Raw genomic sequence first — 72,089 nt, 5'->3', positions numbered from 1 at the left:
CACTAATTAAAACTGAGACCCTGCTGCACTAATGCACTTATAAAAATCCTGCTATAGACATAACGCCAGCCTGTGATTGCACTTTATTCATACTGTCTTTTATTCTGTGCCACAAATGGCTCTTAAGCTGGTATCTTTAAAAATAAACCCACTTCACGTAACCCATTTCCCTCAGCCATTTTGCCAGTACTGATCTTTCCTGATCACGTTATCCTTTTCTTGCATAGCTTAAGTAACTAAGGTGTGGCGACAGTATGAGTCTGAACTGCACAAATCAGCTTCCTAATGTGTGAAAGATAAGAAAAAATTTGGAGCCCTTGCAAATATTTGGCTGTAGTCTCACTCCAATGCAGAGAAGTTGCCTATCAGCTTCACAAGGGGGCACTGTTGCCATTCACTTCATATGCCCAGTTCTTTTCATGCATTATTTTTCATTTTCTCCTCCTTCTAGATGATATCATACACAAAATGAAATTATGTTATTCCTTATAAGCAGGAGGGAAGTATTAACAACAGCTTCCCCATTTCGCTCCTTGGTTAAAATTAGCTGAGTGCTGATACAGGGGGCAGTCCCTCCATTGTGCTTGCAACACACTGGGTCCCTGTTAATTTCCTAGCTCAGTGGCGAGGCAGTCATTATCTGAGGATGGGCATCTACAATGGATAATTATCCTGGGAAAAGGATTTCAAACTGTGGAGAAAATACTGCTTTCAGCAAGGGGGCCCGAATGCACAAAAACACTGGCTAGCAGTTAGTCACTGCCATTACGTCTTTCTATTTGCCTTTATTCCAAACGCCCAGTTGCGATTTGGACCAACCCCTGACAAAATAATTCTAAAATCACTCTCTTTTACGTTTTTTTTTCTTCTCCCCCCTCCCCCTCCACATAATTCTATATTTATTGCTGTTTTAAATCTCATTTCTAAATGAGTTTTCTGGCCAGAGAGACCAGATAATAGAGTGTGTAATTTGAGTGGACCACTGGGCAGAACAGAAGACACAAACACATACACAGGCAAAACAAGTGAACACAGGTGCATGCGCAGAGACATACTCACACACATACACTGTGACAGCTGTGGCAGGTTTCACTCACCGTTGAGCTGATATCAGTAATTACTTTCTTTTGTTTCAAAGGCAGCTTTTATGGTGGGTGGGTTGTTTAAAGATGCCCCCCCCCTCCCCTCCTCTTCATGAGAAAGTATAGTTAAGACCAACATCAAAAATTCTCTGAGAGAGTCCATTTATCAGCACAGACACTCTCACTTTCATGCGGTGACTTGTAATTTTGATGAATAGGGAGGCTATGCTGCCGTGATAAGCCCTTTCCTTCTACTGCCAATCATTTCAACAAGTTGAAAGATAAATTACTCGACATAATGTTATGTCAATGTTATCGCCGCCTCTTGCGTGCAGATCAATACCGTGGTCAATGTCTTTGTCTTTGAGAGAACTCCATGGTTACGAGAGTTAAAGTGAAGGCTAAGTGTCAAAGGTTTAAAAAGATCCTGGATCAAAAGCAGTGCTGAAAGAAGTTCAGTCGCCTCAATTGCCCTATAAACTGTAAGAAAAACTTCTTTTTTATTCTGTTCTGAACCTCGTATCTTGTAAAAACCTGCAGATATTGAATTAATGGCTAGCTGTTCCGTGTGGTAAACTCAAATAAACTCGATCATGTTAGACCAAAAGAACATTATTAATGACTTGGAGCAACTTCACACATATACAGACAGACTTTGGTACATGCACTCTGCTCTATTCCCTTTTCCCAAGCTGCAGCGGTGATTGACCCTAGCGGGCAAGTGGGGAAGAAGCCAGATCTTGAAAAATACATTATATCCTAATAGGGTTAGCCCCTATGAACAGATAAAGGTTAAATAAAATAACAGGAATTCTCTCTGGATTGGGAATAAGCGGATGACAACACTGTTCTCTGATTTGTTTCTGGAGTACTGGTTTAGCTCAATATAATTGGCCATACGGTCTGCAGAACACAGGTGATTTACAGATAAGTGGGTCTGCATGGGGCCCTGGTTCAAGCTAATGCTCAGCCACTAACGTCAGCAGTTGGTCTCTTTTTCGTTTCAACTCATTAGACTTGAGTGCTGCAGGGGGACGGAGCTGGGAACCGTAGAGCTGCAACTCTTAGAACAGCCTTGGAAGTGTGGATCTATAATTTCTGAAATAAAAATACAATGAAACTTTAGAGTGGACTCAGCTGTACTCACTTACTGTCTTATAGTAACTTGCAGATGCGGGTGTTGGAGGAGTGAAAAATGAAAGGAGACGGTGAGTGAGAATAAATATCATAATAAATTTTAGGCTCTGTCACGCTAAACCTGCCACTGTCATTTGAATAGTGTAGTTAGGGATGTTTGGATTCTTTCCGCTCTTACCTCCTCGCACTTTCAATCCCTTTCCCAAAGATGCATCATTATTCCTGTGTCAGTGGATTACATGTCCCAGTTGGCTGGAGATTAAAGCAAAGATATGCACAAGAAAGACAATTTCAGCCAACGTCTTTGCAGCCTGGTTAAGCATCATATAGATTTAAAAAATATATATATAAAAAAAATAATAATAATATTTCCATATGAGAATTTTTGTCCCCAATGTAGCAAGGCTAGAATCTACCCTTATATCCAAATATACCTACATTTCTATGGCTATTTACTCACTTAAATTTGGATAAGAAGGCCAACAAAGACTACGGATGGTTTTTAAATGCCACGACCTTGGATGAAGTGGTCTACAGTGTATTAGCAAGGAGAATACGTTGATGCTAAACAGAAGGAGTCTTCATGCTGTCATCTGCTCATAAATCTCCCCCTTAAAATGAAAGCAAAAGACAAACTCTACTGTGCTGCTATTGACAGGAAGCATTTGGAGGCACCATTTATATGAGAACATATCATCAGCTTTGCATTGGTCCATTATTGTATTATTGTCTTCCCCATTAACTGCAAGCATCAACAAGCAGATGTCTTCCCTTTCAGCGTACTTGACCTCCTCAATTAATCACCCCTCCTCTTACTTTTTCCATGAAATGTTTTTCCCTCTTCGTCTCTGTCCAGCTCTGTAACTCTCTATCTTTTCTTTCCATCTCACGGAGTCTCCAGTGATGCCTTTGTAAAAGATGGAGCAGTCATCATGCCGGTGATGGAGAGCCAGCCATTTATGGCAAAGGCATGTATAAATTCACTTCATTTTGAATCTAGCCTCCCAGTCGTGCAGTTTAAACTTTAATATTTTAAAGAAATGTACTTTTATGCTTTTATGTGAAGAGTTAGATTAGAAAATCTATGCCACTTTTATATTTGTCGCTTAATTTTGAGGCTATAGCCAGAAGCTTTGCACCAAGACTGAAAACAGGGCAAATCAACTTGCCTGACTTTGTCCAGTGGTTACATAATATATCTACAGGCACTTTAAAGCGCACTAATTAACATGTCATATATAGTTTGTTTGCGTATTAGACACAAAAACTGAGGCATAAAAATGACAATTTTCCATTTTACAGGGGGCTATGTACCAGATTATTCCTTAGCTGGGAGTGGTGTTGTCCTGGGTCGGCAGATTATATTATCTACAGATGGGTGACAAATTAAAATAAAAACCCACATAAAGTGGCTCCACAATCTGCCAGAAAAGCTTCAGCACACCTTGACATTGATTTTTCAAGTGTCTGGAACCCTGCTGGAGGGATGAACACTGTTCTTCCAAAAGATATCATCTGTTGTTTTGATGATACTGGTGGAGGGTGCTGTCTAACACGTTGGCCTAAAATCTTCCATCGCTGTTTGGGTTGAGATCTGGTGACTGTGAAGGCCATAGCACATGACTCATATTATTTTTTATATTCATCAGACCATTCAGTGACCCCTCGTGCCCTGTGAATGGGGACATTTTCATCCAGGAAGTGACCACTCCCATCAGGATAGAAGTGTTTCATCAGAGAATAAAGGTGATCACTCTGAACAACTTTGGATTGATTTGCAGTGACTTTTCCCCTTCAAGGGGACAAGTGGACCCAAACCATGCCAGCAAAATGACGACTCCCACGGCCTAAAAAAGCCACTAGATCTCGTCACTGTGGGGGTCAAGCATTCAGGCCTGTACCGTTCTCTTTGTGTGTGCCAGACGTGCACTCTCATACTTGTTGAGAATCTGATTAAGGATGACTCATTTGACCATAGCACTTTTTTTTTAGTCTCTAGTGCCTAAGGTTTTCTTACTACTGGACTCTGAAATATGCATTAATCTTAATGAAGCATTTATGCAACGCATCTCTGCCATAATATCACTCTCTATGTAAATGACTCAGCCTGATCACCTCCTGCATTGACATTCTTAGTCACCAGAGTATGAGTTGCTCTTCTGATTTTCATTACAGATTGCACTAATGCACATCATCGTCACCAAATGTGCTGTTGACCACAATCCCCAACCTTTCTTCATGTTTTTTCCACAGATCCCACAGATGTTAGTCACTGTTCTTGATGGACTATTAGCCAGTTGAGCAATTATTGCAACTAAGGTTACTGCCATCCGTGCCCCAACAATGAACCCTCTCTTAATGCCACTTAGATCATTTCCTTTTGAAATCTTGATACAAAATTACAAACTTCTAAGCCTGCTCAGCCTTTTCATACAAGACACAGAGCGTGGTTAGATGTTAACTGCTTAACTGTACCATGCAGTGCACCTAAGCATATGCAGCCATCGTTTTTCTCCAGTCATTTCTTCAGGTTTCAACCATCTGTAGAGACTAGTAGCTTTCCACTGCCTTTGTGCTGAGACAGTATTCAATTGCTGCAGGATATATAACAGGATAAAAAGATGATATTGATAGCCGCTCACAGCGTAGAAAAATTCCTGCAAAATTCCTTCCCTTGTTTTCTGTTCTGACACAATGTGTTGATTTCTGAGATTTAGAGGTGCTGGTGGACAGATCTTTTTAAACTACTGGACAGACTCAGGGTACATGCTTCCCACTGTTTTGAGCCACTGTGCTAAGCTAAGCTATGTTATAGTCTCTTAAAACGGAAACAAAAGCGGTATTGATTTCTCATCCAACCTTCCACCAGAAAACAAGTAAGTGTTTTTCCCAAAAATGTTGGACTCTTCCAGTAACCATAAGCATAGTTTTCTTACAGCTGAAAATTACATGTAGTATTCGCAATTAGAGGACGATTTAATGCCATGCTCAGAACTTCAATTGAAGCTGCTAAGCGCTGCTGTCTTTACACGTCTGTGCCCTTTCCTATCAGTATTCACCTGGAAACTGCTGTAGGGGAGAAAGATCCAGAAAACTGACTTGGTGGAAAAAAAAAGAAAGAAAAAAAATCTTCAGCCAGGTTCATGATTTCTCACTTTCTTGCGTCTTTTTTTTTCTCTTGGTCTCTGCACCCCTCTTTATGGCTAGCTTCCTCTTTGCTGCCTTTTTCAGTGCTCCACTTCACACATACATACACACCTCACACATCCACGCAGTGCATACATATCCGCCCCCCCCACCTCCCCTTGCTCATCACTATTGTTAAGATATCACCCTTCCCCCACCACACCTTTTATTTTCCCTCCATCTCTCCGACTCTCTCATTATTTCCCAATGTCCGCATCTCTTCCTCCACCTTTCCTCCCTGCGCTCACCCCTCCTCTCTCCCTCGTACGCTTCCTCTCTTGTTCCCTTCTATCGCCTGATGTGTGGTTGTAGGAGGAGGTGTTTTGACCTGACATTGGGTTTGTTCGGCACGTCCGTCCATAGCTGCTGGAGGCCCTGTGGGGTCCTCTGGGGTCGGGGTTTGTTGGTTGTGGAGTGCGGTTCTCCAGCCAATAGACTCATTCAGAATACAAACCTGCTGCTCACCTCTAAAGGAGGGAGACAGGGAGATGGGGTAAGAGAGAGGAGGGGGGGGTTCAACACCACCTCCTCTTACCTCCATTCATATCTCCCAACTTCAGGTCCTCTGCTTCCCCCCCACCTCTCTCTCGCTCTCTCACCCCACTTCTCTGTTCACCTCCCTCTCCATGCCTCAATGCATACATAAAGTACACAGACTCGGGGTAGTACAACGGCCGTGGGCAAAGACCTAAAAATACAAGCTTCAACACACCCTTCCGTGAGGCTACACACACACACACACACAAATGTACACACATACATATCACACTGAGATTTCCAGGGCTCCTCTCTACCATTGCACTGCACTCTGTATAATGTTCCCCTTTTACTCAGACTTTGCTTCCACTAAATAAATCTCTGTCCGTGCTTCCTCGCTGCAGTTTTTGATCGGAGCTTAACTCTCTCGTGTTTTTATCTGCTCCACAAATTAGGCATCAAGATGTTTTAAATGTCAGAATCTTTTCTTTTCTCTCTCATTTCCACTTTTTTTTTCTTCTTCTTCAATTCATGCAATGTTGAAATTTCTAGCTTCTGATACCGACAAATGTTCGTTATGTTAATGCCGTCTTATCAATACTGCTTCATATGCTGTCATCTCAGTCATGATGAGTGATCTCATGTAATGGCCACTTCACTCCAACAAGTCCACACCTATAAGTTTTGCCCCTGCATCTGGTTGCGCTGCACACTTAAATATTTATAATTCATTAATATTATTTGCAGTTAGGTATGATACGACTGTTAACACCGAGAAATAAATACAGCCACCGCCACAGTTGCGGCAGATTTGCTGGGGCAGCGAAATACACAGTTTTACGGTAATTGATGAAGCACTGGTGTACAGTATTTCATATGCTGAGTAATTTTCTAATTGGTTGAGGGGTAGTAAGTTGTTGTGCAGCCCTGCAGCACCCTCACTGAGGGGAAACACTTGCTCATCAGAGAGAAAGAAAAGAGAAAGTAATGAATTGTGAATCTCCTTAAGATATGCAGAATGAACTGAAGTGTTTGAATTTTTATTAAAAATATATATTTTTTCAGAATACTTGTCAGCAGAGATAGACTGCCGGATTGCTCACTGTACCTTTTTTTTTTCTCCTTTGCTTTGAAACAGCAATATTTTACTTTCAGTTGGCCTTCAAAATCCTTCCCCACTGATTGGGTCTCACACAGCATTCCTGCTGGAGTATGTACAGTGCATGTAAATATGATTACAAGTCTGTGTGAGACTTGCAGCAGGTTAAATACTGTGCGCGCAGAACAACTGTAGAGAAGCTCCTATATGGGGGCCCCTTCAGCAAAGAGATATGGCTTGAATATTTTTGCATAATGGCTTTTCACACTCTACAGTTTCTTAAGCCTGATGTTTTAGATGAAACTGAAGTTGTGAAAATGCAATATCACGGAAAGTGTTGACACACAAGATAAATTTCGATCACAAAAGGAGCATAGAAAATATAATAAGCACATTTTCAAAAGGGTTGCTGTCTAACAATACCTGCTTCAGACCTCATTTAGGAAAGACCGTAATCATGTAATTAAAATTTTGAAAGAATTTTGCAAAAGCCAAGTGACACTGATAACAACTTTGGTGTATTGCAGGTGTTTTTGTTTAATCCACAGAAGGTATCTTGAAGTGTCATCTTGTCCAAATTCAAATTCAGTAGTGAGAAAAACCACCACTTTTTGTTCTTCAGAGCTCTTGTAATCCAAAAAAAAAAAATCCACCCATACCGTTTTAAATCACAGCAGGCAGCAGGAATAATGAATCTTTCACTATGTGTATGTCATAAACATGTAAACACGCTGGGCCGGGAGGTGCAAGAGTAATGAGGAGCAGTCTAAACAGTCTGTCATCATCTATGCTTTTAGAGTGGGTCCTTTACCCAGGCTCCCGCAAAGTATATTGGTAGCATTATAGCATAGCGGTCCTCAATTTATCAATAAAAGAACCAATGTGTCACTCCAGCAAACACACAGCCAGCATTTGCATTCAAGATAACCAGACCTGTCATGTGAATTTTATACTCTGTCTCCTCGCTCTGTTTGTGCTGTCCCTCTTTCTCGCTCTCTTGCCTTTCATTTTTCTTCCCTTTGGAAATTCGGATGAAAGCTCTTCCCGTGGCCACAACGCCTATTCATGTGCCACTGTAATATTAAGATTCCATTGTAGTTTATTACTGATAAATTCTTTGCGTCATGCCATTCCTTCTATTTTACTTCTCTCTACTCTATTCTTTCTATTCTTCTCTATTCTATTCTGCTACTTCCCCTGTTCTCCTTCCCCCATCATTCCACTTGCAGACCTCTTCCTATCACCCATCTGCTTTTGAATGCTACCTGCAGCCACTGCTGATACCAACTCTGCTTTTAGCCATCCTGCTTTTTTTTTTTTCTTTCTTCTGTCCACTGCGTTTGCATGCTGTCTTCCCTCCAAAATCTAATACGATTTCAGAGAGCGCAAACAAAATTTAACTTATAATTCAATTGCCGGCGCTCTTCTGAGAACGAAAAACAGTATTAAAATACAGTAAGATGCACTGTTGACAGACCAATTCAGGGAGGGCAGACAACAGCTACAGTGGTAAGCGGCAATATAATCCCAGTGTGCCGAACTTCACAGGGGTGTGTGTGTGTTCTGTGTGTATATATATGTGCCCTCCACAGGATGGCTGCGGCTGTTCAATAAAGGCCAGACTACAGCTGTGAGAGAGAGACAGAGATCCCATCACCAAATCCAATAAGAGGAGTAGAATTTCATAACAGATGTTCAGCCTGGATATGACGGCTCCATCAATAACCACCCCACATGTGAGAGGCAGAGGGGTGAGCATGACGCAGTCAAAGTCGTACAGCCATGGCAGAATCTATATCGGATTGTTTCACAGTTCCACTAGCCCGAGTCCTCTTCTCCCTCCTTCGCCTTCTCCAATGCTTCTTTGTTCTTGCTGATGCCTCTCTTTCATTCTCCCTGTCCGCCTCTCCTTCTTTTGCCCTCACTTTTTTTTTTAGTCTTGACAATAGAAATGTCCAGTCTTTCTTCAATGGAGCAAGGAATTACATCTCAAGTGGTTTGGTTCAATACTGCTGTCCACTCTTCTCACAAGACAACGAAGATGTTAGGCTTAAAAAAAAAAAAATGTAGCCCTTGTTTTGATTTCCATTACGGTCTTTCTCCATGTGTCTGACTCTTTCTCCTCTTGACTGAAACAATTTTCCCTTGTCAAAAAGTGTGCCGTAAGTAACATAATTTCGTATGTAGCGACTGCAGAGACAGTTTAACAATTAGTTTGCACAACAACTCAATTTCATGGGGGGGGGAAACAAGTCCCTTTTTCTCTCATACAAGATCATTATTCACTTCTAAAAGCAGCATCTTCTGTATAATTCAAAGGTTATGCTGAAAAATAACTCAAGAATTCAGTTTTGGCTGAAGCTGCAAACTTGTAAACTTTTTTAGCATGTAGCTGTGGCCTGTTGGTGATTCTTGAGCTTGTGTGTGTGTGTGAAGGTCTTACGAAGGTTAAATGAACTCGGCTGGACAGTGGATCGTCACAAAGGGCGGCACTGTCTGGCTGAGTTGTCGTTCCACTTTAAAGTTTTTGTTTGAACAGTCAGATAAAGTAATAGTAAAGTCTGAAGAAATCCAGCAATTTTTCAACCCATTTCACTTTTTCAAACGCATCAGATGTTTGCTTTTCCATATTAAAATATCTGAAGGATTTCAGCCTTTTTCTTTCCAAACAGTCTGTCGCTTAAAAACATTTTGTGTTAAGAAATTCATAGGCCTTTTGAACACCTAACACAGCAATGGCAGTGATTTGACCCTCGAATCTGCTCTTCACAATGTGAAGAGCTTCTTTTCATTATATCATACTAATGTCATTACATCATGAACGGCCTCCAGCTCGACACGATTTTTTAAACTGGATACAAATGTGTCTCACAAGTGACAGACAAAAAGCAGACTAGATGGAAATATCTTGCATATTTTCCCGGCTGGTTATTATATAATGTAAAAAATAAATAAATAAACTGAAAGGTCACACAAAGGAAATGTGTCATTACAGTGATCAGATTTATCTTGTCATGCGGGAAATCTACTGGAAGGGCAGAGATGTTTGTGCAGCCAACAACTGGGTAGCATGACAGCAGCATATTTAAGTTCACATTTTTTTCAATTACGTCTCACTGCCATCTGGAACTGCCACCGTTTATGTCCAGCTTTGGACTCGCCGTTTGTTTTACTTAATGTGTGTTTGAAAAAAAAACATTTAATGGAGGCGCAGAATTCTAAAATGCATCATAAATGTTCTGGTAAACAAGATTTTATATGATATAAACACCTGTGGAAGCAGCTAGAATCCCAAAAAGCATCGAAAAAGGAGCGTCACATGTTGTCTGATTAAGACTTGGTGCATTTGCTCCTTTTCCTTTTTTTTTTTTTTTTAGTGCCTTCCTTGTGGTGATATGCAAACTTCACAGAAAAGAAACTGGTGGCTGAACCAATGTGATGTGCATGTTAGTGTGACGAGCTCGGTTTAGACATGACAGATCTGCTTTCACACTCATCTCTCTTGAGTTTCCCTTTTCTGGTTTATCTAAATACATTTTTTTAAAAGAAGAAGAAGAAGAAAAAAAAGACGTCTTCTTGACAATAGGTGCAGTCTGTCACACTGGTGCTGCATCCGTCTTCCTCTAATCACTTTATTCCCCTACAACCGCCATTAATATCATATTGCAATTTGATCAGCCAGAAAGGATTTATCATATAAGAATAAAATACGAACTGCTTTAGTGGAACAAATGAAACCAGAAAAATAATTGGGCTTACTGCTTGTGACAAAAAGTATATTTTTTAGCTGGCATTAAAGTGATATTTAATCTCCCATGGATATACTGTATACTATGCACATCAATGTGAGCACTCCATTACACTGAATGTATTTGTCTGCTGCTCTTTCTTTTCTCATTTTCTCCCTGTGATTTATGCTATTATATTCACAGTACAATACAGTGCTAAGAATACATGCTGTGGCTGGGATTTTTTCCCCTACCAGGCATCAAAAGCACTATCATTCTCAGCTCATATCACATTGGTTTTGAGAGCCATTAGTGCATGCCATACATATTTATCAAGAATCAACACATCCGGGCTGCATATCAAACTTGATAAACAGGAGTTTATATCAAACATCCAGTTCTGTCAAGCGTGAAAGTGATATATTTTCAAGCACATCTCTATCTGCTACCAAACATTTTTACCAGCAGATCTTTTTCAGCAGTCAGCGAGCAGCCTACCATACTTTTCCTTCTGCATGATGACATAAGCCACATTAACAACTTATTACAGGCGTTTACATCAGTTCCTGTGGTAATCTCCAAACAAAGACCACGATACACCCTGTGAACTCCACAGTAGCAGATGTATCACACGTTCCTCAGACAAAAACCCACTGGCTCCTTACCTAACGCAGGGCATAAAGGGTCCAATTTCATCAGCTACAAACTGCTTTGGAGCACAGAAGAAGAAGCGCACCCCACAAAAACAGGTGGGTGAGCACAGAAAGGGATGATGGGACGGCAATGGGAGCCATCTGTGATTGGAGCATTCCTAGCCTCAGTAAACCTTTCTTCTCTCTCCGCCATGTGCAGAGCGGTGATAAGAGACATCATCCCACTGACTCATTAATCAACTGTGAAATGTACAGCTACCTGCCGCTTTCTTATTCCCGTGCCCCCAAAACCTCTCCACTACCTGCCTCCTCCGCTTCTCCTCTTCTAGTCGTCTGTGAAGAAAAGAAACAAACTGGACTCCACAAGGATTCCTTTGAAAAAAAAAAGAAAAAGAAAAAAAAAGAAGAAAATTGCTCTTCTAGCAAATTTCCTGTTTCAAGATTTATTTTTTTTTACTCCCTCCCATATCCACAAGCACACAGCCTTGTTTACGCGTGCATTCACACAAGCTCGAGAACACACTGTTTAAAGACAGGAAGCCAAGGACACGGGACAAAAGCGACACCAACAACTCTACTACTGGTTTGCACTTTAAAGTTGTGCAGCTGAGCACTTTGCTCGACACACACAGACACATGTCCTACGCATTTCTGTCTCAGTAGCTTAAATTATGCTCATGCAGACAGATAACCGTATCATTTTGGCTTTACATCTAACATCCAAGCCCGGCTGTCACAGTTCACTTTTTCCCTTTATAAAAGCGCTTTATTCTGGCTCTTTTCAGCCTGTCCCACTGCTGCTGCTGCTCCCGCACTGGTGGTATCTCCAATAAAATCCCTGATACTTTTCTAAATTGCACTGTGTGATGTGTAGGTCTCCTGCATATACATTCTCCTGAGCTGTGGAGGAACTGCTGATATGCCGTCTTTTTCACCCCAAAGTCAGACTCACTCCAGGGAGGGTGGGGGTACAAAAAGAGGGGTTTGAATTTTGATGAGTTTATTTGCATTTTCTACATGTCAAAACCTTTAATTTATCTGCCAGTTTTGATCGCCTTTATAGGAAGCTGACTGTATAATCACTCATGGTGCGTCATCAGCTTTTTTCTGAAAAGTAAGCAACAAACTGACCAAATCAAAGTTTGATTAATAGGCAGGGAGGTATGGACTTGATTGTTCTGGTGACAGCTGCTTAAACAGGAAAGCCGGAGAGCTCTTAGCTGTAAATTTTCTGATTGAGCAGACGGTAGAATATACACAACGGGGCAGAAGTTCACTCGCATGCTGCATTAATGCAACAGAATATACTCCAAACAGGTAAATGCGGCGTCATTTACATCTAAGGAATGCAACGGAGACGTCCCAAACTCCCTTTGGTTGGGAAACCAAAAATAAAACTTTATCTTGTCAAATGGATTGAACATTAAGTGTCAGTCAGCGACTTCTAGCAGCACACAACCCAGAAACATCACCAGGTTCTTGTTATCATCCAAGTACAAATGCTGCAGTCGGTTTGCATTTTACCTTCTCCCAGTAATAATCCTGCTGTAGACTCTACTGAACTCTAAATTATTCAGGCCCAATGTAAAATACATAGAGTTGTTAGTGACTGCAGGTAAAGGAGGGCCCGGGTGTCAAACCGGACAAACACATCTTGCAGTAGTAAGCTCAAAAACACAATCTACCTAATTTAATATGAAAATGTAAACATATCAAAAATAATAAGGTTTTCTTGCTATAAACAGAGCTCATGTTTGTTGAGAGAAACTGGCCTGTGTCTGTGATGGGGTCTGGACCATATTATGACTGTATTGCATTATGGACTGTACTGAGGCTGTTCTTGCTGGAGAATTGACAACTCTGCTTCATCTTTGATGGATTTCTCCCTAAGATAAGAAACGACTTTTTTTTTTAAGAATCTCCCGCACAGAGTCTGACATTTACTGTCGATGCTGTAGATATGTCTCAGATAGATGATTAGATAGAAACTATTTCTGTTCAATCAGACTTAGTTTGTATTTTTACTCAGATGATCGTATTGACGAAATTGATGCCCTCAGTGTAATTTGGAGCAGCTTGTAAACTTTTACAGAGGTACATTGTAATTCAAAAGGTTTGCAGCGATGCCAAGAGCAACAGCAGATAAAAGGAGAAATGCTTGATATATGTGTGGGTTGCAGACCCAGTGTTGACAGCTCCAACAAATTACTGATGTATTCTGTGTCATTTTGTCTTTTAATATATTTTTTTTTGTCTGAAAAATTGAAGGATATTGTTAATGTGTATGATTGTTTGTTATAAGGTTGGTGAAAACTCCCTAAAATTGAACTGTGTTTGTACTTTAACCCCCATCGTGTTACCGCATCTTCTGACATCCGAAAGGCTAAAGTCGAGCCAAAACATCAAACACGATGTCACTCTTCAGACGTGTTGGATGTGGAGCTCACAAAGAAAAAATATACATGTTATCATCATGTTTCTGATATTTTATATTCCCAGAGGCCCAGAGCAGTAAACTCACCAGTTAAGGAAATTGCTGTAATTTCTGCCAGACCCGACCACGCTGTGGTGCAGCCACAGTTAACAATAACACATTGAGCTCAGCTTAATTGTACATCTGTAAACCTTTTCTAAATCAGCCGGTAACACAAAGCCATTTGGTTCTCCAGCAGGCATTTATGTGGCATAACACTATACTTGATGTGCCGCCTAAAGACATAAACAATTTTGTGGTAATACCGGTTGTAACGGTCAACATTCGTTCACTGCAGGGATAAAAATGTTGCAAGCGAAAGCATAGAAAAATAAATCTGTCATCTGCACACATGCCATTGAGAGCTTAAATGTGTTTTCAGCGCATGTCGGAGTGTACGTTTTGAGAGGAAAAGCGACATATCGTGGCTAAAATAATACTCTGAGTGCATTAATATACAGATTTTCTAAATGAACACTCCAATATTACTAATTCTGCTTCATCTTGTTGGCAAATATGTTCTCGCACAATGTTTTAAAAATAACTGGTTTAATTGAACGCTGAGTCAGTCACACACTTTGAAGTCCTCCTAATAGTGGACACTGAGCAGCTGAAGACAGCAGCTTCTCTAGTTCAAAACTGTGAAATCTGCCCGCTGAACACTTTGTAATTCAAATGCGACAAATTAGCCTGTGTGGAACAATTTCCGACATGGGAGCTATTTAAAGGATGGGCTGACATTTTGTTAAGTCTATCTTAATAATAATAACAATAATAATAATCTGCCCTAATAAGACATTCGCAGGCCCACATGTAATACACACATTATGTATAAGTTGATATATGACATTATCATTCCTCCCTGACAGAAAATTGACTTCTTAAAGGGCAGGTTCACATTCTTTAACAATATCTTTTTTTTTTTTTTTTAGCAATCAGATATGGTGATATATCTATGTGTATTTACAAAAACATTAAATTTAAACCCACGTGGGACCATTTAAATATGGAACTGGAAGTGTTTTCGGTTGGGTCACACAATCAGACTCTCTCAAAGACTTAATTACAATCTGCATTATAACGTCTGCTCTCTGAAGGGGGAAAACAAACTGGCACACTGGCAATTTTAAAACGCTCCGTACAAACTACCTCTCTCCTGCATGTAAACACATTGTAATGAGTGAGAAAACACACTCGGTAAACATAGTACGATATTCACACACAGGTTATGGCTTTCCAAGCAGTTTGAGCTCATTTAATCTCATCCCTGTATACATTCTTTGTGATCAAACCTTAATAGACAAATATAAATGCAGATAATGAAGGCCTTCCATTGGTACCAATACATAGCCGTCTTAGCGTACAATAATGTCCTTTCAAGATACTAGATATCGTTATGTTGAATGAAAGAAAAGTGTTGTTTATATACATAGAGACAGGAATATACACATGTGCAGGTGGACGTATGGCGAACACCCACAGTCACCAACAACAACATCTTAAATGACCATAGAACCACTGACTGTTAACATCGTCGCCTTTAGTTCTTTTCACCGCCTGTCGAAAAAAGTATACTGTAGCACCCAAATGAAAGATCTGCACTGTAGATTGATTATGGTCACGGATACTATACCAACACTTAGAACACTGAGTAGGCTTTACAGTTTAGAGTTTACACTAGTGTTGAAGAGACAGAATGTAATCATCCCCCATCCCCGCCCCTAAATTTATGGTCTTTTCGTCCAAGAGAAGATTAAGTCAAGAACCATTTCAAGACCCAAAAAAAAAAAAAAAGTCTCTCTTTCTTTTTTTTTTTTTTTTCGCTCTCACTATACGACATTTACTTCATGCTCATTCCTTTTCTCTCTGCAACAATTTCTTTTCTGTCAATCCTGTCTGCTTTTTAATTATGTTGTTCATTCCCTCTCTCCCTCCTTTGGTGAGAAAAGTGCAGAAGTCTTTGACACGAGCGGCTTCAGTCGTCCATGTTTTTCGTGTCTCAGTCAGGAGGCAGAGTTGTTCTCAGAGAATGGACTTCATGGCCTCTTCCACCAAGGGTCCTTTGTAAAGCCATGTGCTCCATCACAGTTGCGGTCTGCCCCGAAACAATACATCAAAATGAACAACAAATTCACAGTTGTAAAATTTTCAATAATTTCCATCTCTCCTGTCCCTTCTTTTCCCTCTTTCATAAATGCCATTCATGTCAACTGTCCAGAGATTCAGCCTTCTTAATATCAGTCTCAGAAACAACACCTTCTGCGTTTGGGATCAGCTTGTGGGTGGATGACCTCTTTTTTTTTCTCCTACTGGCGCTTCTATAAGGCATGCTGGGCCAGGACCAGAGCCAAAGCGAGGCTGGGAAGCAGAGCCCAGACGTTGGCACAGAGACAGGGAGAGTGATCCTCTCCCAGGTCCAGGCCACCATCTCTTGGTTCAGGATACTGGGCAGAAAAAGGAACACACAGAGGGAGAAAAAAAAAAAAACGTGTAAAGGTTAGACGTGACTCAGACACTCGTGCTGCTTTCCTGTCCTGGCATTTGATAAGGTGGGAGGAGGAGGAGACAGGCGGGAGGTGACACAGGACGGGGTCAGAGCTGACGAGAAGAAGAGAAAACACAAGTTAGAAAGTCAGAGTGAGAAATTACGTGTATCCATGGCACCACCCACTTTGGCATGAACATGAAGTGTTTGATCCACCAAATGTTTTGATATGTGAAGTATATTTCAAGCCCCTGCTGCTTAGTATGCTCCCTGCTTCTTAAACAAGTTGGCAACAAAGGAGAGCTTCTTGTGAGCACTTTCTATTTTTTCTTAAAGTCTTTTAGGTTGTGCCAGCAAGTCTCTAAACAGTTTTTAAAGCTATCATTACAGACTTTATTTACAAGGAAAACATGCTACGAAGCCAAACACACACTACAGAAGCCAACAGCAGCTGTGAATTTCTTTTCAATATTTCATAAGGCATATCTTACAGCAAGTAGAGGCTGAACAAAACAGTTGCAAGAGCCGTTGTTTGACTGTGCACAATCAAAAAAAACTACAATGTTTATTCTTATGCACGAGAGAAAAAATAAACTTGTGTACAGTGTGCAAACCGAGAATGAGCCGTGCAGTTTGCCACACTGTTCACGTTATGGCAGGCAGGAGAGGGAATCAGTCCAGATATTAAATTCTATGGCCTCCAGAGTTCCACTGTTATATCCACACTACAATGGGCTTTATTATGTGCTGTTCCATAAAATTGTTAGCATTTTGAATACTTTTTCAATTTTCTCGGATTCTTGTAACACAAAGCATAACCATTTGCCTTCAAGTTAAAGTAGTCCCGCTCAATTTGTGAAGGCACCATTTTCAGTCCAGCACAGCAATACAGAGGCACATCATAAGGAACATGAAACATTTTCTCCTCCTCCTGCTCCTCCTCCTCCTCCTCCTCCTCCACCACCATCCCCTCACCTCATCTTCACCAATGCAACCTTTGCAGAGATTGCACTTTGGTCCATTTCCCTGTACACAGGAGAAGAAGAAGAAAAAAAAAAACAAGCTACACAGATGTTATCTACCGGCACCTCATCTTCCACCAGAACAAGGTAACACATGAATGTGAAAATAAATAATGAAACAAGAAAATTGTGTTGAATAATATTAACAAGACAGCCTTTTTTTCCCCCGCCATCGTAAAGGGAAAGGAAGAAGGGAGCATGAGGAAGAGTGAGGATCCAAAATAGCTGCAGTTATCACAGTACCTGAGCTTGTGCATTCATACTTTACAAAGAAATGATTGAAATGACAGTTGCCAAAAAAGAAGGGTGTGCGGAGGGACAGCAATGGGTAGCTTGACAATGCACCAAACACATCCGCGACTAAAAGCCAATTAATTAGCAAGGGCAGTGATGTGTGGCAGCAGCCTGTTGACATGAGTCCAGATCTCCGGCTGCAGCCAATATCCACACATACTACTCCGGCTGGCGCGAAAGGTACACATGCACATGAACCAGTGGCTAAAGCACAAACACGTGCATACATATGCATACAGTGTGACGGAATACAGACAATGTCACAACATGTACCCACTTGCTCTGGCTTTATCCAGAGAAAGAGGGTGGAAATTGCTCAAAAGTATATATTCACACCGTTAAAGACCAACCGCACTCGTCATTGAACAAGTAACTGCACACGTAAACAGCACATGCTTTTATTATCAATCAGCACAATTGTCAAACGTACAGTGAAACAGAGCTGCATTTCCCAAGGCTACTTATCGAGTAACCCTGAGTTATGTGGCTTCTGCTCACAGTCGATTCCATTCAATTGAGCTGAAAATCAACAGTGACAGTGCTACATGGAAACAGAGACGACACCAGCTCCCCTACGAGGTTGGTGGCAGGGGGGAGGGCCTCACGCACACAAGTTGCTTTATATTACATTGTAAATGACACTCTAAGTGCAATAAAAATGAACAGTTCACTTAAAACAATTCCTTGTTGGAGAATTTGTCAAGTGAAGGGAATTAAAACTCAAATCAGGATTACCATTATAAGGCTGGCACAATCCGTCTTATCTGTGAGACCCACTCTGACCCAGAGAATATAACGAAGACTTCACTGGGAGTTTATAATTTTCTTCATCCCACTTCACAGAAACACATTATTATATTGGGAAACAATTGTATTTCTCAGTAGAAACAAAGCACATGATGACTATCCTCCTGATTTAGAATGCTTCCACACTTTCTTCTGCATCAAGTACGTTTGAGTCTCAACTCCAGTATGTTTGGTAAGTGTGAATGTTGCACACTGCACTTGGGCACAGTACAGCGATGTATGCATTTGGGAGAGGTGGACTAGCTGTACCAAAATCTGGAGGTATAGGTCAACATCACCTGACTACCCATCATTTTTTATTTACACATTACCATCACTAAGGGATCACTGTGGTCTCACAATGAAGTTGAATGTTTACTAGATATCTGGACTGACAACAGCATCCGAACATCAATTTGACAGAAGGCGTACAAATTCCAAAATGTGTCGAGTGTCCTTCTTGTCTGTGCAAGTGTCATGTGGATGACAACAGAAGTGTACTCATGGAAAAATTTTAAAGGCCCATTCTATACTCCTTTAAAGAGCTTAATGTTAAAAAGCTCTTAGATGACTCCAGGATGTGAATTTCAAGGTTATGCTTAGAACAGTGAACAGATTTTTCATTCTATCATGCTTTTGCTAATTTTAGTATGTTCTGAAAGGGCTGTTTCAGTGTCCAGCTTAAAATCCAACTTAGCTACGCCTGTCCACACCCCTTTTCAGGAGAAGCCTCTCTCTTTACATCCACTCTGTTCAGTGAGTGGCAGAGAGGAGCCCAGTAGGATGAGGAGGAGGACATCACAACAGCCTGTAAACCTGAATGGCTTTTTCAGAGACACACATTTTGATCTATGCACAGAGAAAAGAAATGCGGGGATGGCTTTTACTCATTTATGTGAGGACACAAAATTATGTTCAAAAATAATGAAAACTGGATTTTTTTTTAGAAGACATGGCCCTCTTGATGTAAACACTCTGGCACAGTATAGATCAATCAAACCTAATCTGGAAGCGTCCTTACAGTGCTGAAAGGCCCAAGCTTTAGCCCACATGTTTACTCAGCCAGCTTGGGATAAAGCCCATAATGACTGACACTGACATTTTAAATAATTACAAAAAATTGTGTGAAAAAACCCTATAGTGTATAGGCGAGCAGCATAACTGCCATATGCAGTCACAAGCTGCAGATTATCCTACACTCTATTATCCTTCGGTGTCATGGTGATAGTGTCGATCCATCCACCACAAACCTCATATATTTCACTCAGATCATTTATAGAGATGTGTACTCACACATCTGTGGCCACGCTGGCCGCCGTGAGATTTACAGCTTTGGACAGTCGGTCTTTTGCCAAGAGGACTCATACCATAACAACACTCCCCCAATTTATCTGCCATGGAAGTTTGACAAGTTTTAATTGCCAGGCATAGTTGTCTGAGAACGCAGGGCCGCCCAAAATGTCCCTACCAGCTCCCTCTCTAATTATAAACTTCCTGCTTGAGTAATCACACGTCTTATTGTTTCCTAATTACCATTTTTACAATAAATTAAACACCATGCTGCAGTGAGACAGGCACTGAGCAGTGCATCAATACTGGCATACACACACAAAACCTTTGGAGAAAGCCGTTCCACCATCTATTCCCTTCCTGCCACCCCCCCCTCCCCCCGTACCTTTCCCGAACATGCTCGCTGTTATTGTTATCAGTGGTGCTTGTTCATTAATTCTTCTCTTTGCAACATTTTTAAGGTTTTAATTTGCTGTCTTCCCAACAATGAGGGTTTCTGCGTAAAGCACAATACTGCATGACTCGGGTGCAGTGTGACCATTTAATGGCTGTGATGTGAGATGTCTTAATGGGAGTCATTCATTCAGCACACAAATTTGCATTCATAAACACTGCACGCTGCTCGGATTTGGATCGGTAATAGTCGCTGAGAAATGACATGAACAATAACATCAGCAGAAGAATGCGTTACAAAGCACAGTTTTATACTACAGTATCTAATTCAGTCAAGCTTGGTAACTGGGTCTCCTGCAAAGGTGAAAAACATCATTAGTCTTACACTAGAAGGCCGCGTGGCACATCTAAAATACATCTGTAAAACACAACAATATTTCATTATGAAAACGAATCAAAGTCAAAAGCTGGATCCAAAAAAAATAAAGAAAAGAAAGAAAACTGTTCCTTGGCCAAAAGTACAGAGTGAAATATTTCTGTCCTGTTCAAGAAAAACAGAGAGAGGAAGTCTTTGGCGGACAGTACGGTTCTGTCATTTTTGCATTTATTTGAGGAAAAAATGCAGCACAGCTCCATCAAAAGACAAACACATATGCATTTGTGCATTACAGCAAACAGTAGATGTTTTTTTTTTTCTGCTCCAGACAGTGAACCCAGTTATAGTTGAGTTAACTGCAGTCTTCGGAGTAGACAGTATTCAGCAGAGAACAGGCCCTGGGCCAGTATTTTAGAACCTCTAATCCAGATTAAAGCCCCCACCTCCCATTCCTTTCACTATTTCATTGTCTGAGAGCGAAATATAATATTTCAACCACATGTCATCATCTTGGGTGTAGCATAAACTGTCTTATCATAAAGCGCCTGTTTTGATGTGCCAATTGCTTTAACAAGCATAGAGATTGAATGTGATGCGAATGTGAATGATGAAGCATGTTGAGCTTTATGATTTTGCCACTGTACAAAATCCCTCTTTCATGGATGCAGGGTGGAGTGTTTTTTTTTTTTTTTCTTTCTCATTCTCGCTGAAATAGGTCCATTTGAACAAATTTATGCAAAGAAGTTGCTTGAAAGTGTTGAAAATGTATGGGTATATCTGAGCAGGAATTACAAAAATCATATCTTCAGACAAAAGGCTGTCCCACATGTGACTCTCAGATTAAATCTCTTTTTTCTAAGATCCTACCTGATTGACAAGCAAGCAGTAAACTAGAACTGTATTTTACATTTTGCAAATAAATGTAACATTTGCAACATCGCATGCAACAGTAAGTGCAAACCTATTACCTTTGGGATAGTGACAGAGGGATGTTCTGAGATGCCTGTTGACCAATCAGGCCCCGTCTTCGACGTCGCTGAGGGACCTGGGACAGACACGTTTTTGTTCTGTTGGTTGTCTATCCCATAACCAAAGGCCTGAATGGCATTTCCTGCAGGGACAGAGATATAAAGTCATTTGTTTTTGACTGCTGTCCCAGCAAGAAGCCAGCTAGCAGACAGACAGCTCTAAGTCAACTTCTTGGTCCCCTGCCCAATCTTTGGCAACTGAGGGAATGAGGCAGAGCGGAGTGGGACTGAGGAGGGAAGAAGTAAAAAGAGCACAGAGAGCCAGTCATTTTACTTTGTCAGTAACCTTGAGAGTTGTGCACGAAACTAATCACAACTGGCGATCAGAAGATTTGTTTGTGGAATCTGTCACAGGGGAGGCTGCTCAGTATTTTACTGTCAAACAATAAAAAAAATCTGCCATATGTTTAATGTTGTAAGCTGTGTCTTTGAACTGCCTAGCATGTTTATCGATTTAGCTCATAATGATCTTTCTATAGGGGAATCATGCAAAGACACAATGGACACATTCATCAAATACAAACAATTGCAGCTCGCAGCTCATTACAAAAACCTTTTTGTGTTGCAACACCCGTTCTAAAATTGCAACAAGCTGACCAAATAGTGGCATAATGTCCGCACTTGAGATGATGAGCCCTAATTTGTTTGCCGGCATGGAATGGCAATAGAATCTTTTAAAAGTAGCAAATCAATCAGTTCAAACAGAGGACAGCGGTCTGTGAATACATATGAGTGCTTGTGTATCTGCGCCTGCAGATGTACTGTATGTATGTGTGTTATTTTGTGTCTAAGTGCATGTGTGAGTCTCTGCAAAAATGTGATAAATCCCTGTTCAGTCAGCTTTTCAGCTAGATATGGTAAAATAGGGGCTGAGTACCTTTTCACTGCTCATCCGTTTAAAACACGAGGCTTGTTTCTCTTTGTTCAGCCAGAGAGAAGGCAAGGCATGTAATTGCTTGGCAACCACCTCCATTATAAGGTCAGCATGCAGAGATGACTTTGAATAGATTTATGTGACTGATCAAATTCAAAACATTCCCAAACAAAGGAGAAATGGCATTTCCCCACCACCACACAAAGGACAAACAGGATAGGTGTGGAACGCACATGCATAATCAGATGACCACACAGTTCCGAGGACTCCCGATGCATGGCCACACACATTTGTCTATCTCATCCTCTGTCTGTGCACACACACTCACATAAGTACATAGAGTATATGGCACAGCAAAGCATACGAAAAGGTACACAAACACACACACCTGCACATGTAACAAATATAAAAGCCCCCTTTGTGTTTTTCATTCTGGTTCAAACTGTGATTTGCAGGAAAATCAGAGCACTTCAGTCCTAGCAGTGAAGAGCTGCGGTGGAGTACTGCTGAGACGTGTGATGCTACACATCTGTTTGTCAGGGTTGGCTATAGCTAGCTATGCCCCTACAGATACTGTAAGATGAGGGAATAATGTCATAAATCAAAGTAGTTGGCTGGAGGGCCTCCACCCAGAATGTTTTAGTGCACCCAAATGTTCCACTGAGTGATTAAGCTCATTGTCAATTCAAATTTTTAATGACTCTGAATAAGTTTTCCTTTAACCCCTGGGCATAGCCTGTATTGTCCTACCTGCAGGGGCTGATGAAATAAGAGATAAGGGAGGAGAGAACAAGAGGAGCAGAGACAGAGAGAGAAGAAGGTATCAGAGTTCAGACTATGTTTGACTATGGTTATTATTCTTTTAGCTGGAATGTTCTCATTTGGCCTCCCCACATATTTTAGTCAAATATATATTCGGAAAGTATTCTGCTATTCCTTTGCTCGAACTTGTAAGGAAAAATAGGGAACAGAGTGAGGAAAGAAAAGGATTTGTCTTACACACGGTTTTCATTTGCAATGTCCTTTGGTTTGTCAATCAATGTAAAAAAAAAAAGATTTACACTGTAGAAACAGAGAGTAAGAGAGAGAGTGAAAGTGAAAGAATAGTGGTGTGATTGAAGGGGGTGAAAGAAGGAACGAAATTTCTCCAGGGAGAATCAGGCATTGAAAACAACAAGCTCTTGCATTACCGCAAAAGACATGCAGAAGAACCTGATGACAGCAGGAAGAAAAGTACAAGTACCAAAGGAAGAACACTAAACAAAGAAGGGCCCAGAAACTGCACTGTGCTCAATTCTTGACCAAAAAGTGCAAAAAAAAAGACTAAAGTGAGAATGTTTAGTCCCATTGGTCAGCACTATGTCTGGCATATAGAAGGCAAGGCATGCATCAGAACAAGAACACCATCCAAACAGTCAGGCGTGGAGGAGGATCATCCTGTTGTGGGGGTGTTGTTGCTGCTTCAGGAACTGGAGGACTTGTCCATGTGACTGATTCTTTGGACTCGCGGGTCATTTTATAGATGAATGTGATTTTATCATCAATTGAAGCTTTGGTCATCATTGAACTTTTTCCAGCAGGACAATCATCATCTTTAGGTCATTCAAAGCTTGATTCAGGAAATATGGAGAGTCAAGTAAAACTACTAAAACAGGTGTAAGAAACTACCAGAAGCATTTATTGGATGTCAACAGAGTCAAAGGATATTTCTGTTAAAGTATTGACATCGGTGCTTGAATAATTTTGCTTCCCAGCTTTTTGGAGATTTTCTCATTTATTTTCTGAACAATTAGTATGTTTTCAAAAATCACTCGCATTTGCATTAGTAAACCTTCCTCGACTGGATGTTCTCGTAAAATGTACTTTTAATGTCCTGCAGTTTAAGGTGATTGAATATGTATGGTACTGTATAGTGAGTTTGTGTTTCTGTGTATATCCTCCTCCCTGGTGTGTCGAAGTTTATCGCCTGTTCCCCTTGACTGCAGAGAGGAGATGCTGCATTTTGTGTTATTTTTCAAGACGCCTCCTCAGCTCCCAGCCTCATCCCTCATCCTGCACACTCAGCTAAAACGGTAACCCAGCAATCTATTGAAATGGTCAGAAAGCATTATCCACACAATAGAACATGTTAAAGGCAACGGTGTCTTGTAGCTCTGATGACACTGCTCGCTATGCCATAGCAAGGAGGGAGCTTGCTATATTTGACTTTTCCGTGAAAAAGGCGTGAGGATATTTGAAGTAACCCCTCTGTCGTGCTGCACCCTGTGTGTTATGCATTAGATGTACAGATGATATGTATTTTAGCTTTCCCTATTATTCCATTTGTGCTAGTCTGTTCCTTTTCATGACATTTTTCTCCCCGTAAGGGATAAGCCCTTTAACTCTCTCAGATTGAATGTGAAAATGACATGCAAATGGTTTCTTTTGTATTAAAGTCTGGGCAGATCTTGCCCAAAGGAGGGATGAGAGGTGATAAGAAATTACTTGCTTCTGAGAAACTAAAAATGTTTAATTCCAACTTAATCAGTGGACAAGGGAGTGTATGTGGAAAAGTTGTATCCAACTGTGCAGCAGACATAAGACATTAAGACTCCAAGTCCATCCATCCATGCATTCATCCGCAAACATTCCCCCCTAATCCTTCTGCCTTAATTTCCTATTTGTCATAACCAAATAAACAAAAATGTAAAATAGTTAAATTAATAAAACTTTCTTTCAGCATTTCATACCGAGATGTCTGAAGATTATCTAGCATCCCCTCTTGCCACTAACCCTACCTCTCATTATTTCCACATCCTGTCTCCCCAATAACATCACATCCACAGTTATCTCACTGGAGAGATCAACGACACTGAAAAGCAGAAACTGACATGAAACCATTAAAGTTGCATTAGATCGAAGTTCATAGCTCACTCTGCTCTTACATAGCATCAAGAGTAACTACTGCATCGCACACGTTGTGCCCTTATCAATATTACATGACTGGTGGACCCATATCAGTTACAAAACACATTTCAGATGGATGCAGAGTGTGCACGTGTCAGGGTGGCTCACTTAGACATGTGTTATCGGTGAAGTACCGCAGGAAGTTCAGACATTCCTCCTCCTGGTTTCCACTGCCCTTGCAGGTGCACCACGGGGAGATGGTCCAGTTGGAGAAGCTGCTGTCGACATAGTTTGGAGTCATTTCTGTTCCTGTGAGGACATTCGCACACAAACACATACATTAGGACAAACAGTTGTGGGTTGCTAATGGACAATAATGGATTACATTTATTGCAAATACTATGTAAAATGAACAACAAAAGGTTAGTCACAGGAATGGTCTTGCACTGTCGGAGTTTATAGGAAGGTGAGCCATTCTGTAATGCTTTATTTTACATGTAAAGAGGCCATTACGTTATAAATATCCTGAAAAGCAGTTGCTTTAGGAAGTGTGTGAATACAACCCTACCGTACCAAAACATTTTACATCTCAAATGTCTCTCTGTGTCAGTGCTTTTAGCTGGAGTCATGAGTGTTAGATACATTTATTTTTGCATTTTCCAGAGAAAACCAGGAAGCACCGTTGCATATTATCACTTTATGCTGCATGATTTATGACACACGGTGAGAAAGCACTGACTGATACTGAAATATGGATACTTCAGCAACCATTAAGCAGTGAAAAAAAACAGTTATATTGTGTAAATTTGCCTTTGGAAATCTTTGCAAGCTCTGCCACAACATCACCTTGGTGCTGCTGGCTGGGACTGAAAATATGCATATACTAGCCTGCGCACACTGTTTGCACAACATTTATTATGAGCAAACAGATGGTCATCAAGTGATTTAATTAAGTAAACACTCTCTCAGCGCCTCTACTCCCAAATTACTTCTACTAGTGAACTGATGTCCAGTGTGCTGGTGGAGATATCAGGCCAGGAGGGACAAAAAAGAAAAAAAAAAATCAGCGTCTAACTCCTTTGCTTGGTCCTCATGATAAAAGTAGACTAGACAGTTGTCACACTGTCTCTTCTTATATACTGTTATAACCATCACTCATTATCTCACCGTGTAGCTGCAATTTCAGAGAGATATTGTGTGATTGTGCATTCCTATATGTATCCCTCCATTTCACTCCCACGTTTAATTTCTCTCTTATACACAAACACGCTCTCAATCCATCAGTGTCCCCCACAGCCCCATACTGACCAATGAGCCTTGCATAGGAGGCCAAGCAGGCTTGATGATTGTCTTGATTGGGACAAGTGCTCACTGTGTGCGGGGTCGTCCAGCAGTTCACTATGTAATCAGCCAGTCTAGACCTGCACAACAAACACGAAGCACAGCACATAGGGGAAAAAAAAAAAAGAAAAAAAAGAGACAGGGGGTCAGTCATAAACTCAAAGCACATGACAGATGAACACAGCACACGTACACAAATTCATAGCACTGGGCCTAATTTTTTGGCACCAGTTTTACTACAAAGCAGCTGTCAATTGTGACCAGCATCAAAGTGGGAAAGTAGATGCAACATCTGTTTCCTGGTCGCCACAACAGGTGTCCTGAATAGCAAACCAGTTTTGACTCATGCCTCGCTACCCACAAGCTATTTAGTATCTTCGCGGCATGCACCATGAACTCAGTGGTGCTGCATCTGCGTGAGGATGAGAGAGGATATCATATGGCCTTAGCTCCCATTGCTTATCCTGGACATCTCCACTGTCTCTCGAACTCACTTTTTTTCCCCCCCCACAAACGGAGGAAACTGATAAAAATAGTATGTTTTGTTTCGGTGTGTTTGTGATAAGAGCTTTAAGTCTGCGGAGGCCCCCAGGGTGGCATTGCTAATCTACTTAAGTAGGTTTGTTGGGAGTAGCGTGTGCAAACTTGCTCTGTCTGTACTGTTCACATCACAGCTGCCCACTAAGTGAATCACAATCCATTGCACATTTCTCTCCCTCTCTTTCCCTCTTTCAGCGTCCCTGTCATGACTCATTCACTCTGACCTGGTCTGACCACTTTTTTCAGCCTTAAGTTCAGAGGTACTGTGATGTACCTCAGGCTGTCTTGTCCTCAGTGAAGGCAAGCACACAAACATATAAACACTGAAACAGATGTAGTGATCAAATCACTGAATGCTTTGTCTGGCTAGTTGGTTGGTTGGCAACTATTGGACAACGTATTAAGAGCGAATCAAGTTAACCATTACGTTAGGCGCTCTGATAGCATCCTTTTACTTCCTCAGTCTCTTATATTGCCATTTGTTACTGTTTTCAAAGCACAATTTGCAATATATGAGGGTAATTTTTACCAGCAATACATCATTGTCAGATTAATTATGACACATTTTAATTACAATAAAGCCATAAATTGCCAGCCAGATGCCAGCCAGAAAACCAGCAGCCTTTATCTCGCCATTATTTTTAGTAAATAACATTTACTTCTAGTTATATGCTAAGCTAATGATTGCTTGGCTAAAGGTTTATATTGAACAGACAGTTCTTCTCATCTAACAGTTGGCACAAAAGCAAGCTTCCTAAAATTTCTTCTTTTCTTTTTCTCCCGGTCCAGAGCTTTTTTTTTTTTTTTTCTTCTTTCTTTATTCAGTCAAAGATTTTCACTTTCACTTTGTAGAAGAAGGTGAGAGGTTTTTCAAAAGAATTTTTCAATATTATTCTAACAAACCTTAACACCCTGTCTACACTGGAGTCAGGCATGTCTTACTGTAACCAGGTTTTTCATTCTTCTGACAGAACAGATTGGCTTCTGTACACTTAGCTGTCCGTATCAGACAGACACACAGACACGGTACAACTGGAGCTTCACGTACGAGATTACATTTGTTGCTGTGGCTCCTTTCTTTGCTCATTGTTTTTGCTGCTCACCCAGTGCAGATAAGACGTTAAAAAAAAAGGAAAAAAAAAAGCTCCAAGGCTTCCCATGAAATTCAGGGAAAATGGATCAAGTGTTTTGATGATTGTCTCCATCAGATGATTGTCTCCTTCAGGTATGTAATTAAGTTTCTCAAAATCAATGTGCAACAGTCACTTCATGATCAAATTCTCAAAATATAGCATCTTTAAAGCATATTTTTCTCAAGGGAAAAGCCACAGTGCATGGCAAAATATGTGAATTATGCTTTCGCACATATTGTTACATTCACATTTGACTGATTAGCAAAAGCTTAAATGAATCATTGTGACTCACTGCTAATTTATTCACTGAATTATACTGTAGTTGGTGAGAAACTTTGACTGATGCATGTACAGCGTCGCATTTATGCACCGAGCAAGAGACTCGTATTAAAAAAACAACAAAGTGCTGATGGCGCAAATCACTGCATCCCACAATAGCCTAAAAAGGTGGAATGTTAATGTCACAGAAATTTACATACTGCCTTGTCTTTAAATATGCATTGCATCACTTATACGTTCTACTGTGGCACAACTTGATCACTTATTCATCACTTTGTACCTTTTTCATGGGGTTCTAAAGTAATTGGAGCAGATGAGATGCATTGCGATGATACCGAGTCTCTACCTGCATGTTTATCTGCAAACAAAGAATCAGTTGTTTCCGGCAGGACGCCATATTGTCATTCAGGAAATCTAAAGAGGAGAGTAGATGCATCCAGTCTGTTGGTCAGAAAGTCCATCTGTTGTTGCAGACAACACATACAGACCAATACGCTGTTATTCTACATTCTAAGTCTGCAAATAAGGAGACAAGTATTTGGCTGAGAGGGAATGTGATAACAATCTCCCTCTCTGTCCGTCTGTCTGTGTCCCTCTTTCCGTGCCTTTCACCAGAGATGCAGCCAGTGTGGTGTGATGGGCTTGGACCTCCAGCAGCAAACACCACTCAGACACACTTCATTACTCCATCTCCATCCGCCCTCCTCACAAATCACCCAGAGAGCCTCTCGACGGGACATGTTGCTAACATCGCATGTGAAACCTCGCTTCAGAAAACTGGACATACGCTTGCTCCGCCGCTGCTGCTGCTACAGAGACGGATACACACAAACACGCGCTCACATAGCGACACGCAGCGCATAGAGGAACACACACGAATGCAAAACTATCCCTCTCAACACCTGTCCCCTTCACTCAAAGCCCTCTCTCATCCATTTCCATTCAGAGCGAAAAAAGGTACTTGTACCCACAATCATGCTACAGATGATAAAAAAGATACAACAGACAGAAGAGGGGAGTGAGAACAACTCTATTGTGCCTACATAAAACAACCTTTGGAAACACCTTGTTCATTTTCCTATTTTTTTCTTTTTTTTTTTATGAGCAAAGGGTCTTTAGCACTTTTGTACTAATACGGAATGTGAACGTCAGATTTCTGTAAGAATGGCGAAGACCAACGAAAGATTAAAGAAACCGAACAAGCACCGTGCTTCTTTTTAGAAGCGGTGCTCTTTCAGACAATGATGGCTTAAAAACAGTAATTTAAAGTTTAGAGAGGTGTCCTGAGTGTTCAGACAATGGTGTTCCAACACCAGGATGCAGCACATTTCATGGCTTCCACAGGCTTTCCATTATACCTCGGCGAAGCGCCTCTCGCTGCTGAAATTACAGGCTGTCTAGCTCAACAGAGTTTTATGGTCATTTCAGCCACTCAGCCCCCAGGGAAGTGGCAGGGGAGCCCCCACAGAGGTAGACTTCTTTCAACCAACCTGACACTTTAAACACAGTGATTCGGCTGAGCGCTGAGTGCCCGTCCATCCAGCTTGGCAGTAATAGAAAACTAATGGCCTTTTATATGGATTCTTATTCCTATCACTTGATGCCCGTGACAAACAATGTGACTTAAATCAGATGAGTGTCAGTCTTGGAAACCATTTCCTTATGAAGGAGGAGAGGCAGGAAGAAAAACAGTTATCAGACTCCAAAGTCTTCTAATAGCTTCATTTTAAAAAACAACAGTTCATTGAGAGCCCCGTGTGGTTTAGAGACTTCCTCTCTGTGCTCTGTCTACAAATAGATGAGTTCTTCTACGGATGATAATTTCTGTTAAATGGTAAATTATGGCTGTTCACTCTTATCACTTCCCTCAGTCTTCAGCCTGGAGAGGCTTCACAAGCCATATCTCTCACTCATCTACAGAAAGCAAAACAATAACCATGACACAATAGCTGCCAACATAATAGCAGTTACATGAAGCAAATGAGAAAAAACTAAAGATGTTGCTCTCTGCTCTGCCCCCTCCCTCGACGACAGTGTTGTTCTTCTGACCTTATCGCTCCTCTTCTTCTTCTTCTCCTCTCTCATTATAGTCCTGCTGTCACTTTCATATAAACTGATTGTCATTGCGGCTTCAAGTGCTCATGTGCGAACCCACGGTGAGGGAATGTGACCCTGGTTCAATCAATAGGATTCAACCTTGTGTGTCCTTCTGTCACTTGATTTTAAACGCCAAAGAAAACAACGGTTCTCGGAAAAAACTCAGATTTGACTGTTACTCTCTTGATGCTCTTTTTTCTGCATTGTGCAGCCTGGCTCCATACGTCACGACATCTATTATGAGAATCCGAACAATACAGCACTGACCTTGTAAGTGGAGTGCTATGAATATATTTTGATTAATATGGAATAACATCTGTCGGAGCTGTTTTCTCCTTTTCACTGGAAGACAATAAAGAATCTTCTCCTGTTTTCCCACCTAAATTTCCTCTGGTGAACCCGAGACAGCATCTCTCGCTCAGGTCAGACTTAATTGTCCATTTTACCCACAGCTACAGTATTTTCACTTAAATGTGTCTGGACAGAGGCCTGCCTTTTTTTTGGCACCACTGTACTCATTGGAATTCCCAGTCAATACTCTAAAAGGGCAATGTGGACAGATGGTATTCAGTCAAAACACGAGGCACTTTAGCTTAGCTGTCACATGACACAACCTTTCGCCCCCTTACTCAGCAGAGAATTGAAACCAACAAAAACTGGCTGGTGAGACAACCTCCCCTGAATTATTAACCGGAAAATCCCGACTAAAAAAAGCGAGCCACAATCTGAACTTGCACTTTCATTTAATTAAGCCACTTTTTGTTTTATTTTGAAAGACTTACTTATGCATGACTGCAGTGTTCCTTGTTTGGTGACAGGAAAATTAGCTCGCAATTGTTTCTTTTATTTCCTCTTGCTTTCTGTGTCTGCCTCTGTCTACACCAACCAGCTGCAGGTGTCTTACAACCCCCTACTGAATGTTATGTCACCGGGATTAATGCTAAATCAAGCATGCCACACACATTACCCAGCATGGCCTGTTTGGTAAACGGGGAGTAGTTTGTTCAAGGTTATCTAAACTCCCTAAATACTTTTCAAACACAGCAAACAGCCATCCTCCATAGACACAGTGTACACGTCAAACAAATGGATGAACTGTCCCCGAAAAAACGACACAATCATCCGGGAAGCTGTGGAACGGTTACAAGCAGTAATTACGCAGCCATTAGTCACATATGAAACAGTTCTGTGTTTACAGAAAGGTACACGCTGCCGCTTTCAGCCTTAAGTACAAAGAGAAGTTCAGAACAAGGATGATAAAAAGTAAACGAGGAGGCCCTAATTGACACATTCAAAACCACACATCAACCATTCTGTAGATAAGTCTGAAGCTCTATTGATAATGCTTGCATTAATAATAGATACGGTACCATTGAGGAAGAGATTGCAAAGGAAAGTATGAGGCCTAGTCCGTAATGACTGCAGTTTTCCGCTACACCGTGTTCCCTTAGAGATTATAGTTAGGAAAGTAAATGGGCATATACTAATCCATGTATTGAAATTAAATGCACAACTCTTTCTGTTCAGCTCCTGCCCCATCCCTCTCACCACCTCTCCTCTCCCTTGCTCTCCTTTCACCCCTTTCGCCGCTCTCTCGTGTAGCCAGCAAACTAAGCACGTCTCTGCCGAAGCCGATGCCTGATTAAAGCCACACACTGCAGCAAACTGTACTATGTATGAGGAAAAGGTCACCAATTGACACATGCTTTGCTTGCAAAACCAGAGATTAATACAATCAGAAAAGACACTTTGATAGCTTGTAATGTAACCAGGGAAAAAGAAAAAGTCCAGGTATCGCCTTAAGCAGAGACTTTAAAAGGTATTTAAGGAAAATCCACTGTATCCTCTTTTTGGAGGGCCATTTTGAGACCTTGAGAGTGAGAACATTTTTTGAAAAGTGAGGACAGTTTGACCGGTTCTTCTTCTTCTTCAACAGGGTGCTTTATAGATAAGACTTAGTTTTAGATTTAGGTCTGAACCTGCATTAATCAGTTCATGTGACCAATGAATCAAATAGTAAAAACTTGTCGACACAGAGGGTGTTTCAGCGGCATTTCTTCCTTCTTTCACACTTCAAATCAATTTTCTTTCCACTTGCATTCTGAATGCTGCCAAAATGTGTGTGACCTCAATACTTAATGCTACACCTGAGCACATCCTGCGTAGACATGACAGAGAACTGAAGCTGCTGCTGCTGCTGCTGCTTTGATAACTTGCTGCTTTAGGCCAGTTATTATGAAATGGGTAGTTAGTTGCTAGAAACCCACAGAGAATTATCAGCACACTCTGCAGTTCCTCTCACCTTTAATTGTCTTTCAGCTGACTCTTTCGTATTTACAGCAGCAACTAAACCATGTTTATCATCCTCTTAACATCCCCATTTCCAGCCAGTGAAAGAGCTCAGAAACTCTTAGCAAGTAGCTGTAACCATCGTGGAGCATTTAACAGTTTCACAGTCAGATCTTTCTCATTATATTTGATGGAAACTAACTAAAATTAGGAAGAGAGTGAATATTGAACTTGCATTTGTTGGGTAATCAGAACATTATGTTGAATGAAAGCTGAGCTGTTTACTTTGAACTTTATTAAAAAAATATGTCAGTCTCATGCTGCATTAAAAAAGCAAACAAATAAAGGACAGAAAAATGTACCGACAAAGATTCTAAGTCGTAGTTCTCTGTTGAAAATCGAGAGCGCACATCTTTGTACATAGTCAGGTTGGGCGTATCATTTACATACTCGGCTCCAGCTATGCACTCACTCTTCCGTTGCCAGTGTTTCCCGTGCACAGCGAAGTAGTTCGTTTCCTGAGAAATCTGTTTCCACACAGTCAAGTCTTGGTTGCTCATTAAACTTACAGTATCCCATCGAGAACTGACCGTATATGTGAACGAGAGGTTAGGAAAGAATTAGAGGCCAGGGAATACTTTGAGCGTCCTCAAAAGTGCATGAGCACAAAAGTGTGTACATACGTGTGTGTGTGCATGTGCGTGTGAATGTGAGAGAAACTGATGATAACAGTGCAACAGCATCCGGATTTTTTTTCTGCTTCATTTCAGAAGCTACAGAGTAATGCCATCCGGGCCAGTCATTCTCCCTACACTGTTCCCCCTCAGTGGAGGCTTGAGTTGTCAGATACAACAGAGCACACTGTTGATTTAGGGCACTGTGTGTGTGTGTGTGTGTGTGCGTGTGTGTGTGAAAGACAGAGGCTAACACCCTGAGAGTTTTCTGTAAGCAAAGGCGGCCTGGTACAGTACATTTCCCAAACTGGGTCAGGTTACCTGTACAGTGATCGATTGTCTCTCAGCTGCCCACTTTGAAAACCAGTGGCCATAGAACTCAATCAAAGAGCACCCAGTGAGCCTGGAGACCAGGGGAAATAAATCAAAGATAGAAGTGTTGCATTGATCCTTGAGACAATCAATACAGTACACGTATACAACTCAATGCGCTTCGGGTTAGGCTTCATTGGGCTTGTGTTGCGTGAACTGACATGGAAATGGGTAGGGAGTGTTGTCTCCTTGCATACATGGACACACACACACACACACACACACACACACATGCACACACTACACTACCCCAAAACAGCACATCCAAATATAGCCTATTGTCACTCTATGGACTCAGCAGTCCCAAAAGAATAGATGTTGGATGCACTAGAAGGATCGTGACAAAACAAGGTGGGGAAGCGGAGAGGGGAGGAGAGGAAGTGAGGAAAATTGGAGAACACTAACAAACAGGCATGTCTGCTTTTGCCTGTTTGTACAGGATTATGGAAGGTAATAATGTAATAACTGCAGAAGAAGCACTACCAGGTGTAAGAAATAAGAGCCACTCCATTTAATGCTTGTTCTATGTCCATCTGCAGTCCCAGAGATCTCCAGAGTATGTCAACAATTGCCTCTACAGAGACCAGAAAGAAAATGAAATCTTCCAGTGCAATATGCCACCTAAGCCCAAGCCAAAATTACATATTTGAAACCCTTTCAAATATTTAGTTTCTGTTTGATTGAGCTCTGGGCTCCACCTGGAACAATCCGAACAGTCTCCAAAGGTGAAATCGCAGCCAATTTGGCGTCCAACGTCCTCCAGGTCCAAGTCCAAAAATAAAGTATTTGAAGGCATTTGTACAAAATTGCTGGCCTTTACCAGTTTAAAATAAATAATAACACAGGCGAGTATGCATTTTTAAATATGTTTTGACACGTGTCTTTGTGTGTGTGTTTTGAGCCATGACCTGTTACCTCACTGGACTGTGTTGTGAGGAGCTGAGCTTGTCTTTCAGATGGCCTGCAGAGTCTGCTGCAGAGATCCATAGCTGTGCGACCAAACCACTGACCTCCAACCTGCTGCAGTAGCTTTGCGGCCCAGATCGATTCTGCGACCCTCCCTCTTCTCCTCCTCCTCCTCCTCCTCCTCCTCTCTCTGTCTCATTATCTCTCCCTCCCTCTCTTCCCCTTCCCGTTCCCCGTCCTCTTTAGATCGGTCCCCTGTGTTAAAATGAAATAGGTTTGGAGTAGCTGTGTTTTCCCTGTTTGGAGTCAGACAGGCATCCCCGGGGGAAACGGGCCTGTCGTTGAATGATCTTCTCCCTGCTTTTATCAACACATCTTTGAGAGAGGAGAACGGCGCCAAGGAAAGTTTCTTCCGGTGTTGCACTGGAGTGTGCTGTGATTTGTGCGTTTAAAAAGTTTTGAAGGGGTTTTTCTACGGTTTGTTCAACTGTGTTTATCACCAAGGTTGCACGAAACAAATCCTAATCTGTAGACTTTGTCTTCATTAGCATGGCAAATACGTTTTAAATTCAATCTGCTTGTACAACATATTGAAAGTGCAGAGCAAATTAAGAACATAATGTGTTGGTTAATGCGGTATCTCAACGAATTATTAGATCAAATAAAACCGAGCAGGTCTTCAAGGACACGTAGCAGCCCTGTGACGGTGCCTGACATCATGAGGACATCAAGACGGATAGAGGACGCTTTGGGAACATCTCACAGGATGGGTGATGATGGTGGACAACTTATGGCAGGATAAAAACCACCAATCAGAGAACAGTGGCAGCCCAGCACTGACCAATCTCCCTGTAATTGAATCACAGTGACGTTCTCTTGCATGGCGGCACTTATTCACCGCAGGAGAACGCGCAAACACAGGATTATTAGAATCACGCTCGAGCTTGAAGTGGTGGCATGTGAAAGGCGTGGTTGTGCGCGGCTGCTTTTATGGTTGGTGGTCTGCTGGTGCAGAGGCGAACGTGTGTCCACGCCGCGTGAGCGTGTACACACTCATCGAGCTGTTGACCTCAGCGGGGCATTACGCAGCCACAGATAATGAGCTTTAACGTTCTATTTCATCTTTCTCAATAAGGAGGTGCACAGCAGACACCCGAGGGCCTAAAGGTCAAAGAAAGCAACTCAGCCTGAAAACAGATTACACAATGCAGGCAAGCAGGTAATTATCGAGACAATCATAAATTGGAGGAGAGGTGATAGAGTTTCAGTACTTTAGCGGTGTGGTGGTTGGATTTAGTGTTGGTGGAGAGGAATTACATTTTCGCCATTAACACTCAGACCCGAAGGCTGCTCACACCAGAAAACAGGAGGCAAGTCAACCTCCAGAGAAAGGCTGGTCTCCAAAAAATTGTTGTGCATCGTTAGATAGACTAATTAGAATTTTCGTGATAGTAAATTATTCTCATTTTTAACAAAACTAGCGACTCTGTCCTGATTTTCAAATGAGAGAAAAACAGTACGAAAGTGGTGCTTTGATTTCACACACACAGAGTCGTTGTCCTTTTATGTCTGTTATTCAAATTGTGCCACATATCATTCTTGTTTATTTTTTGCAGAATAAAATTAACCAACAAAATGTTTGAATGTGCTTCAAATAATTTTCTGCAGTGTAGTGGTTGTTGTGTTTGATACACAATCGCTGCTGAATGTTAAAAGCATTTTGCGAAAGGAGTGGCTGTCTCTGATTTTGAGGCAGTTACTGCAAGTAACGAACCGGAAAGGTGTCATCATCCTCCATGCCTACTGAGACTGGACGGCCACTCGCTGTAATAAACCCACAAACACTGTCAGGAGCCGTCACTGATTGTCATTGAATTGTATCAGCTGCCTAATCATCTGTCACACTGGGAAATGAAAAAGTAGCTAAAAGTTTTCTCTTCTGTTAATTCCCACATCATGGGTATTATTTTTAGCAGGATCTAACACTTGGTTGAACTCCATTAGGCTCATAAATGAGCTTTTAAATGCTTGGAATTATTCAAATGTCCCACATTTTTTATGCTGTTAGACTAATGAATGCAGAGCGTATCTCCTCCAACCTGCTGGATGTGCAGCCTCTTGATGGCCGGACGTAGCACCAGGTTCTGCAGGTAAAAAGATCTTGACAGCTGATTTGGCTAAAACCGCTGTGTTTCACCTGCTCTCAGCAGCACTAACACAAGGAAACATGTCACGGCTGAATGGGTGTGAATTGAATCTGGCCGCTTGAATCCAATAGAGGCCCCCATGGAGCCAAAGTGATGCACTAATGTTTTGTTCAGCTTAATTGAGCATTGTCCCTTCAACTTAGCCTCACATCTTCATCCTGCGTCTAATAGCCACTGCTTCTCTGAAAGTCTAATTACTTCACTGGCAAAGTTACAAAAGAGAAATATAAAACTTTAGGATGACATGGGAGGGAGGAAATTGCCATCAAACAGGAACACTCGCAAACACACAGATTCAATTTTCTTTTTTCTAATTTTCTATGAATATAAGATGTTATCGAGTCAGCCGTGTTTGGTGGTAACTTGTCTTACAGCACTGAAATCTGTCCATTAAACCAACAAAACAACAAAAAAAATCACAGGCAGGCAAACACACAAATACACACACAGATCAGCACAAACACACACACAGGCATGCATGGACATACATTAAATACTCACACTCAACAGTACAGCACACTCTAGCTCTGCCCCTTACATCCCAAAGCCTTCCACCCCCCACCCTTTCTCTTTCCTTCACCTGCAGAGAGAATCCTGGCGACAGACCCTCCGTAGCTCCAGACAGTTGGGTTTCTCCTTATCTTTGTAGGAGCAATCAGGCACAATTGTTTGCCTGCGTCGCTCTGCACAGCCCTCGGTCTGGCAGGGGCAGAAGAGGAGCCGGTGGCTGAACTCAGTGGGCACGCGGTCCAGGAACAACCTCAGTGCCTTGTGGCAGCGCTTCTTGCTGCAGGTTTCTCCCTTGTTGGGGTCCTCCTTGCTGCAGGTAGCGATGTAGGTGGAGCGCTGTCTCTTGCAGCTGCCGTTGAGGTTGCAGGCTTTGGCTGCATCAAGACAGGGGTTGCAGTTTCTCTCGGCGTCGGGACAGTGGAAACCTTTTGGGGCCACTGTGAGCATTCCTGACAATGAATACACAAAACAGAGAGAGAGAGATCTCAATGAGTTAAGTTAAATAGAAAAGGTGTCCATAGCAATAATGTAATATGTGAAAGTCTGACAGCAAAAGGTGCCAGAAAACATCTGTAAAGACAGCTGTTGAGTACCGTCTTAGTCAAAAACTGTGAAAATGGTGTAAATAATTACATTTTCTAGTTGATTTAAATACATTTTTTTGTTTTTAATGTAATTGTTTGGACACACATTGTAACAGAACAAATTGTGGATGTGACATGGACAGTTTCAGTCTGTTTCTTTCACAGTCAACATGCAAATAGATTTTTTTCCCAAAGTGATTTTACCAAATATTATTGAGTATTTAACAAAAGGTAAAAAAAAAATAAAAATCTGTAAAGTAACAGCTAAAAAAATCCCATTTTCAATCCTTAATGTACAAATCTTCTTTGAAATAATCACAAATATCTGTAAAGTAACAATATTTTGCTGGTTTAAATACATTAGACATGGTGCTATTTTATGGGCAAACCCAGCAAAAGAATGAATTGTGGACACATTATTTACAGTTTTGGCCACGTTGGGGGAATTAGTATCTAAATGAACACGTTTGTTTGATTTTACTAGTTATTATTTGTAATTTAACAAAAAAGAGAAAATGATTGAGCTCAAACTGTTTAAAAAAACCCCACTTGTTTTTCATGGTGCAGGTTTACACACTGGATTGTGATTAGAAAACAAAAGCACGTTGGTCGTGGTTTTTAAATGATTGTGGTTTTGGTTAAATGATAATGAACGCATTGTCTCTCGTTTCACTGCACACTCTGTCATTTTAGTGTTAAACCAGATCAACATGCTCTTAACAATGTGCTGCCTAAATACAATCACAGGAGGTTTTTTTTTTGCAATAACGACGTTGCTACAACAAGTTGATGTTACTGGAAGATGTTCGGTTCAAATGACGCATTGTCTACCAGTGCATTCATTATAACCATATTTACAACTTGTCACTCACATAAATTCACACAATTTCTTCATCACATTAACAGAAAGCATCATTCTTACAAATTTGTTGTGTATAAACATAATTTCTGGGAGATGGTGTTGTGATGTTTAAGCAAACACAACCTGGATCAAATACAATTACAACCAGAGGATAAGAAAGAATCTTTCTATTGAGCCTCTGACTCAACATCATTAATCTGATACGGTTTAGAGCGGGGTTTGGCTGCAAAGTACTATGAACAAATAAAACAATAATCCTTGAATCTCTGACTTGAACACTGAGGGAGGCTCTTCACGATCATCTGCGCTTCTCTGTTTTTTCACACCAACAGTGAGCCACCAGAGGGATGCCTGCAGCCAGCCCCATCCACTCTAACTGAATTATTGATTCAGTCCGTTTCAGACCTTGAGTGAAATATGAATGAATTAAGTTATGATTCCAAATTGGATGTCGATAAATTATTCATTTTTAGGTAATAGTATGATGTGATTATCATAATATTAGTAAATTATCAAGCTGTCACAAAAGCTTACTTCAGTTTATTAGAAATGATGTTGACATTGTGACGTTTTTGTTGTGCGACTTATAATGCACGAAACAAAGCATTTCTCATCAGTTTAATAGAAGTAACCTAAAGCAAGCAGTCCTTGGGAAAATATTGACAAGAAAGCTTATTGATGCGAATACCGGTCAGTGGGAAGCAACACTAAATACTGTAACATCTGACCAAAACATAGCGAGCTCAAGGACTTGCCAAAGACTCGGTGCTGCAATACACTTTATGCCGTATGTTTCACTTATTAGGTGCTTCAACTACAAGATAAAGTTCCCTTATTTCTTTCTATCTCGAACTCAAACACTGCAATTACCCCTCAGGCTGCACATCACAGTTGTGAAAAGCAGATTTTGTTATTAGATGTGTTTGGGTGTTATGAGATATTGCATACACCGCAGCTGCAGTAAAAAAAATGAAAAAAATAAAAATAAAACACGCACCTTTTCCTGAGATATATCAGTAATAAAGCAGGTTCATGTTCACTTGTGGCACCTCTCTCTTATATTCAGGCTATATTAGAGAAGTTAACCTCCCTCCCCTGTAGATAATGATATTTCAGAGGTCGTGGCAGCATGGTGACACTCAGAGAGATTCATCTCTTATTCAACAGAACCAATCTCACTCTGTGTCTATCAGACAGCCTGGAGCAGGAAGAAGACCATTTGTTTTAGAGGGATGTGCTGGAGACGCTGTATTGTTTCCAAGTGGGACATTGCACGTTATCAATCCTAGAACTGGGGGTACATAGAAGGCATCAGCGAAAGGGGGGGTAAAAAAAAACAAGCAAACCTCATAAAATTAACGATTTCAGATCCCATCAGATAAAAACAAATCTCACAACCACTGAAGAATAACAGAAGTAGAATATATAATAGGTGTTCATCACCGGGAGAAGAAAGCACACTTCATCTAGCTTTCCGTTAACCAGAGCTTTCATTTAGATGTATCAAGGTTAATGTAGCAGGCGCTCTGATAAATGGGCACGGTGTTAAGAGAAATGTCCCGGGTTCAACAGATGGAGGTGTTCAGAATCATCGTTGTCTTTTCCAGCGCTAGTCACAGGCCATCAGAGAGAACCTTTCCTTCCTTTGTTCAAATAATAAAAGCATTAACTCGACTCTTATTAAAATAAGACATCATTGAATCATCAAAAGAAACTTGTTTATCCTCGCGCTCTCTGAGGGGAGAGGATAAACACTCAAAACAACAGATGTCTGGCAGCAGAGCGTCCTCCGTCTTGTTAGTGTAAATGACAGACAAGGCAGACAGAATTGTGCTCGTATCATTTATGCGACAGTAACAGCCACCGAAAAACCTTGTAGGCAGAACGTGAGACAACCAGCCGACCCTGTCGAGCCAGAGAGACTTGGTTGATCTGTGATTAACGGAGATAATTGAAATGAGAGTCGGCTTTAGCACCAATCATGAAGAGGCCAAAGCGGGGGCCAAAGTTTCACTAAAGTGGGCCAAGTTTGGCTGAATCGGGCCTGAAGGGGGCCGACGCGGTCCAGCTGGAGGAGAGGTTAGCGGGGCGGCTGTCCAGTAGTTCTGGCTACATTACATTGATGGATTGCAGCTCCTAAATCTCCCCTGGCCATCTGCAGGCTCTAATGTGGGCCACTGGGGGGGTCCAGGATGAAAAGAAAATAGGAGAAGGATGAGCTACTAAGATTTATCTGACCAAGCAGAGGCTGAAGCTGCTTTTTGAGGCTGCAGCGATAGACGGGTTTTTACTACCTTTGATTGGGGAGCTGAGATTGAATTTTGGTGCTCAACCCAAAAAGATGTCCTGGGGCGAACATAAGACACAAAGCCCACTTGATGGCTCTGACGTGCTTACACACAAACAAGATGATGGCAAGAGCAGGAGTAAAGGAGGAAGGAAGCAAAGAGGTTGGGAGATGGGATGGGGAAATGTTCAGTATTGTGTTACAGAGTTATAATTGATTTTCCAAGTGCATTACAATAAAGGTTTTCAGCAAACATATTCCGCCATAATGCGAGGAGAAAGGGGTTGATAAGCTAATGATACGAGACGTATAAAAATGGAAAAAAGCTTTAAGAGGGGGGAGAGAAGACGTGAGCAGTTGATTACAGCAGCTGATCATGACAGATAGAGCGATGAAATGAGAGGACGCAGACTAACAGATTGGACAGCCACTCACAGAGACATGCTGGAGAGCTTTCAATTAATCCAGCCTAATTCAGGAAAGATGTGCGACTCTTGCTCGGAATAATTAACCCGGCCCATCAGCAATGCAATCAACAGCTCTCAGCATCACAATAGTCTCCACGTATCTATTAACTTACCTCGCTTGCTGTTGTACTATACATTAATGAGCGAGGCACTGACTGAATGAGCAGTAAGGGAAGCGGGTGGATGCACTGATTGACTATTAGAAACCATAAACACAATCAGTGTCATTAAGTGGAGGACAAGTCATAAATAATGCTTTTTTTTTTTGTTGCTATTATGGTGTTGTACCTGTTGGCTGCAGAATAGACTAACACATAATTGTGTGCAGAGATGCTTTATGTGCGCTCGTAGCACAATGTGACATATTAATTTAATTTGGGAGGGGATACAAAACCTGAATTCGCAAAAAAAAAAAAAAAAGATTGTTTTGTGCTGTTTAGTAACAAATGCTCCGTGTGCCTTGGAAATTGCGGTCTCACAACGTTTAGTCGATGTCAACAACAGTTAAAGCACTGTCATTGCTTTCGGTGGTCTTGCTGTTTGACTGTAAATAGGCTTTTAATAGGGCTCTCTACTCTATGGGCATCATAAATTAGAGCCCACTGATGGCAATGTAGTGGAAATAACCATCTCTTCATTCTGCACATATAGCACACACTGGGAGAGAGCGAGCAAGAGGGGGACAGGGATAAAAAGAAAGAAGCAGGAAGGTAAAATGTGAGATAGGAGACACCTATAGGGAGACAAATGGAGAGAAACAGAATTACCTAAGACCTGCGCTCCAGTGGAAAAAAGGGAAGGAGGATAATAAAGAGAGCGAACCAGAGGTGGACGTATGAATTGGAGGAAGTGGATAAAACGTTCACGTATTCTGTATCAGGATTTTGATACTCTTTTTTCCCAAAGAGTAAGGGATCTTCTTTCTCCAGTAATTGCTCTCTGTCAGCCTAATTTGAATTCTGCATTTCATATATCATCCCATACTCAAGGGACGCTGCGCTTGCAGAGGGGAGTTCAGCCCAGGTTAGGAAGAGGCTCTTGGCTTCGGGTATGTTCTCAGTAATTAGGAAAGGTGCCAAAGTTTGGATTTAATACGGCCCTGGGTGAGTGTGTGAGAGCTTGTTAGGGAAGTCTTTAGTCTGGACCCCGAGGAGCATGTCAAGCATTTCCGTGTCAAAGGGCTCATCAGTCATTAGCTCTGTACTCCGTGTCGCAGTGGGGTTTCCAGAGGGGAAGGGAGAAGGTGCACCGAAATCTCCGGCATCATCTTCCTAAAGCCTTACTGTGCAAGTTGAATGTGCAGATGTCACGAGAGGGAGGAGCAGCGGAGTTCACGAGACGTTCTCGGGGATCAGCTGAATTTTGTGTCTGAGCCGGGAATTATTGCCAAAAAAATGAGTCAACACGCTACCGAGACAGAGCGAGGGGACACGGGCATGATGAGAGAGGACTAAATATTTGTATGTGAGAATGAATGTGTGTGCGTGGAGGTGGCAACGGCTTGTCCAAAGGAATTTTAAATCATTGCAAACACACTTCTAAATACTTGAGCTGTTTATGAGCAGTTGCCTTCAAGCAGAGTTTTCTCCTTGTGAAATTCAGAGCGACTTCAGTGGCCCCCTTGGTCTAGCTGCTTCCCTTTGTCACCAGCAATAACGCAGAACGTATTGAAATAGTGTAACAAGATGCATATTTCGGGTCAACCTACCCTATATAGTCTCCATAATATACCACTTTGTTATTTACCAGCATGCAAGCAGGAAAGAACTGAACATACTAGCCAACTTAAACAACAAACATGTTGTGTTTACTGTTGTTTAATTTAAACTTGTTAAAAAAATTGCTGACTATTACTAAGGGCATCGGATAAATGAGCTTGCAACAACTCTCATTACTGACCCGCAGAGAGTCACGCTGAGGCTGGGCTACGGGTAAACTGAAAATTCACACAGAATAATGAAGCATATAAAATAATACAGCGCACACAGGCACATTTTCAGGCGTACACAAAACCCGTCCGTGCCAACAAACACGTGCGAAGATGTGCTCAGATTCCTAATAAAGCAAAACAAAAACCTCACCGTACACACGCAACAAAAAGATGTTAGTGTTTTTCAATATAATAGTAATTGTTATGAGGACAAGGCGAAAATGTCAAACATCTCAACAGCATGCTGAGCAGGGCTGTTGCACCGTTCCTTTTTCCTCAGCTGTGGAAACAGCTTTCTGGATTTAATTGGATGGTGGCACACTGCGCTGAGAGGTGAGAGGCTTAGTGCCGGGAGTTACAAGGTCTAACTAAGGGATGTTAAATGTAATTCCTGCAGGGACCCCTGAATCCAGGACTCTCTGCTGCCCTCTGCTCCTAATAAGTTAATTAGCTCAGCGCTGGGTCAAGAGGAACAGAATAGATTCCACTTGGAGCATATTAACAATTACAGTCAATGACCACTGGTACAGTATCTTTGCATTCTGTATATAATATGGAATTCATTTGGGCTTTGATAAGGGGGCTTTGTGGAGGAAGGATTCTCTCCCACATCCTACATACATGATGTCTTATTGATCTGAGGCCTGGACTATTGAGCTGCAGCTGAGAAAACACTGGTGACTTCAGGGTTTCTTTTTTTGTTTGTTTTGAGTGATGGTTAAGTTTTTATAGTTTTTATTTTTTTGAATTTTATACTTTCAGTTACACAAAACAAGTCACCTGCCTGCACTCTGGGAAAAGGCGATGAGCAACGTTCATTATTTTCTGTTAAAACACACACACACACACACACCTACACACACACACACACCTTTTATGAATTAAAAAAATATATGAGGAGTTCATTTGCAAAAACAGATGACTCCATTTTTGTGGATTTTCAGAACATTTATTGTTTTGTTGTTTGCTTGATGTAGCATCAATCAAACTGAAGTTAATTGGATTTGACTCAGTATAAACGACATGACAAAAACAGAGATAACTTAAGTTTGATTGATATTGTCTCAGGTAGACGATGGAAAAGTGTGTTTTCTGAAGGTTTGGGAGGGTGGAGTTATCTTCATATATATGTATGTATTAACATGATCCTTGTTTGGTTGGAACCACCAAAGGTTTCTTCAGGTTATTCAATGCAGAGATAACACATCTGTCACAGGCAGGTGTGGAACACTAAAGAAAACAAATGTGTCCTTCCGCAGTACCCCAGTGCTTCATCTTTTTTTTTTTTTTTTCATTTGTTAGATTCCCACTGCTGCTCATTCCTATTTGATCACAACAGGGAAAAATATGCATTAATATTACTTACTGCACTCAACTCTTGGGTAGAGAACTGATTATCAACAAATTGCCTCTGGGTAAGACTCACTCAGCCTCCTGTATCACTTGATGATGAAGATTTTTCCACCGGCACAAAAAAAAATAACACAGATGCACTTTTTTTTTTTTCATAAAATGTTCAATATAAATGTTGTATTCAAGCTTTCCACTGATAATAACATTTTTTTTTTAAAGTGTGTTGTACATTTCTTACAATGATAAGTAAAGAATTCTTAGTGTTGCAGAAGGAGCTGTGGTTTCGGATGGAAAGCTGGTGTAGCAGATTTTCAGGTGTTTTGTACAAGCAGGCTAAACTACATGTTATTTCTCTCTTTTGACTAAATTCTTGCAGAACTTATTTTTAAAAATCCAACACATACCCTATGACTGTCCTGCTGGATCTGCTGCAAGTTTAAACAGCAACAAAAATCCAATGCTAATTCTAATGTTCTACTAAAATTAATCATTGGATAAACACAACACGCCACAGAAATAATGTGAATAAAACACTGTTGTATTATTGTTAAATATCATGCTGTTACTGAACACTATGGGTCTTGACACTGTTGTTTTGTGTTGTTGAACAGAGGGAACCCGTGAAGAGTGTTGTGAAGTGCACTTTGCATGCATCCTTTAATTTGCTGCAGTATTCTTTGCTCCTGTTATTGAAGTGGTTTTATTTGTGTTATGACAGTTCAGACGTTAAAAATGCAACCCCGTCTCCAAAAAAAATACACTCCCATACAACTAAACTGCATTCTCAGTTATACATTCAGGGAGACGTATTTTCTCCCACGTTATGTTTGTGATTGTTATACAAATGTGTTTCTACTCAACATATCTTTGCCATTTATTTCATTGCTTTACCGTTGCTCAACGAATCCTACATCAGACTGAGCAGGAGCCATCACCTTGGTAACCCAGTAAATAGATGAAAAGCATCAAGCATGTAGTGAAAGAGTCATATTTTAACCCATTCTATGGTTAAATGAAATAATACAGCGAGTGTTAATAAAAGTTACAAATGCACATAGGTACATGAATCCGATGTTCTGGGTGAAAGTGTTGCTGCTGACTTATGTTCTGAACCTCCGACTGCAGATTTTGTGACTCTTTCAAACTGGAAGCCCTTCCTACTACATCATGGTTCTACCTTCTGGGGAGAAAATCACATTTCTTTCAAAATGTGCCAGAGTACAGCGGTATTGGGATGTAATTTTTGTGAGATAAAGTTGTCTAATCTCTTTCTCTTGTGTTCAATCGCTCGTTCAATCACTCTCTTTGTTGGCTGAGGGGCATATTTTGTGGTATTATCGACTCTTTAAATTTCTCTTGTGCTCGTTTTCTGCCGTCTATGGATTTGAGGGAGGGGGGGAAAGGTGTCACCTCTTGGTGGTCATGCCCCCCCCCCCGCTAAAATGTTGATCATGAAGACATTTTTATTTTTCTCCTGCTTCCTGTGTGTCGCTTCATGTCTCACGTACAAATGGTGTGTTTGTATTTACGATAAATCTTCAGCACACAGCGTTTTGCGAGATATTGCTTTAACAAGGAGTCACTTCAAATGACAAACTAGGTACTGTGTTGACAAAACTGGGTTCTTTTATCAAATACGAGTTCAGTGTCACCACTCTTGGATGTGACCAGACTGCATTCACTTCAGAGGCCACAACACTCCCACTAGGAGAGCCGTAGCATTTTCTAAAGCATTCCCACTTGATAGTAACCAGGAGTCACTCCCAGTCTCGCTTACCTGTCAATACTGTCCTAATCACACATTTGCTGTCCTTTAAACTCTGCTCTCTTCCGATCGATCGGCTCCATTATCTACATTATCAGATAACCATCACCTCTGTCCTGACTCTGACAGCATGACATGTGTCCCAGGAGTAAATGATACCTGCCCGAACGCTTCAGCAGAACATGGAAAGGTGTGCAGGCCTGTAGCAACACACCTTGTGAAAGATGTTGTGACAGTCTGTGAGCCAAAATGTGACAGAATTTATCTGACGCTGAACTTGTTTGATGGGACGGGGAGCAGTTTTGTTCCAGCTGATAGCAATACCAAACTGTGCCAAGTTTCTTGTGCTGTGTCAACTGGACTTGTCTATTTAAAGCAATAACAAAGTCCGCGAGGGCAATAAATGCTAGCCAGATTTTGTCAAAGTAAGCGTTTTGATCAGAGTATGCTTTTTGTTGTTGTTGTAACTTTCTCCATAGTTAGCAGCCTGTCACGCTGCTAATATACTTAGTACTATTACCATCACTGTGTAGAGGTTAGAGGTGCTCAGCAGAGGAGGAGCAGAGCTCAAGAGAGTGCCACCGCACTGTCATCACAGCAAAGAGATCGCTGGAACGAGGCCCACTGCAGTCGACGGGGACGCTCTAGTCAGCCCAGGATGCAACTGTGCTGAGGTGATGAAACACCACTGATGCAGGCGCACTGTGCCAACCAAGCCAGGGAGAGAGGAGCACAATTCATCTCTGTGTTTCTGACGAAGCCATCCTTGGCCATGCTGTCATCACTGCTGCTGAAGCAATATGGATGAACAGAGGTAGAGCCACTGCCCTTATTTCAAAGGACGCATCCCACGGGGTTAAAAGTGCTCCTTGTCTTTTTGTCTTTTGTCTGTGTGTCTTTGTGTGTGCGCATGCGTGTGTGTGTGTACAGCACAAGCAAATTGCAAGTGCATTCAAAGGTATGCAAAAATGAGTAGCTATGACTACACAGTCCCATTAAAAGGAGAAGCGTGTGCGAAATGGTTTTGCAGGTATCACTTGGGGCAATTTCATTTTAACTTCACTGTGAGTGTATATGGTAGAATTCTTTCTATTTCTATCACAACTTCTGCCCCTTATCTTCCTTCTAGACAAAAACTTTTAAAATAGCAGAGATTATTTTTCAATTTTCTACCTTTCCTCGCGGAGAGTATACATTCCCCTGTCCTCATCAACCAGCCAGATATCATATATTCCCCGAGTCTCTGTGCAGTTTAACATTTATATACATGATTATGAATACTTTTGTGGGGTTGAGTAATCGAAGCGAGAAGTATTTCCATAAAACAAGTGTGTAATTACTTATCTGTTTGCCTGTGGTTTTCTCTCAGTGCCACAATCAATTACTCTGTCCTCAGAAATGATAAATAATGAGGAAAGCTTGCGGCTAAACAGATTTTGGAGAGCAAATCCAATATTTCACCTTGGAGAGAATGGAGGAAACAGCTGAAGCAAAATGGATACAGTAATGAGTCCCACGTTGTATCTTAATACGTCTTGGTACACTGTATTGCGCTACTTTTTTTATTTTTTCTTTCAGCAGGGCACGTCTACTTGCACTTGAACACTGGTATTCCAAATATAACGAGCTGAGCTTTTTCATTCTTGTTTTGTTTGATTGTTAGTTAGCGGGACATCTCAACAGGGATGTCATGCATTGAGTTTTTAACGGGGCAGAGTTTCATAACCCCATTGCATTCCTATGAAAAGTTTAATTCGTCATTGTAATTTATTGGGAAGTCAGATTAGTGCCACAAAGGAGTCCAACAACTTAAAAAACAGCTTAATGACCTGGACGAAAGGCACAAACTCTGTATTTAATAGCAATAACAAACAAGAAAATGTTCATGAAAAGGCTTTCTTCGCAGGAATAGCAATTATTTAGGCGTGTTAAAAAAAAAAAAAAAAAATCATATTCTCAGCATGTACCTACTGTTATTCATTTATTTAACCTTTCTGGAGATCTCCTGTTTTGAAAGACTTATTTCAGGACTGCAGTGTTATTTTTGATAAAAGCAATGAGTTAGCTCCTAATAATATAAAAAGACAAAAAAAAAACAAACCTCACAGGGATGCTAATTGAGCGTGGGTTAACCACTGATTTGATGGTCCTTTTAAATACAGAAATTCTGAAGCTCTTGGTGATACACTAATTTATTCTAGACATGCTGTTTCCATGGTTGGTGTGAGCTGAGAATGTTTTTCTATACCTCACACTGTGGTTGAAGCCACAGTTAGGACCGATTGTAAGACTTCTAAATCCACGTCGCCAAGCAGCTCTACAAGCTCCACTGTTATCACAAATGGAAGGAACTGAAACACCTGAACAGAGACCTGTGTGTACCAGTCAGATTTAGATATAATATAAACTCATGGTTTCTAAATTATGTCATTAAAGCCAATTAGAACAGTTACTGTGGAGATGGAATTATGCTATTTCTATAGCTGTTGAATTTATTTATATACTGTTCGTATATTTTTACAGGGGCATCGCACAATTAAAAGTAATTGCACCAGCGTTAGCTCACAGCTAATTTGCATCTGTTGTCCCTGGGCAGGTACGGCAAAAGAGAGCAACCACAGAGCAGTAAATATAATTCATAAAGCAATACGAGGCTTAAAAGTCTGTCAGTGTAAGATAATGAATAAGATCAGTAAAAACAATAAATGAAAGGTAATCACTGGTGGTTGCAATTTTGTGCTGACTTCAGCCAGATCTTGAGGCTGGTTTTAAACACAGCAAAGCTTCCTGCATCTTTAATGTGAGGATGGAATTCCACTTTTTCACTGCTTTAACCGAGAAAGCAAATTGGCTGAAAGCTGTCTCGCTGAACTGAATGTGAGAAAACTAAATGGGCACGATGTCTCTGCATCTTGGAACTAGGCGACACAGGAAATTTTGGCCATGTGACTTTGAAGAATTGTTATCTGAACAGATAGTTCTGATATGTTCATTTATAAAGCATTTCATGTTTGTGCTCATCACTTGTGAACTGGATTCTATCCATGTATGGCACACGTATTTTCGTCTACGTAGCTTTTATCAAAAATTTTTACATTTTGCAGTTTAAAAATGTCATCCAGTCTTTGCTAAATTCTTTATAGAATAATTTTGGATGTAACTGTTTAAAATGTGGGACCTTTCTATGTGGAGCTCGGTGTGGATTTCCCATGTTCTCCCTGTACACAAAGACATGCATTACAGGTTAATAGATGATTCTACATTGGCTGAAGATATGAGCATGGCGGTCTGTTATCTGTGTTTACCCTTTACTGGACTGGATGTGCCCTGCTCCTTGTCCCATGTCAGCTAGGATTGACACAGACTCCACAGGATAGGAGGGTATAGAAAATGGATGGATGAATGTTTAAAACAGGTCTTATTTAGACAGAGCAAAAACAATATTTGATAGAATTCACCAATGTGGGTAAAACTAAAGCAGCAGTGAAATGACCATAACTCCATTGTCACAATTCTTATTTTCCTAATGCTTATTTTTGCACAAAGTCCAAATAAAGGTAGTCATATATCAGGATGATGTATGACTATAAATAGTTTGGTGCAGTGACAAATTGTGAGAATTGGGCAGCGTTGGCAGAAGTGTGCACTTTCTGAATGTTTTCTAGATGAATATGTACTTGAATCAGGGAAGGCAGTTTGCCATCATCTCTAAAAACTCTAAACCAATCAGAGGCTGCACTTTTTCATATTTATTCTTGTTGTCTCTCCGTCTTTCAGTATATCAAACAAGTGTATTTTCAAAAACAAGTGATACACTGCTGATTTCAAGCTAAGGGGATTATGCAAAAAGCATGTCTTTCTTGTACCTCCCAGTTATAAAAGAAAGCTAGATACATCAGCCAAGAGAAAGGGGAAAATGTGCTGTCTTCAGTATTTGTAGATTGCTTTTGGCTAAAAAGAAGAAAATAGAAGGCAACATCCTCTGGAAATTTCTGTCAGAACCTGATGAAAGAAAGCGACTGAATTTTCAAGTGACTGTAGCCTGTAGCTCTGGCAATGGACAGGCGTCATCGCTGTGTCCAATCACATCTATTGTGCAACTTGATTCTCTGAATTGCATGAACTATTGTAGCTGTGTCCCATAATAAGAGCTGCATTGATTAATGATGCCATGACGATAGTAACCGATAGATTAAAAAGCAGGCTATAGCTCTCCTGCTGGGTGCCGGGCTGTTTAATTAGTAAACCGAAGAGGAAATCAAACTGAAAGCAAAATCAATAGTTGGGGAAAACGTGGGGTAGTGCAGAGAGAGTATGGCTTACATCACAAGCCTACAACAACCAGTGTATGTCACAAGAGAAATAAACAGTAAGGACTCAATGCATTCAAGGGCAAGGACAGTTGAGCGTTGGATGACTATTGTTTGCATCATATTCGCACTAATATGAAAAATTCAGTTCTCAGCTCAGATCAAACCTGTGATACCTGAAGAGATGGAAGCCAAGCGAAACGCATCAGGGTGCCGGTTGGGGGCCACGGGTTCATACGGAGATGAGTCTTCCATGTCTCCACCTGAAACAGTAAAAATAGAGATTCACTCAAGTCATTAGGAAACATGCATTATACAGAAATACATGTAAAAACACAAGACGTTATTGGTGATTTGAAATTGTGCAGGTCTCTGTTGAGCTTCAAATAAATAAAAAAAACACTGAAAGGTAAAATAAACTGAGGATTACAATGTAAAATGACTGACACAGGAAATGATTATGAAGAATAATTTAGAGTAAATGTTGTTGTGTTTTTTTTCTTTTTCTTTTCTTTTCTACTTTGCGTTACTGATATCCTGGGTTATTTTATGGATTGTACAGCACAGGCAAAAACAAGCCTTGGCTTCAGCCTGTTCTTTTATCGGGTACAGACCTCTTAATTTTGAGAAAAAAAAATGTAATACTTTGTCAGCTGAATGCACACAAACTGTAGATTGTAACTGAAATAAACCATTCATTCATTCATCCATTCATTCATTCATTCATTCATTCATCCATTCATTCATTCATTCATTGGCAAACTAAATGTTTTATTCCCTTGAGTTTAAATGTATTATTATACTCAAATGAGTTTCTTTCCCAGTATTGGCTGACCAACAACTGACTCAGACGAGTGTTTTGTTGTTGTTGTTTTTTTTTATATGGAAAACAGTATGTTCATCATGATCAAATTATGTCCTTTTGGAGAGAGTATTTGTTCCTGCAGTGGGTTGATTCGAGGGAGTAGCCGAAGGACTAAAGCGCAAGCATTGTATCTTCCCTGCTAACAATGTGTTGCTGGAGCTGTTTGTAAAAAAGAAAGAAAAAAAAAATTAAAGAAAAAAAAAAAAATCAAATTAGCACTCAACTGACTGAGTCTCTCCCATGTGCCTGCTTCTCTGTAGGCCCTAATCCCACATTTAAAATTCATAGCCATTCGGTGTGATTGAGACAAACCCTCCAGTGTGTAATAGCTTTGCATTCTGATCCTAACAGAAACACAGTGCGGGTGTTGTGAGGGAGGCTTGGAGGCCCGCTGCTACAAATGAGAAAATCTGAAACCTGTTGGTACAAGACTGCGCTTCCAGGACAACCAATCAGTACAACCGATCAATAGATAGAGTACATTTAGTTTATCAACATGCTGCTCGGATGTTTTCGAAAAAGATGATGCAAGCTGATAAAACGTTGTCTTCTGGCTGCGGCGATAATAGGTAAACCTATTGTGGAAGGAGGTGTATGTAAGTGTGTTTGTGTGTTTGCCAGTATGTACAGTATTGAGGTGTTGATGTATTGTGTATACATACAGTGAACAACAGATGCAGAAATCAGAAATTAAAGCCACAAAAACATCAGCTGGGGAATGACATTCATAGGAAAAGAAATTAAGTTGAATTTATTCATTAAAAAGCACACAAAAAAAATCCATAGAGTAAAGAAAACCAACCTACGACTTGTGTCACTGCTTTATGTGTAGCTCAACATCATCCCTTTTCATCAATATTGACAATCATAACAAAATGGAGCGGCTCAGTTGGCCATTTTCTGAGCACATATAGCTATTGACATCTGGCTCAGTTCAAAGTTGTGTGCTTGGTGGGAGAAGAAAAAAAAAAAGGAGCAGCGGAGAAGACACAAAGGAGAGAAACATAAAAGACATACAAAGACAGACAAAATCGCAGAGGGAGAAAGAAACAACACAAAGAGCAACAGAATGAATGTTTAAAGACCAAATTACCTGAATCCTTGAAGGTTGTGTATAAATATATCCAGTATATAGGTGTCTTTTTTTTTCTTCTTCTTTTTATTCATGTATTTATTTCAAGCTGTCTGTGCATTACAATCATCCCTGTTCATGCTGGTCTTTACATTTATATCAAGCAAAAGGGACTTGAGAGGCTCCAGGACTCGAGATCTCTCATTATGTCTAATTACACTTCAAAAACTATAATGTTCTGAAGCCTTTTAAGAACTCAAGACTACCACTTACACAGCAAACATCCACCTTAACCCTCTCATGTCTTCTTTCCAGCAACACCCACCTCTATTGTGTATTTTAAATAAGAGGCAAATATTCGTACATCGTCCAAGTGCAGCAAGAACAGTTTGTACGCGACAGAGCAAAGCGGAATAAAGAATGCCCTTTCTTTTGCCAAAAGCCAAACATCTTGTTGTAAAGGTTGCTCACCATTTTGTTCAGGCAGCATCTTACGGGGAAGCTTCGCTGCGCAATCAGTTGGGAATCAAACAACGTTAATTCACATTAAATTTCAGAAGAAGAGCCGTGCAGCCGTGTACTGTGGTGATCCTATGAAACAATAATATCAAACCGCAACAGTAGCTGTAGTTAATGAATTTAAAAAGCTTATTTACATGGGCGTTACAAGCCGTGCTGAATCATAAAATTGCAAATCACACACACCCCGAGGATGTGAAAAAAAAGACCCACAGCAGGAGGCCTTGTTGTACTTTTAAAAAAACTGCTCTTTGACAGTCACCCTGGACCCAATTATGCATTCATCAAGTAATAGAAAATTCTTCCCAGCTGTTTAGTGATAAGATGTTTTTTAGCCGCAGGGCAACAACTTATCGCTGTAATTAAGCCTCCGTTTGACTTCATTTGCTCTGACAGTATGGAGCATGACCGGCACAGCTCAGACACACAATCAGGTCTTTCCCTGGTTATAGCATGAGAAGAATACTGCTCTTAAATGGATTCACAGTTTTCTCCTTTGCCATGAGGGGTTTTATGAAGCCGTTAGGCACCATCACTCATCCTTTTCATATGCATTATCAATGAAGTTAAACTCCTGAGGTGATGGAAACTGTCCTATAGATTTTTCAGTGACATTCTTGGCAAACAGTTTATGGCTGGAAGCAAAGTCAATTTTAATAATTGTCATTCACCCAGTGTCTTTAAAGGTGCCTTATACTGATTGTCCCCCAGTTGAATATTTATTCTATCTTGTTGCCTATTTTTTGCTTCGGGCAATGCAGAAAAAGGTCCTCACAGTAGTGCTACGTGTTACGTCTTATTCATACAATAACAATATATAACAGAACTGCTTCTGTTCTTATATTAATTACAGCAAAAGCTTAGCCTAGGACGAGCAGCCTGGAGCACAGCTGGAGGTCTTTTACAGAGCCCTGCTGGCTGTTGCGCAAAACTCAGCTGGTAACAAAAGGTGACCGAGCTTTCGCTGTTTTGGTCTCTGAAAGTTTACAAAGTAGTGAGTTGTCTGTGGAGCTGATGCTCGCCAGGCCAATCTGCTTTGAAATCACGCCTTAAAGCACGCTTGTAATATAGAACTGCATCAGAGGGAAACGCTGGAATATGGGAATTCACGTTTTTATTACATTAGGATAAAATGCGTTAATCTTTCCTCTCAACTTCCTCCCATTATGCGCTCATTTCAACAACGAAAAAGATAAAGCTACGTGATACCACAAATGTGTCTCTGTCTCTCTCTCTTCTTTTTTTTCTTCTTCTTCTTTTTTTTCAAATTGGACTTTAACAGAACACAAGTTGAGGCATAAATTCAGTTAACGGCTCAGCTTTTGAAGTGATATTGACATTTTAAACTCAATTTCAAAGCATACAAATAGAATATTGGATTAGCTCAGAATAATATTTCAAGTCACAATTCCAATCCAGCGTGGTGTGATGGGCAAACACAGCTGAGAAAATGAGTGCGGAAATTTTTCAGCCTTCCCTTCGGCTATGTGGTCGTAATATTAATAGAAAACGTCACATGCTCACTTACCTAAATCATCTCTGTGCTAGGTGTCAGGTGCCAAATGTGGAATATTGAGAGGTAAAAACACCAATTGCTCATTTCTCCTCTCTTTACTCAGTTTGGATGCCACACAAGTGAAGGACTTAATAGAAAATTCCACCATTTTTTGAATGCTTCCAACAGCTTAAACAATCGATATAAAGCAGCTTACATATTTACTGTAGACATGATTAGTGCTGCTATACAGATAAACTGCTAACTAAGAGATGGCTGTATAGAATGTGTCGGATTTGTGCTTTGAATTCCTCCATATGGAAGCCAGGAAAAAAAAAAAGCAAAAAATAAAAAAAAGCAAGCAGCTATTTCTCGATGCAGAGAGTTAAAGAGAGTGACAGGCAGCAAGAGAAAGAGCTCACCGACCCCAGTAGTTGACTTCTATGATGCACATTCATTCAGCATCGCTGTGCATCTTTCTGCCAGGAGTGAGTCTTAATGCGCACATCACGACAGTATTCAGTGAGCAGAATGGCCCGTCACTCACTCTGGCCTCTGATCGAGAGCCTGAGAACTCACTCTGCTATAAAAGGCTAATCTAAACCCCTCTACTGGGCCCTCATTTCAGCCGCACTGTCACACTCCATACCGGCCTCACCGTGAATGGGAGTCATCTCAGGCAGTTCACCTTACAGTATAGAAAATCATTAGACAGATTTACGAGGACAAACACCGCCTGTTTTGTCATCATATTTCACTGATCCTTTTCACATTTTGGGATGAGAGATGAAAGGGGAGACAGAGGGATGAAAAGGACAAGGGAGGTGGGGGGAAAGTTCTGAAAGAGTTCATCGATCGCATCCAGAAGCTATCGACAGGTCCCTTCCTCTGATGATGAAGTAGCCACCTAGCGAGTGCCGTTTGGTCTCCAGCGCAGAGGGGGAGAAAGCAGAGAGGACATACTCAGCATGCAGGAGCCTGCTCCCCCTATCCCCTGACATGCAGGGCAGGCTGGAAAAATGTTCTGCTTATGACAGTGGATGGCTAAGGTAATGGCCGGTGACTGCTACCATTGCTCATAGTAATGATGGTTTCACCCAGGAATACTGTGTACCTTTGCCACCTCCCCTCCTCCTCTGGAGTTCCTCCCCATGACTCTCTCTTTCTTCCTCTCACTCTTTCATTCTTTGGTTTTCTCTGCCTCTCTCTTAAATTTCTTCTTCCCCCCCATCGTTTATCTACCGCCCTGTCCTCTCCTCCTGTCTTCCCTCTCGCTCTCTCCATTACTCCTCTCCCCTCACCTCTGTCTGTCACGATGTGCACAGCATTTCTCACACTGTCCGTTTCATGTAACTTCCACCAACATTAGGGGCTGACTTGTGGTATTAGAATGATGCAGCGACATATTCAGCAGATGACCTTTGCAATGCTGACATTCATAAAAATTGAGAAAATAAATCATTTCACCAAACTGTGTGGTGTTCTTGTCATTTCGTGTGAAGACACAGGCTCTTCCACAATGAGCGAGCTAGAACAAACTGGTGTGGAGCGCTGATGGAGCTCTCCTTTCTCTCTCTGCGGTGGAAGTTAGCTCAGCTAATTAAACTGCTCTGAAAGGTCCTCACAAAAGTTCTTCGATTCCAACTTTGAGACCCAGGATGTGATTTCACAGCCGAGGCTATAAAATAATGTATGTCGGAGGTGTGGAACTTATCGTTTAAATTAGCAATTCTACAGCAAACTACTACTGCAAGGCTATATTCACATGAGGCCCAAGGCACAACTGAAAGAGAACCACAGCCACCTATACAATATCCCAGCGTGTAGCAGCCAATATTTCTTTCTTAGTAATTACTTCTTTTATAGATTCAAACTGCTATATAGACCCCATTGCCTAACACCAACACAGGCCCACTCAGAGCAGAAACCACCCATTATCCATCAAGGACGGCCACATTGACGCATTGAATTCACCTGCCATTTTCCGTTAGAAAACACAATTACCAGGGTTACTGTTAGCGCTATAACTGATGATTCAAAGATTGGCATTATAACACCCCTTATCCGGGCTTTTTAAGCTAAACCGGCCAGTGCAGTAGCCTAAAGGCAGGCAATAGTAATCAAAGAGGCAATCTGAACCACCACTGTAGCTACAGGACTTTGATATTCAAACATGTTCACATGGGTAAGGGAGGCGCTTTGCGACATAAAGTGTTGCAGAAACGTAGCTGCGAACCCCTGCTGAAATGTGCCAACGTGCGCTTTCTGCTGATGCTTCAAGAGGACACAACAAGCAACACTTGATGATGGTAATGAATCACATTGTTGTCCCTCTGTGAAGGCACTCTGTACTGTAAGTGTTTTCTCTGCACCGTTTCAACACACACATTGTCAACTTTGAAACACCTTTCCCCTTGTTTGTTATGACCAATGCAATTTACAGTCACATCTAATGGACACGGTGCACACTGCAGCTCGAGGGCTCTACAGCCTTACAGTGAGTCTGGTTTGACTCGGTGAAAGATTAACTTTTTTTTACTTTTGCTTTCAAGTGCGTATGACATTTTCGGCTATCAGACTGATGGAGCGGTGAACTCTCACAGGAAAGAGAGGTGAGAGAAGTGCATGTCGCACACTTCAGCACAGAGGTTTAAAGCATGAACACTGTTTCATGACTCCAAGACTCACAGGAGTCCATCTGTCATTACACTGATGACACACCATGTGAAGGCGCATTGTCCAGGGAAGAAGTGTTGCTGATGGCTCGCCACTGGTGGCAATTATCAGCAAGTAATTAATTCAAGCAGACATCCGATATTCCCTTTTGTGGAAAAAATAAATTAACTGAAGTGAGAAAAGAGCAACTGGTTGAGTTGTTTTGTTATTTTTTTCTGCCTGCTATCTGGTCTACGTAGCTCATTGTTATCACGACGACTCGTTTCAAACCTAAATGTCCTGTTTTACAATACAAAAAAAGAGTCTTGCTTTAGCTTACAGTGCTAATATAACAATTTTAAAGCTGAGTTCTATAAAGTGGAAAGAAAAAAATATGAAGCAGCAAAGTAATGAATTTGAAGAAGCAAAACCTTCCAAGGTTGTTTTGAACGTCTGAATGACTGATACTCTTTACATGTTAGTACAGCCACTGGAATGATTTACATGGCAAATTTACATAATACTACGCGATACTGTCCTTCAGCTGGAAAAGTCCATTTGATCTAGGAAATAAAAATCATCCAGATAAAGGATGCGGTAATCTCCCTTGATACTGACATCTCTGATTCAAGTACCGACCCCCCAGACTTGCTCAGTGCTTGATGTTCTGGAAGTGCTCTTTCCTTGATTCACACATGAAAAAATGTGTGGCTTCGCGGTGACGATGGGATCTTAATTCAAACCAAATGAAAGAAGTGATTCTGCAAACTTGGATTATGCACAATTTTATTTATTTTTTAATTTAATTTCAATTTCCGCACCTTTTTGGAAAGAATATTATGAAGAAATGATTCTGTTTGATGATCATGTTCAAAAGAGTTTCAAGTAAAACTTGCAAGTCTTACGAAGGTAGCCTAATAATGGATGTCGTCAAATCAAACCTCAGCAGTATTTATGTATTTATTCATTTTTGGATCCATAAAGCCAAAGATCTTAAATAAAATTTTCTCTGAAAAAAACCCACAAACCTTTTCTGTGTACCCGCTTTGCCGTTTAGTGTTTATTCACTGTAGGTTCACATGTTCAAAGACGTGCTTTTAATTGAGCTATTTGCAGCATTCACTTGGTTCCATGTCTGCAATCAAGAATATTAGTGTATGCACTCACTAAGTTAGTTGGTTAGCCTTGCCTGAGGCAGCTGAGGATCTGTGTGCTGTTTGCACAGGACTGGTCTGGGAGCAGGCTGTTGTATTAATCCCAGTCCATCCACGGTCAACATCAGCTTTCGCAGGCAAAATGGTTTAGCCCTCAAGCTTACAGACCAACTTCTGGTTGGCCGCTGGTCAACATGGGTCAAAAAAAACAAGAAACATACCAAGTTTCAGCTGAGGTGAGATTTCTTAATGCCCTTCTACACTGTTTGACACTATACTGGCCTTGGTGTATTGACAGAATGTCTAAATATGTTTGTCCTTAAGCCATCAACCATACAGCTCCTCATACAGAGGATATCACATCGGTAAAAACTACATGGACCTTTTACTAAGTCCTCTTCTGCCTGCGTGTTAGTCATCTGTCACCTTTCACCTTTTCTAGCTCCACCGCTTTCAATCCCGTGCATCTCTTCACATGTTTTTCTCTCACACGCTGGTGTGCCCTTCATCGCTCCATAACAACATGAGTACAATAAATCTTAAAAGCTACATTACACAATATATAACCTAAAAACTACATCAAAACCTTCCTGCTATGCCCACAAACGATTTTTAAAGTGGTTTAGCACCATTTCAAGAGGGTCTGGTGGGATTCAGCCTTTCGTGTTTGTTTCCAGAGATGGATGTTGTACATAGATTGTTTCCAGTTAACAAAAGCCTGCTTGACTGCACAATAGATCGTGATTAGATTAAAGCTGCACTGTAAGAGCTTTTCGTTCGTGTTAAAGCGGGTTTTATCTCCAAGGGCGACAGGGCCAGAGCGGGACACTGCTGAGGAGCATTCTTCGGAAAGAAACACATGGTCAGTGAAGGGCGTATTGCAGACGTGAGAGGTCTCTATCCCTGACAGCCAGACAACTTAGATTCAAACACAAACACTTTGACTGATGCTGCTATTTGTTAAGGAAGAGGGGAGTATGAATGAGGCACGGAGGGAGAACAGAAAGATCATTACATAGGAGAAAGGGTTAGAAAAAGAGAGAAAGACAGGAGGGGAGACAGAAGGCCTGGGGAGCATCCATGTCATTACATTTCCCTTGAACTCATGTCAGGGACCCTCTGCTGCCATCAGTCTGATGAAGTGTAGCTGGTGCTATGAGCAGTCAGCCTGCCGAATCACTTCACGGATCACCACACAAAAGCCCCGAATGCTCAAAGCTCAGAGACTTTGCAACGTTTCCACCATTACCCCACGTGTCAAAACGGCTGAGTACATTATGTCCTCCATGTTTACATGGACACTTGACTTCAGTCACAGAGACTTTGACCACGTGTGCAGACGTTACAAAATGTCACTCCTGCGTTAGGATTCCCCTTTAGGCTGTTCCCACCAAGTGGAGAAAGTGTTGTTCCCCCAAGGATGAACCAAGAGTCAATGCGGTTTCTTTATGCTCTTCAAATATACTGCAATGTAAAAACCAAAGGGTTGCAATGTTACAACAAGAGTGCGATTTTATGTCCCGCTTAAGTGGACACTGAAGGACCTGTGTGCTATACAAATGTAACGTAATTACATGGTAAAATGGAACACTTTAGGTGAAAACCAATAAGTCTACCATATCAGGTCTACCTAATGTAATCCCATTATGCCTCCATTATATTTGAGAGGGGGTGAGGAAAGTAGGAAAGCATATATTTTTCATCAGGGGCTTCTGGGTATCACTGTAAGAGGACATCAGGGAATAAGGCATCATCAGTGGGTGTGGTGTACATCCCTCTTGTCTTTGCTCGGAAAATACAAAGGTACTCGAGATCAGAAGATTCGTTGGAAAGAAATGTTCTAATGCGGAAGGATTTTCAAAGTCATACACATTAGTAGCAATAAAAGCATGTTACACAGCTACTGTCACAGAATATTTGTTGCAGCGGTGAACATGCATCTTGGTGTGGGTGTGCCATGTTGCACTTTATATTGATGTTTTTATGTATTATAAATGTTCTTGATGTAAGATGTATTTTGTTACCATTAGCTGGCTGTTACTTTAACTCAAATAAACAATATTCTGTATGTTAATTCTGTGTTCTGTATGATGTTGTGCATTTATGAGGGGTCTTCAAATAAACCCACTTGGTATTCAGCCTCTCCCTGCGCTGTAAATTCTTTGTTGATGCCTACTTGACCATGAGGCATATAAAGATTCCTGCAAGATGCATTCAGTTATAACATCACTGAACATGATGTAAGTTAGATTCACATCTACAGAGAGAATGCAGAAAGAAACGAATGACTCTGAGGACCCAGACTGTTCATAATAAGCTGACTGGCCAAAACCTGAAAAAGCAAGTGCTGATTTCACATGAATGTAGAGTTACAAAGAACCTGCATAACTCAAAGATGCATTAACATATTACTGAACATGAAATTGACACACCGTAAACAATGATGCATTGCAATCTGAATTTTCTGAGCCCATGAAACCATCTGCCTCCTACCTTCAGTGAGTCCCATGTGGATGGTCCAGTAGTTCTGCAGACACTGCAGCTCCTTCTTCATGCCCCTCTTGCAGCGGCAGTCATACAGAGGGCTCACCAGCAGCACTTCCAAGGCAGCCTGGCACTCCCTGTTGTTATCCAGCATGGCTTCCTTCTCCTTGCCCACAAGGCACTGGCGCATCACCCGGTACCGAGAGCTGCAGTAAGGGTTCTGGTTGCACATGTCACTCGCCTGGATGCAATCCACCCATTCTGGCTGGGCTCCAGGCCCAGATGCGGTGCTTGGAGATCCTGGAGCACCGCTGGCCAAGGACACAGACAGAGCTGAGGGGCCATCCCAGGAACTCGCTGCCTCATCTAGGTGGGGACAAGGAGAAAGATGCGGGGGTGACAAGAGGCCCTGAACACTGCAAATGCATGTGTGTGTGAGGAATTTTGTGTTTGTTTGTGTGTCCCTGCAAGTGAAAGTGTATGTCCTAAACCTGCTTTCTTATTTGCTTTGTTCATGCAACAAGTAGTATGTGGGACCCAAACAGGTTTGATCGCCTTTTACATGCCCATACGCGCCAAAGCATCTTTTGGCATGACAACCACCTATTATCTTCCTGATGCACACTAGCTTTTGACACGTCTATGCTGGAGCTTGTTATGTCTCATTTGGTTATACCGAGTGATTTAACCTGCTTACCTGAACTGCTTTTAGTGCATCTAAAAACACCCAAAATAAAACAAACTAGACTGCACCTTCTTATTAAATCTAATCAAATGAAGGACTCAGCCATTGAAGAATATCTAATTATCTTGTGTCGAGCGAGCGTCTAATCAAGAACTACTCTTAATTTGCATCTAGGTAAGCAGAAAATGAGCTTACATTGAGTAAACAGTGATGCATGGAGCAGAGACTGAGGTGTTGCCATTTGACAGGAGTCGAGATTCAAACGCACCTTCGCACACAAACCTAAGTGCAGAGAGTTCTGGTGAAATGACAAGAGAGACCCCTTGTGGTGATGCTGTGCACTGAGCTCAGCAGACACCGGAGGGTTCTACATGAGTCTGAGAGCAACGGGTACGAAAAGAGTTACATGAAGTTAAGTGTAATATCACTGTATCAGTCAGATGATTCCGATGGGAGTATTGGCGTTTTATGGAAGACAATGAAAATCGGGGTGATGATGATGATGATGATGATGGACGTGATGATGATGATGGTGATGATGATGATAGTGTTTTTTTCCCTCATATTCAACCAACCAAATCCAACTCTATGACATAAAAAGAAAAAAGAAAAACCCTCAGGGATTTCTCTTACTGACTGAAATCTGTATTGTACTGTTACAATAATGACCTCTTTATTTCCTCCCTGGAAGCTGCGGGTGTTTCATTGGATCCAATAGAAGCGATTGACTTCGCATAGACCAAGTTCGATTTGTAGCTATGGGTGAAAATTAAACATAATCAAATCCAACCATCCGGCTAGAGGCTGAATGCTCATCAGAATTTCACTGCACATAATATTTTTTTTATTATTCTTATTTTAAAAAGCGCAATAACCTTATGCCCTCAAAACAACTCTTGCGTGAGAAAAGTGGCCACATACCAGAAAATTCTCCCTGACAATTGCCACTGATGTGATCATTTATCTGTGACCCGCAAAATCCACAATTTGCACACAACTGCAGGCCTGCGTTTTATTTTAATGTTTTTTTTTTTTCTTCTTCTGCATGTGTCACTTCTTACCTAAGAGCAGGAGAGAGACGCAAACGCACATCCACACTGTGACAGACTTCATGTTCAGGCAAGAAAGATGAGTTGGGGTCCGATTAGACTAATATTTCCACCTTTTTAAATTTTTTAAAAGATTAATTCCTCTCTCCGGATCCTTGACCCAGGCTAACTGTGAAAAAAAGAAGCAATATCCTCATTCAAATCCAAAATAAACACATTCGAGACCAAAGAGAAAAAAGAAAAAAGAAAAAAAGAGAAAATCCTCGACTCCCAACAAGATAATAATCCACAATTTTTCTTTTTGGAATAATACACTAAAGCACGACGCAGAGAAAAAATAAAAAAATAATAAAAAAAATCCTCTGATACTGGAGGGGGAAAAAAAACAATCAAAATCAAATGCCAATCAACCAATCAATCAGTCAGTCAATCCATGAAAGCAGTTTCTCAGGGTCCGTCTGCGCTGCGTTCATACCGACAAACTCCTGAGACTTGATCTCTCCGCATTCTAAAAGGGCTCAGACTGGCCGCTCCAAATGCCCCCTTTGGAGATAATTTGTCCCTGAAAACAGTCCTTAAACTGGCGCAAAACGATCTGTCAGCTCTCCCAATATCTCTAACGAGGTAGAAGAACTCATCTGAAAGTGCTCCAGAGCGCTGACTGGATTTTTTCTCTCTCTCTCTCTCTCTCTCTCTTCCCACCACTGTGCTCCCCTTCAAACCAAAAAAAAAAAAAGCTGTGCGCTCCTCTGGAGGGGAGTGAACGCTCCTTTTTCACTGACTGCATGCGTGTCGAGGCATCACAGCACTTTTATAAAGAAGGAGCTCCTGCGGGCCGGCAGAGGGCGCCCTGGGGCGGTGGGTGGGTGGGTGTTCTCATTGGAAAGCGCGGCACACTGTCAACACAGAGGTCCAATAATAAATATTACCCTACAGGAAAAAAATCACCGCGATATTCTTGTAATTTTCCTGCTGGGAGGAGATGCACCTGTGGTCCTCAGTATGTGGAATTATAGTGACCTCGGTTGGCCTGTGTGGTGTGGCTTTGATTTCCTGTGGTGGTGCTTGCTATAGGATTTTCTATGAAAGCCCATACATTTTGTGAAAAAAAAAAATGACTTCAGTGATTCATAATATCCTTCTTGGCTGATTACTATCTCCTTCATGGGGGAGTCTTTACGGTTCTGCTCAGTATTCAGCTGTAGGAGGGAGAGAGGATGCAACCGCAACAGATCAAGGAAGGAATTAGGGTAGTGTATTGGATACTTGCACTCGTGGCAGGAGCATCCAGTCAGCCAACACAGAGAATCTTTTATTCAAGACTCGAGCAAGGTCACCATCCAATTCATTTTTTTTGGCTGACATCAGGGTTTCATTCCCACAACCCATAGACTATTTGCAAATGATTCTTAGGGATAGGGTTCAAAGGTGGACTCAACAATGATGATGAAAATGTCACCATTCATTTCAGCAATATCCCAACACTTCACATAACATCTGTGTTTCCTCCTATCTGGAAAAAAAAAAAAGATTCTTTTTAGAAAAAAAAAAAATGCGCACAATGTCTCGTATTATATTTATGCTCTGAGGAAATAGCTTAGCCTGCAACCCGCAGAATCTGCCATTTTTCAAAGTGGCTTCACATTAAACAAAATGACTTTGTTGTGCATCATCGCTTAAATAGTGCCCAGAATGTCATAAATCTTTGCAAATCTTGAAAACAAAGTCTCTATTTAGAAGCTGTGACAGTGACAAACTGCAAGGCCACTGGCTCATAATGATGTTTGACTGTCAGCCCAGGCTTCCATCCAAGAGGGAAAACAGCTCGCCCCTATAATGGCAACATCAGCCTCATTCTGCCTATATTGGCCCGGGCTTATTCTCGTCTCTCGAGTTTGAAGTTGCTGTCATTATGAGGACACTGTAAAGTATCATCCACCGTCGTGAATACCCTGCAACTGTGCCGAATTAGTGCTGCAGTGGCTGCTTTGGTACATCCTTCACGTGTTTTTAGGCAGAAGTGGATATTTCAATGCAAAAAAAAACAAAAAACTGCAACCTTTTGCCTTTCAAGCATCTATTTCAAATACCAGAACAATTTTAATCTTTTATTTTAGCAGAGAACAAAGAGCCGTTGGAGTAATTTCTCACTGAAGATTAGTAAACTGTATGAAGTTAACAGTTGCTTGAGCAGTGGGCTCGGAAGGAAGGAGACATTTCTAATAACACAAAAAGCCATGAAATCAAGAGAAACATTAGCTGCAAACACAGTGAATAAAACAGTCTAAATTTGCATTGTAAATTCTTATTGAGGCATCCCATTATGTCTATGCATGAATGTGCAATATGGATAAATCCTCTCCTCACAATTTTTTTTTTTTTCTTGTCAGGTCCGGGGTTGGATTTTATTCTTGTTGACATTGCACAATTCACCCCCTCCATGGGTATTTAATTGCTCCATTCTGACTTCATAAAGCATCTGCAGTTTTTTCACGTGTACAATTAGAGGCAGCCCACAGAGAAGCACATGCGCTCACATGGCTCTGTACTTGTACACCTTTTCATAAATAAGCATATACTTACAGTATGCATGCCGGAAGAAGAGCACGCCAACGGACGCACGCAGAGATGCACATAATCCATATGTCAGATAACTCTGCTCCCACAAGATGGCTCAAGACCGTGAAGATGGGAAATGACAAATCTGGATATAGAAGTCATTGTTCTCACTATTGAGGGAAATCATTCTGTGCCTCTGAGAAGTGTGTCTAATATGGTGAATATAGATGATATCATTATGAATTCATGGGATATGAAATAATGATACAGATAACAGTCAAAGTTAAGACACTGTGCAATAACTTGTGCTTAGCGAGACAGCAGGGGGGTTTGAGAGTGAGCTCATGCTTACTCTCTTGGGTCAAATAAGAGCTTAGACAGTCTGAAACTGTCACCTTGAAGGCAGGACAGATAAACTTGCATACAAATGTGCATGCAGGTGTATTTGTGTCACAGTGTGCGCTTTCGTGATGGTTGTGGGTGTCGTTCAAGCCGGACCCAGGTGACTACAGCACTTTAAAGTGTTAACTATCTACAACAACACCTTGAATGCACCATTGATCCTCATGCTTAATGTCTCGTCCGATCATGGTTCAAATTAAAACCGCGTTGGGGCAACACTGATAAGGATTTGCATCGGCACCGTTAAAACCAAATTTTTGCGATTTATTTGAGGCCAAAGGTCACTGTATCTCTCCCTGCTGGTCAGGCCTACTGGAGGGAGCACTAATGAACCCAGGCATACGGTGCGCACACACGGGCACACACAGACACACACGCGAGCACTCGTGGAGGTTAAGCATGACTGATTAGATTAGGAATTATGGGCTAATTAATGTGTATCTTGGGAGACCTGTGCAGCATGCTTATTAGGAGACACAGCCGGAGTTAGGCAGAGAACATGACAAAAACATAAGTGTTGTTAATTCCCAGTATTAAATTAATTTAAACAGTACACTAAAGCTCTATTCCTTCTTGTTTTATTCACTTCAGTGTAATGAGAGGAACTAAAGATGAAACCTCTGCCTGTGTGTACTGTACAGTCATAAATTATTTAAAGTTGGGACTTGCTATTGCAAAATATCTTCTCCACTAATACGCTTGACTAAGAGTCAGTTTTTAAACATAAAAAAGGCACAAAGTGTGCACATATATATATATATATATATATATGGATCGTGGTACAACCTCTCAGCTTTCACGACAAGTGCCTGTATCAGGTGCTGTGGGCGAAGTCATTTCAAATCAGTCCATTCAAATCAATGCAGGAGGTAAAATGGCCAATGAAATTAGCATCAGGGAAGTCGATTGTGGAGATGGTGGAGTGACACATTATGGGCAGGGCCTGTGTTTCTTATTCTGCTCTTTCTGTTGTGCTCACAGCTCAGTGCAGTAAAACAACAAGCGAGGTCCTAAACGTCGGTGTTTATGTACATGACAACTTTGTTTTGGGTTGTTTTGAACGGACAACACAAAATTTTGATGTGACCTCCACTAGACTCTCTGGAGGCTATCGACCAGTTGGATCCATTTGTTTTCCAGACATTTCAGACGTTGTCCATTTCTATCACATTACTTTGACAGAAATTGAATTTCCTCTGATGCATTTTTATGTATCCTAAGTGCTGTTCTGTTCTCCTCGGGAGTATAGTGTTTCCAGTGGTATGATGATGCAAAAACACTTTGCGTTTAACAGAAAAAGGGCAAACATATTTTATTTTAATGTGTGTATTGATTTTAATGTACTTTTTTGGAATGCTTTCCACCTAAAATATTAGTCCTTACCATCTGTATGGTGCTCTGGCTGTTGTCTAAAGGGGTATTTCAAATTCTTACAAGAACACATAAGAACACATAGAGGACAAACTTTATCAGCGTGCTGATGCCACGCTGGGCTTTCTGTCTTGTTAGTCTCCAAAAGAAAGCCATCTTTCTAACTGTAATGGCAGCACACAGTGAGGACACGCACCTATTACTATCAAGGAGGCAAAAACAAATAGCATGAGTCTGCAGTTTTTTACCTGCTCTTATTTCTTTTCTTCTGCTTTTTACAGCTCAGGCGTTTTACAGGCAATGACATCAGCAGAGACATTCTACTCTGTGTATAAAGCGACTGGTTGTTGGTTCAATTTCAGCAATTTGCCACACGGCTGCAAACAGTGTTGCACCTAGCCCATCTGGTTGAACACGCCGTGGGTCCCGTATGGGATATTGACAGGCACCTCTGCTCTGCCCAGCTCGGTGAAGGTCTTGGCATCCAGAACGAGCAGGAAAGTACTTTTCTCCTGGAAACAGACACAGAGCAGATTAAATATGTTATGTAAAGGAAAAGGTCATAGAACACCTTTCTCGCAGTAATGATAGAGCAAGTACAGAACCATTTATCTTCCCCATGCATGGTCAAATAAATAAATAAATAATAATAATCTGTCTGTTGTTATGTATCATTTTCCTTCTCACAGTACACAGGTATGACGTCAGTGTCACCCAAAATAATGTTACTGTTAGAATTAATTATCACTGCATTCCTGTCTATGTGTAGTTAAATTACCTCTCTGGGTGTGATGATGACTGACAAGACCACTCCATCATCTTCCTCGGTAGCTTTGGGCGAAGCAACAAAGACAGGCTCAGACGGGAACAAGCCAGGATAACGCCACACCTAGACAGGGGGGGATTACATAAACATACCCCTTTTTACTTTGAGCTGTTTCATGTTAAGAAAAACCAACTCAAAACCCTCCGCTGCCCTTTCAACAATAGTGAAACAGAAGTAGAAACAACTTTGATGTGCTAATACCCAGTCCAGTTAACAATGAGGTCTCTCTAAGTAGTCTTTGATTGATAGAGAACCTTAAGCTCCTTGGTGTGGACATCCATCTTGAGCAGGGAGTCGCTAAAGACGTGTCCAAAGCCACAGGCGTAGAAGTAGCGGTAAGGTCTGCCGTTGTGCTGGTCATAATTGATCTGAGGGAACTCGAGGCCGCCGTACTGCAGCAGCTCATCGTCGTGAAGCTCCTCGTGGGTCATGTAAACCTGTAAGGTCAGGATTGTACTCTGATTAGTGAAACTTTGAGATTTCAGCCTAAAGTTGAGGCACAGCAGCAGCAGCCCTGATTTGCTTTACACCTGTGAGTGCTAGAAATCAATACTGCATTATTCTCTATAATAGGTCATTGAACACCTGGGCATTTGTTAGTTAAGAATGAATCAATTCCTTTTAATTTTACTCAAAAAATATGTACCTTCAATTGCAATAACCAACCTATATTTTTCTATTTGTTTCCAGTGAGTGTGGTAGGCAGCAGCACTTTCACAGCTGCCTTTCAGTTGTTCCATGTACATAACACCACTCTCACTGAGAACTAAGACTGAGGACAGTGTCACTTAGGTAGTCATGACAACTAAAACATCACTTTTCTTTCGACATTTCAGCTTTTTTCTGCTGTAAGAAAACGGCGAACTGTGTGTGTGTGTGTGTGTGTGTGTGGGCCACACACACAAGCAGTTAAACTGCAATTGTTCGGCTGCATGGTGGACATCATTTCTATCTGCCATAAGTCATAAAATTACTGTCTTGCAGAAAGTAACTTAAGCATCTCATCATGCTGGATAATTGCACAGAGTGTGTGGGAGGGAATTGGCTGTATTCATCATGATTATAGGTCTTATTCTTTGCCCCATACAACCAATAATGTGCAGTTAAACATTTAACTTTATAAATGCAGTGACCATACTGCACTCTGCATACAGTTTAATCTTACCTCTCCAGGCTTTGTCATCTTCGCTGTGGCTTTATAGTTAGGCAGAGTGACAAGGTTTTGGTCCAAAGGAGTTTCTTCATCCACTTTGAGAGGTAGGACATATCTCCTTGGGAGGTTTCTGCACATTGAGTTGTAGAACTGCCAAAAGAAATTAGACAGGACTGAGAAACTGTAAATGTGGCTCCTTGGAATAAACGGTGCGATGCAACCTCAGGAACAATCAGACCCAAACAGATACAACACACTGATGCAAAATCACCTTTTTCGCGTTGATTAAACTTTGTTTTGATTAAAGCAATGTACTCCACCACATCTGAAATCACAGAGATTTTAGAGGCCTATTGCGTCAGAAGCTGACGCATACAAATAAAAGAAAAATGAATCTCTAACACAATTAATCAATGCACACCTAACATACAGACAAAACCACCCCAAGTCCTTGCTGACTCATATCTTATATTTTGAGAAGGATCGAAGGGTTGTAACATTATAAATGCATTCCAGCATACTGTCTGAACAATGATGCAAACAGAAACACCATTACAAGAAAAATACTTTTGTTGTAAGAAACTAAATGCATCTACCTTGTCCATTTCCTCTCCTGCGTCTCTTCGCAGGTTTTCCAAGGTGAAGTCCGCGATGACCTCACCATCATCCCCACAGCACATGTCCATAACCAAGAACCCATTGTCCTCAAAAGCATTGATCTGATGCAGCGTGAACATGGGTGCTGTGTGGTACTTCACTTCGCTCCTCTGTTGGAACCGACGCATCATATAATGAGAACTCAGACTCATGAAATATCAGGAAAATAATACTGGTTTACAAAAGCTGTTAGTCACATAAGAAGGAGCTGGTGTGATGTTTTTAACATTTGAAAACGAGCTCTCTCTTTGGCACAGCTGCTATTGTGTTGCACCTTAACATTTTGAAAGTTTGTTATTGTGTGCTTAATGGGTGTGCTGTGTAATGAGATGAAAAAAATTGAGAGTAACAATGTATGAGGAGAGGCTACACCATCAGAGTGTGACTTCATCAAAATAAATAAGGAAAAAATGTCATCATGCATGAAGAGGTTTTCCTTTTGTTCTGACTATCCAGCAGCTGTGTGTATGTTTTCTACATCACGCTTTATGTAAAAAGGAAACAATGTGTGCAGTCAACTAATTCTACTGCACCTCTCCAGTGTGCCTGTTGACCAGGTGGAAGATGGTTTCACACTGAGGATCCCAGGACATGATTTTGTGAAAGCTCTTTCCCGCTATTCTGAACAGCATGAACTTCAGCAGGTCCAGCTTGATCGGCTGCTCAACAAACACAATATAGTTCTCTGACATGACTGGAGAGGGGAGGGCACACACACAAAGAAATGCATGCGTTAAAAGAAACACATGACTGGCAGATCTTAATCATCAGATTTTCATCATTGCTCCTTATAGATTATAAATAACGTTTTCAAGCTTGTATACTATATCTGCGGTGGCGCGGTGGGATGATGAATTTCAACGCGGCTACAGACAGACTGTAACTCATCAGTGCAATGCTGATTCTATACTTTCACGACAGAGTTTAATGTTTGATGAAATTCCCCTCTCATAAGGCTCATAAATGTTTTCATAAACATACATAAAAGAGGTCCTAGCAAATTATTGCGAGGCCAAGTGACCTGTCAACAAGATTTCAGTGGTGACTTATGTTTCTGTATGTCAACAGAAAATGAGTTTCTAAGCGTCTGTATTTAATTGGACCAGTAATGGAGTAGTAAAACGTCAATGATAATATGTCACTCATTTTGCAGAAGGTTACATACATTAAGGATTAACCTTCTCTTACACTTTTGGGGGAAAACAAATATTGTTCTCGCACATAAACATGTAAAATTGACTCTAAACATAACTTCCTATCTAACTCAGCTGGGAGATGTAATATGTGGAGCCTTGTAAAACTGTACAATATTCCCCCCACTTGTGGGATTTGTTGGTGCCCCAAAGTCTGGCAGGGTGGTCTGGACAAGGGTGGTCTGCCGGATATATAGACTGAGATATAATCAGGAAATTAGGGCGGTACAAAAACCGAATGGAGTTGCATTGTGTTAGATCAGCTAAAGAATGGAGTCACTTTTGCACTGGCTAACTGGAATCGGCACAATGCTTGATTATCAATGGCTTCTTCATCAACTGCTTGGCTATCAGCTGTCTAGTAATCGTAGTCTGTGCCCTTGTGTGACTCTTTGACATTTTGCTCTTGCCATACAGTCATGCCAGTTCAGGTTCCTTCACCACTCCTTCATGTTATGTGCTAATCTTTTGATAGTGTTGACATTACAGAGATCCAACCTTCATGTAAATGTTAATTAGGGGAATAAAAAGTCTTGTTCCTGCTGGGATTGTCTGAGAACTCCCTCGAGGAGCAGAGCCTGTCACACCAAACCTAACTGTCTGTTAATGATCATAAAAATCTGGACTGAATTACAAATATATCCAAGCGAAAAACTGAATTACAACCAGACCACAAAACATGAAAACACTAACACGCAAACTATGTGTATCTTTGCAACAGTGCTCTCAGAGTTAAGCTGGGGGAGAAACTACAGTAAAAAGTTAATAGTCCATT

The 72,089-nt window shown here is 41.1% G+C and overlaps 2 protein-coding genes across 2 annotated transcripts in view; both read right to left on the bottom strand.

The window, feature by feature from the left end:
• Positions 1–15,061: 15,061 nt before the first annotated feature.
• Positions 15,062–63,874, bottom strand: LOC103362151 (GDNF family receptor alpha-2-like). Its single transcript, XM_008288437.1, has 8 exons — positions 63,166–63,874; positions 61,429–61,785; positions 51,352–51,438; positions 37,688–38,066; positions 26,578–26,690; positions 25,438–25,578; positions 21,450–21,592; positions 15,062–16,279 (listed from the first exon to the last, which is right to left on the bottom strand). The coding sequence occupies exons 1-8, from the start codon at positions 63,215–63,217 to the stop codon at positions 16,154–16,156; spliced, it is 1,398 nt and encodes a 465-aa protein (XP_008286659.1). The 5' UTR covers positions 63,218–63,874; the 3' UTR covers positions 15,062–16,153.
• Positions 63,875–67,854: 3,980 nt separating this feature from the next.
• The window catches only part of bco2l (beta-carotene 15, 15-dioxygenase 2, like), a 7,117-nt gene continuing 2,882 nt past the window's right edge, over positions 67,855–72,089 (bottom strand). Inside the window, exons 6-11 of the mRNA XM_008288831.1 lie at positions 70,650–70,815; positions 70,061–70,226; positions 69,477–69,614; positions 68,566–68,748; positions 68,264–68,374; positions 67,855–67,997 (exon numbers count right to left, since the gene is read on the bottom strand). Coding sequence (XP_008287053.1) covers positions 67,881–67,997; positions 68,264–68,374; positions 68,566–68,748; positions 69,477–69,614; positions 70,061–70,226; positions 70,650–70,815 — 881 coding nt within the window. The 3' untranslated portion in view covers positions 67,855–67,880. The remainder of the gene's footprint in view (positions 67,998–68,263; positions 68,375–68,565; positions 68,749–69,476; positions 69,615–70,060; positions 70,227–70,649; positions 70,816–72,089) is intronic.

Source organism: Stegastes partitus, unplaced genomic scaffold (genome assembly GCF_000690725.1).
Source record: "Stegastes partitus isolate 25-593 unplaced genomic scaffold, Stegastes_partitus-1.0.2 Scaffold13, whole genome shotgun sequence".
NCBI classification, from domain to species: Eukaryota; Metazoa; Chordata; class Actinopteri; family Pomacentridae; genus Stegastes; species Stegastes partitus.
The sequence above is the reverse complement of the archived record's forward strand: the minus strand, read 5'-3'. Positions and strand labels throughout refer to the sequence as shown.

Coding starts and splice junctions, on each gene's coding strand:
- LOC103362151 (XM_008288437.1), bottom strand. CDS start 63,217: ATGAAGTCTGTCACAGTGTGGATGTGCGTTTGCGTCTCTCTCCTGCTC. Junction 38,067..51,351: donor CTTGGCTTCCATCTCTTCAG/GTATCACAGGTT, acceptor ATTCATTGTCAG/GAATGCTCACAGTGGCCCCA. Junction 26,691..37,687: donor CGCCAGGATTCTCTCTGCAG/GTGAAGGAAAGA, acceptor TTTGTTGTGCAG/GTCTAGACTGGCTGATTACA.